We start from the raw sequence: 62,260 nt of genomic DNA, 5'->3' as shown, positions 1-62,260 counted from the left end.
GAGGGAGGTTTTCTCTCTCCCACTGCCACTGTGAGTGGGAACTGTGGGAACAAGCGGCACCGAGGGGAACCCAGAGCCTCTGCCACGGAGAGGGCAAAGACCTTCTGACTGCTCTGCCACGATGCCGTCGCCCCTCTCATGTGGGTAACTGGACTCTTTGCCCTGCGGACCCAGCGCTTCTTCCTGGCCTGCTGCTAGGAGGAGACATGAAAAGACTCATTCAGGAAGGCGCCTGGCAGACAATTTGATGTACCGACACATTCTGCAGAGCCAAGTGTTTACACTGAAGTGAACTCTGTACAGATACACACTGCAGGCTGGGCAGAGATCAGGATCACAGAGAGGCTGTAAATAAAATTATGAGTGTAACATTGATTCCAGTTTGCCCACTAACAACGTTCCCATTCACTCAAGGAAACATTCCCAGGAATGACTCCTATTTGCTGTCTGGCAATCCAGGCTGCCTTTTCTCCTCTGTTGAACCAACGCTCCTGATAAAGCGGGGAGCCTTCCGGCTACTATCTGCCTGCAAAGATCCAAAGAGACCTCGCCTTTCCTTGCCTGTTCCAACCAGACAGCACGGCCAAAGCCACGATCTTGGAGAATTGGGACTCCTGGATTCCTTCCTGGCCCTTCTGCAAACTGTGGGAGCAGCACTACACCCTCTGGATGCCAAGGGGGGGCCCTGACACGCGCCGTGCTCCGTAAGCTCAGCACCCCGTGGATGTGATAAGATCAATCCTTGGAAGCAGCGTAACCACAGCAGGACAGCACTGCAGCTGGGCTGTTTAACCTATATACAGCACGCAGGCAGAGCTTCAACCCCCCCACCTCTGCCCCCCTGGGTCAGGTCAGAGCCGGGGATCTCTCCTCCAGGCTGTAGACACGCACAGGGTGACTCACCCAGGGGCACCCAGGGAGTCAGCGGCAGAGCCAGGTACTGCGCCCAAAAGCAAGTAACCTGGAGGGACCCCCAACGAAGCTGTGAAGCTCAGCTATTCTTGGGAACCAGTCACAACTTGCCTGGTTTCAAGGCCTTCTCTTATCTTTTGCAGCAACTCGGGCTCATTGTGCAATCCTACCACTGGAGATGTTAACAGCCAGGATTTATGGCTTCTGTAGTTTCCCTTTAATAGCTTCAGCTGGGGAAGCGCTGGCGAAGGATGAAAGATGCTGGTACGGGATGGATGTCAGGAGAAGACTTCAAAGGCTTCCAATACATCGAGCTGCGTTATGATACTCTGGATCCTTCTCTTACAACCAGCCAGCACTTCCAGGAGCCTCTCCCTCCCTAAGCACAGCCTTAACCATTTGGACCTGCAGTCAAGCACCTGCATCTCAAGCTCTCGAGGCTCACAGGCAGGATTCTGCTCTGAAGAGACTCTGTTCAGTTGCTCCCAGCAAGTTTCCCATCTCCTACAGCACACGACAGAGCAGTACGTCTCTCCTTACCCCAGAATTCCCCAAATCCTTCCCGCCCAGAGACACTACAAACCACCAACTGGCTCAGACCAGTGCAGTAGCCACTACAAAATCCAGTCTGCAGCAGGAAGTTTCATGGGAAAGCTGAGCAAGCTGTGCTGTAATGAGTACCTAGCCATAAGGAAAGTCTCCTCCGGAGGGGACAGAGCGAGCCCGAGACGGGATTTTGCACACTAATCTCTCTGGATTGCATTGCCCCGTGGGCTAGTCACGCCGTGAGAAAGTTCTCTTGTGCATCTTTCACTGCCCACTGGTACAAAAGGATCTTGGACTAACTGAACTGGTCTGTCACATAGCATGCCTGGAGGCAGGTAGCTGGGCCCAGGGACAATCTCCATCCCTGCGAGTGTGCAAAATCTCCCTCTCCTCCAGGAAGCTGGCAGAGAATTCACCCAATGGACTGAGCAGCGTTATTCCCAGGGCAAGTTTCACTGTGTAGCTGGTTGAGGCTTCAAGTCCTGAAAACACTCTGAAGTTGGCTAGAGCCCCTTGAAGAGATGTCACACCGAACACTTCAAACCGACCAGCCCCTTGCACGATGCCAGCAGTAAATCCACATGTGCTGTTGTGCATCTGATCCCTGGGCGAGTGGGCGAAGCAACACAAAGAGCCAACCGCCGCCTTAAAGAAGAGACACCACCAAAACACAAACTACAGGAACACCCAGTCCCTATAAGAAATATTGCCTGAGGAAATTAAAACTAAGAAGTAGCTGAAGCAGCATATGCCTGCCTACACCTTAAACCCACATACACAGGCAGGAGCTGTAAGGGCTCTCAGCGTTTTCCTACCCCGTGTCCTTGCAGGGCGCATCCCGGCCTCTCAAGCTCGTTCCTCAGAGGTGATGCTGCCCAATGGACGGCAGCTGAAGATGTCTGGGTACCCTGAATGAGGAGAAGAAAAGCAGAAGCTTCATTGTTGAGTTTTGCTTCAGACACATCAGCAGCAGGATGCCATGGATACAGATCAACCCCATCCAGATCAAATGAAACGATTCGGCTACAAGCCACAGGATGGGCACAAGCGCTCAGGCAGCTTTGTTCTGCTGCTGTAGCTTCATTCCCAGCGAGCCAGCAAGGCAGATAAACACAAGTCATTGCGACCAGCAAGCTAACAAAAGGCAGTTTCCTTAGGGCACATACCCTTGTCCTCAAGCACCCCTCTGCTGCAGCAACCTCAGCTGCCCCCCTCTTCACCCCACGAGCCTTCCGACACAGGGCAAGGTGCAGCAGTGCCGTGACTTGTCTGGAGCTACACGTGTGCTGAGGCCGAGCTCTGCACTCCAAAGGGTCTTCATTTAGATCTCAAAAGGAGATGATTCTCCAACGATGCTTTCTTAAGTTTCCTCATTGGCAGCTACAGAGGGAACACACTTCCAAAATCTCTTAGAGGAAACCATTCCCCTTTTACGAAAGCAGAACTGAGACACTGCAGATGGAAACAGCTTGTTCAACACAGACAAGAACTCACAGCCCCAGAGTCAAGTCAGGGAACCATTGCCTGGACTACCCTTCTTCTTTATACTCTTCCCAACAAGAACCTTGCTCCAGAAACAACCTTCAACAGCTCTTCAGCCACAGAGGAATGGCTCCCCTGGACAGCTGCTCTCAGGACCCAGCTCTCCTGCTTTCTGTTTAAAGGCAACCAGTCCCTAATGAGACTCAAGCCTCAGGCAGTAGACTGTTCAGAAAAAGACAGGGGTCTTCATTTTTACCTGGCATTCCACAGCTTCAGGAGTATCCCTGAGTTCCAGTTCTCCACAGAAAGTCATGCACATAGAGCATGAGCTATACAGAGCAGCTGGGCCTTGGGGAGAAGGCTTTGCTCACAGCGATGGGTGCTGGGCTGCTGCAGCTGCCTGCTCTGCACTGCCAACAGGAGCAGCTGCTGTCACACTCCACATCCAGATTAAAGCATCAGACAGCAAAAGCTGCAGCAAACCCATTTCGGTGACCCACAGTCCCAGCTTCCTAATGGGAAGGACAGGAAACACACATCAGACCAGAGAACCCTCAGTGCTAAGCTCCTGCTGTCAACTAAGCTCCCTCTTGGGCACACAGTCAAACCTGCCACCTTTGAGGGCTTTACTATCAACAGCAGCTTCTCACAACCAGCTTTTTAAAAATCACCCCTAATTTAAAGTCACCCCTAATTTAAAATCACCCATAATTTAAGACTTTTGCTGTGCTCTGGAGTTCAGCTCCCTAAGTGCTTTCTCCTCTACCCCACATTCAGCCAATGCACGGACAGAGAAGGCCATTTCCAACCAGCATCACCTTTAAGCTCGTTAAGAGGAGCAGGATCACTTTAATCACTCTTTACAACACAAACTCCATGTGCAAACTGACAGTCATTCTCCTAGGTCCTGCCAAGCCCTTTGCCGTAGGCGGAGGAGTTGAGACGTCCCTTAACACCAATTTTGTTTGTGTATTTATAAAGTTCACGTTTGATCTTTGTTTGGCAACTGTTTTCATCTCTCTGTCCGGTGGTAAGAACACAGCCATTCTTCTCTTGAGTCAAAAGAATCATGAGTTCTCTTTTTCCAGCTCTGGAAACCATCCAGCACCAGTTTTGAGAGCTCATCAGAAATTTAGCAAGACCAAGTACAGTAGGATCCACGGGGAGAAGGGCTCTTTACCTCCAGACTTTGCAGTTCTCTCACAGAGTTAGAAACCAGGCTCCTTAAATTTATGACTTTCAGAACAGACTCACTGGCCACCCCCAATCTCTGGCTGCTTTCGAACGCTGCCATCGTGACCCCAAGTTGCTCAGCCACCACACAGTTTTGGCAGTCTTGGAGAAATATTAACCCAGACTAAAGGGCTCTGTAATTGCCAGCTTTACTGGGGTTTTTTTCCCCCTAGATATTAAGCTGCTTTAAGTCTCACCACGATGCCTACTGCCTTCAGGAGACCACCGCAAACCCAAGCATGTGGGTGTGAACCAGTTCAAGGGGAATCTTGCTTTTGCAGAACGAATTCAATGAAGAAAGTAAAGCCCTGGAGCAGCAGTTCCTAAATGTCTGTGATTAAAAGGTCAGTCGACTTCTCATGGACCATTCGGCCGGTTACCGCTATCCCCTACTTCATCTAAGCCATCAAAGGCTCTCCTTGGCCTCCTAGACCACCTGGGAACCACTACAGTTCAACATATTCTTGATGAATGAGTCACAACATCCACCCTTCCTCCTGGAGACTTTCAGAGACAGCACAAATGTTTAGACATTCAGCTCATCCTCAGCTTTCACTGTAACCAGTGTCCAAAGGCCCTCGGGCAACCACAGCAAATGAGTTCCTTTTCCATCCCACTGCATACAATTGTCCAGGTTTCTCTTTCCTTCCCTGAAAATCCCAACTACCCTCTGACAAATTGGTTTATTCCTACACCAGCAAGTACTGGGGAGAGAAGAGGTACTTGCAGGGTCTCCTCAGCCTTTTGGCTGCTCTACTTTGCCACCGTTGATAAGAAAGGTGAACTGAGGAAGCAGTTAGAAAACAGCTTCTGGAATTTTCACAGCACAATTAATATCACTGAAGCTTTCAGCAAATAGTATCTTTTAGCCTCTTTGCAATAAAATTAAAGCCGAGCACTGATAAAGAGTGCTAATTGCTGCAGGAATGAAGGAAGGCAAAACAAATGAACCTTCTGGAGGGTGGGCAACAGCCCTGTGTAACAAACTGGAACATGGCTCCAGAGACACTAGTTCAGTCCCAGGATCTTAGGGGAACATCACCAAGACAAGTGTCTAACAGAGAGCCCCTGAGCCAGGTGCCAGCACATCACTGGTGTCACTACACACACACCCCAAGATCACTACATCTCCCCCTGCCTTGGTGCTAGAGACCAAGAGCCATCTCCAGGACACTGTTGGGCTCCCTTGGAACAGGGCAGAGCGCAAAGCAGGAGGAAATGAATGATCACTTAACTGCAACTGGGGTCTGGCTGAAGCTGGTGGATGCTGGGGGCAGGGCAGGCCACGGGAGGAGCGCGACACACGTCAGGGTGGTCACTGCAGTTCTCAGACCGCGCTGCTCTTGGTCCTTACGATGAGGGGAACAGATACCAACTGCTTTCACAGCTACTACTCCCAGTTCAGGGAGTCCAGATCCTAAACCACCAGAGTTCATTACAAATCTGCAGACTGGTTTTCCCTGGGAACAGGGCAAGGTGTCAGAGAAGTCATTCAGAGCGAGGAACCTGGGTTCAAGCTTCCCTGGATCAGAGCTGAGAACAGAGAGAAGGCAGCAGTCAGGAACAAGTGCAAACCACCCAGCCTCACCTAGCTCCCTGCAAGCTCTCAAATTCTCTCCTTTGCTCGCAGCCAGCAGCTACACAGAACTGTTTGGGACTGGGCTCCACAGCTTTCACTGAAGCCAAACTCCAGCTGCTGATTGCTAGGACATCCAGGAGGAACCTTCCACACCCACCTGGGCAGGCACCTGAGGGATCTTAAAACCAAAATCTAGCAAAAACCCATCAGGGTTATTAGCTAGGCAAAAGCAGCTCTTGCAGCAAGGCATAACTATACAGAATAGTTATCATGTACCCTAAGACTGTTGCCTTTGCCAGGTAGGATGAGGAGCATCATCTTCCCAGCTCAGTGCTCTTCCCTCTCCCTGGCTGTGCTCCTCACACGGGGAGGGCATTGTGTTATCTCCTGGCTCACCCTGTTGCATTTCACAGCAGCATGCAACCAAAGCCAAGTTCTGCAGATCTTACTGCAAAACCCACCTCTGGTGACAAACCCCAGAGTCAGTGCAATTACTACAGCAATACAAGTATATAAATCCTACCAAGGGTTTAATTGCTGGATTGGCTGCTGATACTTCTCCTGCACAAGCTCAGACTCAAGATGATGGCATCCCAGATTAGAGGCTCCAGGAAAATCTTCTGGATTCCAGATTTCCTTTCTAAAACAAAAAGCAGCCCCCAGATACACCTCAGACATTCATGAGACAGGCAGAAGATTTGAGGTGATAAAGCTTAGGAAGTTTTCTTCAAAACTTCCACCAGTAGCTGGTGGTCTTTGCTCTGAAGTCCTAGTACCTAGTTAACACACTCCAAAGCAAGGGGGTCTGGTGTTTACCATGGCTAGCAAGGAGAGACAGCAAGGAAGCACAGCTGAACCTCAGAGTAAGAGCACTGGACCTGGAATCAGTGAATTCTGTAGACAGGATCAATTCAGTCTCAACTACTGAAATGGCTTTTTAGTGGATTATTTAGGTGTAAATGAGCTGAAGTGAACATCAGAAACTTTTTGGATGTCTTTTTAATAATTCCCAGTTTCTCTAAAAGCCTAAACTGCATTCTTAAGAGTTTCCACTTAAAAAACCTCAACCAAGCAAACAAAAAACCCAACAAAACCCCACCAAAAACCTCACCACTTTTCATAGTTTCTGTAGAAGTCATTTCTTAACTCATTTTTAATTTTAGCCAAGTTCTTAACTTTGTTCAGGGACACAACAACTAGTTATGATGTTAGAAACAACACGTATTCAGCTCTAAATCACACCACCACTGGGGAAAAAACCCACTACCATCACAACACAGAAGGCCAAAAATTGAGAATATAATCACTTCCAAGGTTTGTTCCACAGTTTAGCACACCACACTCAAGTCACAGCTTACACAGGTGAGAACCTTCAGAAAGAAGAGGAAGATCTGCTCGGTAGTGAAAATATAATTTTATTTTTAACAATAGCTGCCAGCAGTATACTGGTATATCTGTAAAAGATGTTCCAGAGAGTGAAAGACATAAGCAAACTACAATAAACTGTATCAACTCTTCAAGTATTTCTGCAAACAATGCTCCAATTCTTGATGTCCTGTCTTGGGAGTCTTGATACCCTGTTCTGCTCCACTACTCTCCCATCCCTCCCCACCAGCTCCAGACATAAAATGGGATAGTTGGTGGCACAGGTTCTGAGGCAGATCAAATATTATTTCACTTGGGATAAAGCCGCCTTCTGAAAATATTCATTGGATGTGCTCAGATAGCACTGTGAGTGGCAAAGAGTAAAACAGAAGTTGACTGTATCAGCCACTTCTTGTTCTGATCGAGATAGGCATCAGTGGGTTTGGCTCAAGCATCTTCAATTTATTCATGTCTGTGTTCCTTTGATACGAAATGCTAATTTGCTACTTGAGCATAAAAACTTGATTACATCTCTCCTTATCATGGAACTGCAAACTCTCAATCAGTTTAGACATGCCCATTGAGGAAAAAACACCAATTTTATGGGGAAAATAGAAACGTAGAAGCTACGTGGCTGCGACTGCCGTCGAGGGACGGTTACACAGACCAGCAGTGAACAGCAGATGGAGAGGAAAGCTCTGGAGTGCATGAAATCATTTCAGAAGTTCACATGCCTCTTGTTGGACAGGCAGCTCTTACACATAAGGAATCTCTTCAAGAAGGAAAGCTTTGTTAAGAGGAAAAAAAATAATAATCATGCATATACTATTATCTGTTCTCCCACACAAAACCAGAGTGAAGATGATGGATTTTCCCTTTATGTTCAGGAAATACACAAGTCACCTGTTTTAATGGGAATTTAAGCATATTTCAGCTTGAGAATAAAGTAAGTTATTCAGCATGCTAATACATGCAACCAACTTGCAAACTGGAATGCCTACTTGAAAGGGTAACTGCTGTTTTTAAATTGTATAAGGGGCTAGAAGCATCATTTTAAATTTAAACGGGGGAGATTAATTGCTGTTTGATGAAATTAAAAATGCATTTAAGGATCAGATTGTAAACAAGTTGACAGAAGTCAAGAATTTACATAGTTATGAAAGGGCTTTTTTAATTAATGTAGCGCTGGTGATTGGGGCCAGATGAAAGTGCTCTACCCACAGCAGACGCCAAGCCATTTACACACCACCCCAGCTACGCTCTGCTCTTCTGAAGGGCTCACCTCCAAAGCTGTGTGCTTCTCCATTAGATTCCTGGCCTCTGCTGAAGCCAGCAAGAGCCAGCTCCTGCCACAACACAACAGGAAGCCTAAAAAGATAGCGACTCCTTTCAGGCAGGACAGTTATCAGCTGTCATACAGTAACCACCTTAGAAATTGCTAACCTGGTCCTCATTTGAATCACACCTCTGAGGGAACAGCCCGATGCTCGATACTCCCCTGTACTGAGATAAGAAACCCACTGGTTACAGCAAGAGCTTTAACTTTGTTTACAAGCTTTCAGACACAATCATTAAAATACTTAATGCTGAATATTATGTATTACAATTGTTTGAAGATTGCCTAAAAAAGGAGAGAGAATATATTATCTGTAAAAGACCAGGAGCCTGGTGTTTTAACAGGTATCTGTGTGCATTGATATGCAGGCAGCACACACTAGACAATAGCATCAAAGTGTTTTCATGCCTGGTGTACTGAAGTGTGCACTGCAATGGCTCGTTTGTTTTTGAAAGGAGCCCGATTGCTACAACCTCAGACAACTTCCAAGGGCCATCCTGATCTAAGTTTTACAGGAGACTTAAATTTTGAACCAAGCTATGCCCACAATCACACTGCTTCCTATGTGTTTCTCTGTAAAGGTTAACGACAGGAGGGCAAAGAGCCCCAAACCAATGAGGGGGGCTGGGGCTGGAGGGGTATTTTACCCTATGTGTCATTAAAAAAAGGGACATCATTCCTTTTTCTAGGTGTCACGTTAGAGCAAAGACTGAATCCCTACAGAGGATTATTATGGCTGAGAAACTTTATTCAGGATGAGAAGGTGATATTAGAATACAGTAATTATTAAAAAGGCTACAGTTCAGTTCTTCCTAACCAGGTCCCTCTGCAGAATTTTCCTTCTGTCCCTCAACACCCCTGTGATAAATCATAACAGGGTCTAAGCATTATCTGTGGTTGTCTTCAAAAGACGTGTATAGCTGGATTGCTAACTGCCTTTATATTGGAATTCTAGCTCTAGGAAGGCAAGACAAGGCACCACAAGCCATGTATACAAATACAGGTTGGAGGGTTTTTTTTTGACACTACTGTTTCTACATCAATCTAACTTCATGGGTATATAAAGTAGCAAAAGCAGGATGCTTAGAAAAGTCAGGCTGGTTTTCATAAAGCCAGTGCTTACCAAAAAAAAAATAATTAGTGTATAAAAGTGTTTATGTGAGCATTTCCATATTATTGCAGAATGTTAAATATTCTGAGAACAACCTACCAGGAATAGCACTTTCCAGCTTCTAAAATCAGTTAAATATAAAAGTATCTTTACAAAAAATAGGCATATAAGTCTAGCATTCTTTGGAGTTGTTTATGATGGTCTCTTAAAAATAACCTAGCAGTTTATTTCATGCATCAAAATCATTAATTTTAAACAAGAAAACTACTCCCTGGTTTAGAAAGATTTGAAAATTGTGTTTTAAAAAAATTGCAGTGCTATTCCTCAGTGTTGCTGTAAAAAGACTCTGTATAGTAGTGCAATGATTACGATTCTGCCAAGTCGCAGACAAGCAGTTAGGATGAATTCAATGTCAAGGACTGGATTTCACACACCATTTCTTTACAAGAGTAATTAATTAATAGATTTCCTTTTAGGAAAGAAAAAAATGCATACTATAATTTAAGGCAATTGTTACTTTAAAGGTCACTTTAGCTTTCTTCAGGAAAGAAACAGCTTCAAAACTTCCCAGGAAGACTCCCACTTGAAGAGCTCTCGGTGTCGGTCTTGCATCACTAATCATTGCACTGCTATTCACTGTATACAGTAGCTATTTATCTACTAGGACACTAATGTTTACAGGTACTTTGTTTATGCCAGCACAGATTTTTTTTTTGTTAAGTAATATCACCAGAAAGACCTATACAAAATAAAGGCTCTTAACTACCAAAAAGAAAGCCACTTGCAAGTTTGAAGCTGAACAGATGGCAAGCATCCAGTTCTTCTGGTTTCGTGGTGGTAAAAAGCATCCTGACAATTATCCATTTGCTGCAACTCAGAATTTGGGACAAATGTGGGTTGTTGCCAATTAAAAAAAAAAAAGAAAAGAATTTTTCAATCTCATCAAGCTCTTGAAGACACAATTAAGTACTAACTCTGAACTGAGAGTTTCCTGCTATAGCACTCCAGCCTGGATTCAAACTTCCCTGGTGTCCGAGGGCATTCAAATCCAAGTTCACACCTGAGTCCATTCTCAACCATTACTATTACTTCAGATCCAAGAGAATTTATCTTTTTTTTTTTCATTTTAAAACGTTGCCAAATATTCTGCAAATGGCTCTTTTGGCTAATAAGTTCCCTTCTATATTTAAGTGGGATAGACAAGCAGGTACAGTTCAACATGTCACAGGTATAACGATTGCATATAGATCTTCTGGAAAAAGCAATAAATTCCAAAATACATAAATATTCCTTGTACCATATAGCAAGACAGTATCTTAACCCAATTCATAGAGAGGGACCAAATGTTTGCAAAGAAAAGTAGTAGGGGCAAGCTAACCCTTCCCACTGAAGGAGCTAGTTACCCCAGAGCAATATTAACATAACTGCATTAATGGGACTCAAACTTGCTGTGAAAGGAGGTAAGGAAAAAAACAGGCCTACAGTTCAGTCTGCAAACTTTAGGTAATTACTGTACCTGGTCTATCCACAGTAACTTTGAATAACTGCCAAGTTCATGCAAAAAAAATTGCTATTTTATACGAAAAGAGCAGTCTGTTAGAAGCATTGTTATGGAATACACAAGAAGTCATCTCTTTTCCCAAGTGCTGTTTACTTAGTGAGTCTCTTGGCTACATCACTGTAGGCTATTTCAATCTCTTTGTCTCCAGGACAGGTGTTGGTGAATTCATCTCTGCTGTAAGCATTCGTCAGGTATCTCCAAATCCCTGTCATTTCCTTGGGAATCTCAAAGTTACGGTATTTTTTGGCCACCACCTAGAAGAAAAGAATTAAGAGGATGAACTTCCATCCTTCCAGTTAAGAGCACACTTCCAGCCCTTGTCACGCTCTCGAGGAGCGATCCTTCCAGCACATACACGCCAAGTCACTTGAGGTCAGTAGAACCTGCCCCTCTGGGATGTGCCTGGGCCTGGCAGCGTGCTGCCTTCAAACTACTGCCTGCACCCAGGTGGAAAGTTAATCTGTGGCTCCATCTGCAGTACAAAACTGACAAAGATCACTAGAGAGAGCGAAAAGGAACCAAACCATCATTACACAGGCACAACTCCACTCCTGGAGTTAACCCAGGCTGCCTCTTTCTAAGCTTCCAACTTGTTTTTAAACACAACCCTCGTATTTCATGTGGGGTCATTTACTTTGCTGCTAACAGAGCAGCTTTCTCTACAGGTGTGAGAAGACATCCACTTCAAACATTAACTGGGAACATGATGTTCACCTTTCTTCTATCCTCCTGGTTCTCAGCACTGCAGCTTCCTGTGACCACACTGGTCAGTGTTTGTGTCATTTTATCATCTGCTGCCCAACTCGTCTGCTGGTTCACATTATCACTGAACTCAGCTCTTCTATCCCTAAAGCCCTGGCAATCTTACACAATTTGTAATTGGGCCCAGCTCAGTTCAAGGAGGACACAGAACTCCTTGAAAGAGCCCAGCACAGGGCACCAAGGTGATGAAGGGAGTGGAACCCCTTCCTGATGAGGAGAGGCTGAGGGAGCTGGGCCTCTTCAGACTGGAGAAGAGGAGACCGAGGGGTGAGCTCATCAGTGTCTGTAAACATGTAAAGGGTGAGAGTCAGGAGGCCAGAGCCAGGCTGTGCTCAGGGGGGGCAGCGACAGGACACGGGGCAGCGGGTGCAGCTGGAGCAGAGGAAGCTCCAGGGGAAGGTCAGGAGGAACTTTGTCCCTGTGAGGGTGCTGGAGCCCTGGGACAGGCTGCCCAGAGAGGCTGTGTGTCTCCTTCTCTGGAGACATCCAACCCCTTGGATGTGTTGCTGTGGGATTCAGCCTGGGGGATCCTGCTCTGGCAGGGGTGGGACTGGAGGAGCTTTCAAGGTCCCTTCCAGCTCCTGATGCTCTGTGATTCTGTAGTTTCATTTACTGTTAATACTGTTGTTAAACTTACACAAGAACCTACACATGGTTGAAATGAGTTGGACTCCAGAAGACCATAAACCATAAGCATTTTGTCCTTAGTTATCACATAACATAGGAGTCATTTACCTTGACAATGTGTAGTTTGGGCAGCAGGTTGCAGTCTGCTAATGTCATCTCATTGCCATCCAAAAACTTGCGGGTAGAAACTGTAATATCCTCCATGCTATTTTCATCTATCTCATCAGGAAGAGGAGAGTTCAGATACTCATCCAGTTTCTGGAGGGTTTTCAAGAGGCCACGTTCTAAGGCTACAGAGGAAGGAACAATTTTAATAACAAGAAAAAAAAGAAAGCCAAACCACAGCAAGTACACAGATTTCAAAGCAAATTATCAATTAGAATATTGATATTCATAGCAGATCTGAAAAACATAATCCATGTTGCTGTACCACCCAGAAGAGACCATACACTGAAGTTTTTTAATACTTTACAATTTTTGTGGCAACACAAAACAGGTCACCATTAACACCAAACCCAAAACTAGAATCCCTTTAAGCATCACACAGACCCAGGCTATTTTAAAAGCTGGTTTACACATCAGTTTGCACTCATTTAAAATAAGACTGTCCACAGGTGTTTATTTTTGGTATAAAAAGTGGCTTATTTTAGTTTCTTAAGATCACTCCTAACTAGCTTATACTAATTAGAATTAAGCTCTGCTAGGTTTATTTTCATTTAAAGGTAATCTGTTTAGCATCACATCCTCAGCTACCAGCCACGACTACACACACAGAGAGGACTGAGGAGGTTTGTGAACACAGCAGAAGAGGGCAGCACACCCCACAAAACGGAGGAGTATTTCTCGGCTGGTTGTAACTATCTTGCCTCTCCTCCACTTGAAAGACAGCAGAAAGGAATTGGGATTCCCTGACTTCAGTTCTCCCTCCAAGTAAACTCCTCCACGAGGCAGGACAGACACTCTGCCTGGTACGCTGTTCTGGGGCTTAAAATCATTTCTCTTTGCTCTAGAGTTCAGGGTGGCTGTTGTGTATTTATACACCATGTGTAACCTACTAAAATACTGATTGAACACCACCAATCCAAGTTCTCTTTGGAAGGGCTGAAGTCTTTTGTCTCTGACCATTCATTTTAAACCACAGGTTTCATTCATGAGGATCCCTCAACACGCAGCAAAGTTTGTCAGCGACTCACTTCACAGTAAAGCTGCTCTGGAAAACACAAGACACTGAAACAAGGTGTGCAGAGCTTCTGAGGAACCCACCTTCATTAGCTTCTGGTCTAGAATTTTTGATAAATGCAGAAAATTTGGCAAATATATCCATTCCAGCAGTGTTTGATTCTGGGTGCTTTGGTGAAAGTTTTAGGTACCTGAAAAGTACAAAGCAGTAGATCTACAGCACGTTGAGCAGAATTATGCTTATCAGACAGTAACTTGCACAAACAAAGCTTTTTTTTTTAAAGAAAAAGAAGGTACTACATCATATATGTTTACCAATTTATGCATTTGCAGATTAATGTGGACGATTTTCTGAAGTGCAATATCACCATTTTCACTGGGTTAAGATTTTATAAACCCAATGCTTTTTTGTTTCAGAGGAATACCAAAGCAAAATCTGTTTTCTGACTCAAGCACCTGTTTGGAGCAGTGTGTCTGAAACTGCCCAGGGTAACCACAGCGAGCTCCCTTACCCTAGTAGCACAGCAGTGCTGCCAAGGGGGCAGATCCCAGCCAAGAAGATAGGTAGGGATCAGCAGGCAGCAAGTTAAATACTGTTGGCCATTCTCTGTTTGTTGGAGAATTATTTTTTCCATTTAAATTAATACCAGCTGTCCCCTAATGTCAGGGACTCCAAATCTTTTAATAAAAGTCCTGCCACACTAAAGCACACAAAACTACTCAGTCTGATAAATGCAGTGTCTGCATTTTACCACTGCCTGCTAGCTGAGGGAGGAGGACACCAGCAGCTTACAGAAAGCTTGAACATGTTTGTCATCTTGTTCTGTGCAATCTAATTATTTTAAAAGAGAAAGCTGGGAGGAATAATGAAAATAATTTCACATGAAACTCAAAGTTCACTGAGATTCCTGGCAGGAACAAGAAGCAACAGGGTTTGAGACTTGAGTAACACCTTCATTCTAGAAGGATGACTGAAAATACAAGTCTCCAAAAGGAGTTGGACATCTGCTTAGAACAGGTTCCCTCGGGAGTTTATCTGAGAGCCAGGACTAAGTTTTGCACAGTTTACATGACTTGGATACATCAGACTGGCCTGTGCCAGTCCCCAAAAGGAAAAATCCAGAAGGATGACCAGACTCTGCAGAGGACAATTTAAAAATACTCTTTAAAAGAAAACACTGTTAACATCAGTCTATTTGTAATATAATGATGAGGGAGCTGGAGGGAGGGAAGGTACAAGGAGGAACTCCAAGCTCTTGTCAATACCTAATCACCAGTTGACTGATGCTGCACAACACCTTAGTGTCACAGCCCCTTCCAGAACACTCCATCTAACCTGACAAATTCGCATTTTAACACCTACTTGGGTGGAGCCAAAACATCTTCCAGGAACTCTTCAATCTTATTCACATCTGTTTTCACTTCCCCGTTGTAAGTTATGAAGGGTGGGTGAGTGCCTGGAGCCAGATTTTGAAGGTCTGCTGGTTTTCTAGGGTGAAATACAAACCAATACAGAAGTTAGCAGGAGCCATCCACAACCCTGGCTTTCATCACTGCAGTCACAAAAGCACTGCCTGAGGATCGCATGTTTTTGCAATTTTAAAAAGATATCCCTGGTTTTCTCTTTAAAAAGTGAGAGTTCACAGCTTGATTGGTGTTTTGAATGCATACTCAAGAGCAATTAATTTCAAGTACTTAAAACAACTGCTCCCCCCTGCCCTGGCTGTGTTTTTTCTTGAGTCAGAGTCACAAGGGTCAGAAGGGGCCTCCAGAGCCCATGGGGTCCAACCCCCTGCCAAAGTAGGGTCCCTAGGACAGGGGCTGGAATCTCTCCAGAGAAGGAGACTCCACACCCCCTGGGCAGCCTGTCCCAGGGCTCCCTCACCCTCACTGGGAAGAAGTTCTTCCCCACACTGGGGGGAACTCCCTGTGCTCCAACTTGAGCCCATCGCCCCTTGTCCTGTCCCCACAGACACTGAGCAGAGGCTGCCCATGTCCCCTGTGTCCCACCCTTCAGATATTGATACCCATTGATCAGATCCCCTCTCAGGCTTCTTCTCTCCAGGCTGAACAGCCCCAGCTCACTCAGCCTTTCCTCGCAGGGGAGATGCTTCAAGCCTTTAATCCCCTCCGTAGCCTCCTCTGGTCTCTCTCCAGGAGATCCCTGTCTTTTTTATACCAGGCAGCCCAGAACTGGACACAACACTCCAGGTATTGTCAGCATTGTATTGGACTGTACACAAACAGACAAGCAGAGGGGATATGTACCCCCCCCACACACTCTGCAGTACAGAGTTTATATATAGCGTAATCTGTGATCAGTGATAATCCCCCTCCCTTTACACAGAGCTTCTCTGGGCAAAGGGAGGTGAATCCTTGGCCATCCCTTAGTATGACTAGACACAAGAGAAATGTCATCAAGCTAAAACACTCAGACATTTCTAAATCTCACATCAGTTTTGGCAGTGCCTCCTGCTGTCCATCTCCTTTCACACTAATCCTTACCAAGCTACGCCAGTCTGTTTTATAAGCAATGGGTTTCTCTCTGCTCTAGCTGTGCCTTGGTGCTGTAGGAACACCTCTTTAAAAGCCTGTGTCAGCTGCACATATAGACCTACCAACTCATCCATCCCAAATGCCTAACTTACCCTCTACGTGAAGCTCTCACCTCTGCCTTGTCAGCAGATTCAGGTGCCAAGCTGAAGCCAATGAGAACTTGATCCATTACAAGCTACTAAATCCAAAGCATCGTGCAAGAAGCTGCAGCCAGTTTCCCCTCAGTAAACCACCATTAGTTAGTCCCACACTACTGCAATGGCCTCAGTGGAAGCAGAAATAAGGCTACAGTACTGCTGGCACATCATCACTTCCAGCTCCCCTCTCATGAAGCTACTATGATTGCTCAGGGGACAACGTCACTTCTCCAGGAGCCTCTCCCCACTCAGCAATTCCTGGTTCCTCAGACCATCAGACAGCACACACACCCCAGGCGAGGCACGACAGTACGACCAGCTGCCATCTGAGTGTTCAGCTGGACGAGGAGCAACAAGCAGCACCTGACCCAGCAGAAAGCTGGCCAAGGCAAAGCTGCCCCGAAGTTACTGTTTGAACAAACCCAAACTGGACCCTAACCCTTGAACTGGGTTTGTGCTCTCAATGACGTGGCCACATCTTTGAGCCAGCACCAGGCCTCCAGGACCAAGGCTTACTGGATCCTGGAACAGCAGTTCCAGAAAGGCTCCTGGCTGTACTGGACAGGGAAACACAATTAGTAGCATACACTTGTGTAGTCACTGAGGGTAGCATGAGAAAGCAGTGTTTGCAGGGATAGCACACAGGCTCATAAGCACAGTTTACAAGTCTGGCCTGTGGAAAGGCTGCATTCTATTCCTTGCAAAATTACAACCCCCTTCCAGAACCTCACATCCTCCCCACTGCTGAACTCCTTAAGCAGGGCAAACAGCAACAGTATAGTGCCTGAGGGGACTTAGGACAGGTGACAGAAATGTCTCCATACAGAAATTTAACAATTTTCAATTTCTCAAGCTTCTGAGAAGTTATTTCTCACTGTAGTTGCCATCACCCTGTTGCTTTTAGGATTTAAAGTCTGTCATCTGTTAATGCTTTAAGTAGCTTAACACTTCATTTAAATACAGCTTTGTAACCCACAACAATTACAGGAAGTCATTGTGGCTCTCTTCCAATTTCAAGTTGGCAAGATAAAATTCCTCAAAAGGAACGTTATTTTCAAAACAAACAGGGGCAAGACCACCAGACTGGCAGTAAAACTATCAAAGGAAAGGGTTTAGTTCAGAGACAGACTAGTCTAATAAACCAACCAAAAAAGTTTTTCCAAAGAATCAGAGTGCATCTCAAGGATCCCAGAGCATTTTATTAGCCCCTCTTGCCACTCCAGTCAGACCACCTGTATCTTTCAAAGGAAGAAAGGAGTGATTAACATCCCACAGCCAAAGCCCAAACATAACACAGGGTTTGATTTCCAGTTTTGTTACTCTTGCCAGTGGGTCATAAACAAACCGTGGTTTACCACATACAAGCCACAGCCTTTAGAGCACCACGAGTACACAGGAATATCCTTGAAAGGTGATGAGTACAACTTCCCTTAACAGTCAAACAAGCAGCAATTAAAACCATTATACTGGAGTTTACTTCAGAGATAAAATTGGGCAGCTTCTTTAGAAAAAAAGAAAAAACCCAAAAAAACCCAAACCAAGCACCACCAAAAAAACTCCCCACCCCAAAGAAACAAAACCCCAAACACTCCTCCTCCCCTCAAACCTTCCATAACCACTCAAAGCAATTCCATGATAGCCAGTATCTGCTCCAAAGCTTTACTGGGGCATCTGGAGACAGGGCCCCACGCTTGGGTGCCTGGCCATCACTACGTGATGACACGCTCAGGCTCTCTGACATCACAGTGAGCTCAGAAATATTTTTCATGGCTTTGCCACACACCAGAACAGCAATTACCATTCTAATCATTTACTGCAGATCAGACAAAAGCCAGCCCCAAATGTGACATGCTCTACAGCGATTTGTAAGTGAAACAAGTGCTGCAATGAGTGTCTGAAGAGGAGTGCAAAGAACCCCATCCCCTGTTCCCAATCGCTATTTTACACTGCTGAAGTTGCATTCACCTCTGGGCAGCTTTTAATATTTACTGATCTCTTCAGTTAATCTTTGTCTGTCAACATGACTCTCAAACCACACAAACAAGGCGTTTAAAATAGGTGTTCAGTTAAGTTTTGAAATCAAGCTGGCCTTGAATGTCGCTACAAGCCCAACAAGCGGTTTATGTACTGCAACTCTGCTCCAGTCACCAGAACAAGGCACATCTCTGAGCACTGAAATGCTGCTTCTGAAAGGGGAAGAATACAGGCTCTGTCTGGCTAAGCAGAGGCAAGAAATGCCTGATGCCTTTGAAAGGGCAGTACATGCCCCTTCGTGTGCCCATGCTCATGTTGTTGTGTCTTAGGAGTAGAACTGCACAGTGTTCTTTGGTTAGCACAGTACGACACCCGATGCGATTACAGAGGGGAAGAACACATGCCATGGAGCCAGTCAAATGAGGCTCAGCTCTTCCTGCATCCCAGGTTCCTTACTGGTGACCTCTGGTACCCAGCTGTGACCCTTCAGGCCTCACAGCCAGAGCCTGCCTTACACAGAGGGAGCACAGCAGGCAAGCAAACCCTCCTTTTTGGCTGGCAAATAAATTCAGATGCTTCAGACTATGCAGCCTGTGGACAAGTTTGTGTCTATCAGGAAGAAATGAGAAGAGAGGGGAATGGGCTTGAATAATGGAGTTGTAAAAACAGTTTCTTGGGACAGTACTGGAAGTATCAAGGCAACATCTAGCACCTGTTACAGCTCTGGCAATGCTTACAGGGGGAAAACCCACCTGGTATAGAACATTTCCACTGGAGCACTAAGGAGACTCAATTTGATGTTCTGCAAGTTACACTACAACAATCCAGAATGTTACACTTGTATATATGAAGCTTAGAAGTCTAAAACAGATAGTTTGTCTCACCATCTATTAAAATCAGAATTAGTTGAGTGGTTGTTCTTTTCCTTTACCAGAAGATACATTCAGTACACAACAAAAAAAGTCGAATCCATTCAACCCATTCCACTGCATTTTTAAATTCTGTGTTAATTTTGTGTTTTCCCCTTCCCAAGATAAAAAAAAAAAAAGTGTGACAGAAAGCTTTCCCTGTGTTTAAAATGGTCCTTTCTTACATCTGCAACCAATTTATACTCTAGAAGTTAGCCTTACATCCAATTAACTCAAAGTTGCCAAGGGGACACAAGTCAAGACAATTCATCAAGCACCTTCTGCATGTTAATGATATCTCAGAATGGCTGAGCAGTAGAAATGCCTCTAAGGATAAAACGTGTCTTTAACCTTCCTCTCATCCTCCCTGCCCCAATAACTGCAACAGGTTAAATAACACCATCATTAAAAGTGAAGGAAATCCAGAACTACCAACAGTGTGCAAACACAAGCTCTACTCCTGAGGTTTCCACAAACCACACGCAGTGCTAAATGGAAGATATGATATATTTGGTTTATGTGTGCTGGCAGCAACAACTATACTCACAGTGAAATCCCATGGTGGCCAGAGAATGTCTCTGAGCTGCTAGAAACACATACTCAGTTGACAAAAGTGGCTTTCCCCAACCTGGTTTGAGAGGTCTGCCTCAGCCTTACTCCACACAGAAATACTCAACACCAGCTGCCAGCAATGAAGTGATTTTTTAAAATCCAAACAAGTCACCTCCTTCAAAAATACCTACAGGGAGAGGTTAATTCCTGCAGGGGCATTTCTCCCTTCCACGTTTTACACTCGATTCGTTAGAGGACACTGTGTGTTTCTATTGGCTGTATTTCTGAACACGAGGTTTGCGAGTGCTGGCAGTATCTGCTCTCTCCAGAGATTTCAGCAACTAACAGCACGTTAGTGTTGTGAAAACATTACTTCACACCAAAAACAAATGCAAGGCCTCTGCTGAATTCAGCATTATCACTATGAGAGTATACCCAGCCTTAGGAAATTAAGAGCCTTGGGTTCGCATCTCACCCTTCTTACCCACTAAAGTATTCACCTCATAGATGGAGAGGTTGTAATGTAGGGGACACACATTATCATGATGTATTTGGGTAACACTATACCAAGGCAGGCTATTTTACATTTTATCCCTACCTATTCCACTTGGACTTACCCCATGGATAGCTATTTTTTGGGTTTACTCTTTACTGCACATTAAGCATAAGCTCTTAAAATCTTTAGAGAGGAGTAAGTTGAACGTTATTTGTGATAATTACCAAACAATGACTGGAGATTTGGTCAAAGATTGACACAAAATACCCACCCAGAAGTCTTCACTTGCTGGGTCTTGATATGAAGTTACTGTAAGAGACTCCACATCACTATTTGCTTTACAGGAGAAAAACATCCTTTACCAAATTCAAGAGAATTTAGACAAACTCTTTTTGGTTACAGATACTCAGAAATAACTACCAGTGAAAGCAGCACTTACATCAAGGGTAAGAGCTGTAAGTATCTCTGAATTCACAAGGATAGATTTTTTTTAATTTCAGAAAATAACCCAGGTGAGGTTTATAAACCCCCCAAAAATATGTGCTATATCAAGCATACTGTACTCTTGTTTGTCAGATAAACTGAGTATTTCTTACCTCTTCAGGTCAACTGTTGTGACACTAAACACCACTCCCTTCAGCCAAAGAATCATGAACAGCCTCTGAGAAAATGGACAGTTTCCTATGCTTTCTCCATCGCTGCCAGCCTGTGGAAGAGAACAGCTCGTTAATTAGAAGGCAGGACTGTGCCATCTCCATGTGTGCACAATTCCTGAAAGGTCCTTAAGGACAAGCTCAGTAACAACTCATGGATTTCACTGCCTGTGCAGTCATACCATCACCAACCCATCCAAGGACCTACCGACCTCCCAGTCACACCCAGTATCCTGCAGGATGGCAGAGTCCAGCTGGACCAGATACCCTGCAGGTATCACCACATAATGCACGGAGCCAACCATCCTCAGAATATGCAGATACACTTCATACACTGGGAAGGGATGTGTGGGCTCAGGCATCGTTCTGGTCTGGGTGGGTTTTTTAAATACTTCAATGTTTTGGGTTTTTTGGTGTAGCCATACCAAGGATTTTCTTACAGTGAAATCTGTACATTTATGAAGTCAACTAGAGGGCAACTATGTGCTTGTCATGCCCTCTGACAGCTGGTCACAAACCATATCAAAACAAGATTCCAAACAACAAAATAAGTTGTATTTCACACTGAAGATGATCCAACTGTTCTTAACAGTTAAGAAAGGGCTGCTAATCACATTGGGCTGAGCAGCCACACCTTCTGGCAGTTTTCCAACATTAATATTGTTCTCTGTTCTTTATTATTTTTTCCCTTCTTCTACAAGGCATAGCTAATTAATTGTGGTCATCTTCTAGTTTATTGCCTATATCTCTCACTGAGCAGCACTACAGTGAGCCAACTGCAATCAGGAACTATGAATCTTTATTGTATTGCAGGTGTTGTAAGGAAAGACCTAACTGTAAGTACATAGAGACTTCACTGACAATAAAGCAATATTCCAAAGCCACTTTTTATAGGCAATTTATCAATAAGTCTTTGTCCTACCACAACAAAGGTCTATTACATAGCAACAGCAAGTCACTCCAGGGCACCCAGTGATGGCATGCATCTCATGATTGCTCTGACAAAGAAGTATGTATTGCTGAGTTGGAAAAATTTTAGGGTTTAGTGGGCTAGAATTAGACATGGAAAACCCTGACCTCGTTACAAAAATCAATCCTCTGCAAGGAAAACCAGTTCAGTAATTAAAACAGCCATGTATGCCAGGCTCTCTCAACACCCATGTTACACTGGAGGAGTTTCAAAGGATGTTGATTATCATTAGAGAGCTTCCAATAATAATTTTGACCTCTCCAATTCTCAAAGCCTGGTTAATTCTTCCATCACTGATGTTACCTGTTACCTTGACCATTTTAAAACATATGGTAGGCTAAGCTGGCTGTACCCCTCAGGGAAGTACAAGAAACAATTCACTAAGCACAAGGTACGTAGGAGCAGAACTGGAGCAGAGCTACACCAGAGGAGGGGCTGAGCACAAGGCCTGAGTGGTGACTGCTGGAGATCCATCGAGGGGGTGAGGTGCTGGGAAAGAGGGAAAAGAAGAAAAACCAACAAGTGTCATGACAAGAGAACTGAGTTTTAGGACTAGCGGAGGGTTTAGACAGGCAAAGGAAGTGCTTTTTCTTCAGTTCTCAGCCACGCATGGAGTGAGGGGGGGATGGAGAAAGACTGAAATTACAAATTGCCTTGGAAAGTGAAGTAAAATTTGCAGCCGATTAATGATCCTGATTGTCTCCAAAGCTGCCATGTGACTTAGGATTCAGGAAACTCCATTTTAAAAGCATCTAAAAAAGTGTAAGGCAGAGTCAGTTGGTGACTCTGGGCATTCTGCTCTGTACCATCGGTCACCTCGCCGTGAACGGCTTCCAGGAAGACTTCACTCTGCAGCCCATTTCCAACAGCTATATGCTTTATGGATGTTAATATTTACCTGCAATGCCCATCCCTCCAGATACCAGTGTATAGTTCCACTATACTGTGTTTACACTAGAACAGACATTTCCTGCAGATAAAGGTTTACACTCATCTACCTTTTTGTTCTCCTGTGTGCAAGATCTTAGCTTCTCTTGACAAACAATATGGCAAAAGGCAACACTTCATCCCACCTATGGAAAACACACGTTTGTACTGCCCAGGCTAATTCAGACTTTGAAGCAGAAACAATTCTTTGATTCAGAACTATGATTCTATGATTCTCTCCCAACACAAGTGTAACATTCAAAGAGAACAACTTAAAAGCAGATGCTACTCAATAAGCAAGATGGGGCTTTCTGGATTATTTGAAACAGAAAGAATTAAAGCCCACTAACATACAGTGCTGTGCACAAAACCTAATGCACACTCAAAGCTGCAGCTGAACAGCTAAACCCAGCACAGACTTTAACGTCTACACTGGAACATTTGCCCCACTTCTGCTCCAAAAAGTCCCAAGTTATTCTGAGCACACACTGGAAAAGGAATGCAGTCAGAATGCCAGCAAACTTTGGCTTGGGTGCTCCTGAGCCAAGGAATTCTGCTTCGTAACCGTCTGTCCCAGAGGCCCGTTTCACATCCTCTCCTGAGCGCTGCAGCCCAGATCTGGTACAGCCAGGCATCAGGAGCAGCTCCTGAGGAGTTCTTTCAGAGGACAGTGAGTTTGGTAGATGTTTCTGCTAGAGTCAGTTCCAGCTCTGATTTCCTCCACTGGAGCAGAGCTGTGCTGGCAGCAAGCTGTACACCTTTAAACACGGCAGGAATATGCTGAAATTCTCCAGGACTAGTCATGCAGGGGGGCAATCATGTAACAAAATGTAAAAAAATGTAATCATGTAACACTCCCCAAACTGACTGTAATTTAAAAACTACTGAAAAGGTGGCAAAATGAACCTCTTTAGTTGCAAGATGTGGCGTGGAGGCAAAAATGGGGTGTGCATACCCCACAGCACTCACCCTATGGCGTCACACCACAAACAAAGAGGGTTACTTTTTAAACAAACCTAAATAAGAAAGGAAGTTCAAATAAGAAGGAAAGATACAAAGTAGTGAAACAAATCAGTATGCTCATTCAAAAGTCAACCTGGTTTATCACAGCCACAGTAAAACCAACAGCAACTCCCAGTGCCAAGTAGTTCAGCCCATGCAAGAGTGCCAGCTACTCATGGAAGGAAGAAACCAACCCAAAACCTACTTATCCCAGTGTCTGGGAGATTAAGTTTAGCTAATCCAGCCAACCAGGAAGCTACCTCCTCCCTTTCTCTTGCCCTGAAGCAGTGATTTCATTCAAATGAGAGTGGTTTTCCCCCAAAATCCAGAGAGTTTAAGTAATCATACATCTGTTTAAGCAGCTAAGGGAATAAAAAGAAAAACATTTTAGTTGTGAAATGTTGTCTTTACAGCTGCATAAAAATTACCTCGAGTCCTAACAGAAGAACCTGTATGTTATGTGCTTTACCAAGCAATGCTGAGGTTTGCTGGAAGACTAAAAAAAAAAAGTATCAAAGCACTTACAAGGACACAAAGGCCTTGTTATAAAGCAGATAACTCAAAGACTCAGTTCTAGAAATCTTTGGACCTGAAGGCCCTGCAAAACTGTTTCAAACAGGAAGCAGTTAAAAGGAGCACACGAATTCCCAAACTGGATCAAATGACTGCAGAAATAACAACGAAGTCAAAGTGCATGTGATGAGAAATGTACCACAGCTCAGTCTCTGCCTAATTAAACCAAAGTGCAGGGCAGAAGAGTGTTTCCCGATTTATCCAAAGCTATCAAGGAAATCTCTCCCAAATTTGACATACCAAAATCAAGAAGAAATAAAATTTGGATGAAGAGGGGAAAAGGAAATTGCATTTTAAAAATCTCACAGAATTCCATTTGCCAAAGAGCTACTGGAGTGGTTTGATTGCACCACCAAGGATGCGCCCACTTCCCCAAGTAAGAAACCCGCAACCTGGAAAAGTCTAGATTAATGTTCCAACAACCAAAAAAATAAAGCAAGAGGGGGTACATTCAGATTCTGAACTCTGCAGTCTTGAGTCATATCTCAGCTCTAACAAGAAAAAAATCTGCTGGGAAAACTATGTGAAAATAACAGTGCAATCCACACCCATCCCCTCAGAACAGCAGGTAACAACCACTCCTGCACAGCTCACCAACAGTAAGCCCATTCAAAAAAATGACTAAACTTATTATTAAAATAATAATCCTAAAAGGATTACTGTTTTGAGGGGAAATGGTTTAAGATAAACTAACAAAGTGATTCAAGTGAAAGACATGCAGCATTCAGAACTCCTGAGATGAAAGCTGCAGGAAGGAGTGGTTTAATGTTCCACACATGAATACTGAACACTGGTAACATCAGTCTCAGTCCTTGCAGCGTCTGCTCAGACCTTTATCTTGCCAAGCTGAATAAACACTATTCCTTGCTGTTTACTGGCAGGGTTTTCAGATAAGATGTAAAGAATTACGCCCATGAAAGGCCGACTGGAGTATTTGATGTAACACCAAAGGCCTCGTCCGCCCGGTGCCACCACACCGATTGTTCTGGGTTTAGTTCAGGCTGTAAATGGATGAGCTGTGGGGATGTTATTTGTAAGCATTCCCTCTGCAAGCCAAAACCATGTCTTAAAGGATCCCAATGTTTCATATATTAATGAAGGATCATTCAGAAGAAAAGCACAAGTGACAAGGTAGCAAGTGGCAGAGATCACGACCGAGGGCGCGCTGGCTGCAACACGTAAGGTTCGATTCATTCTTGCAGGTTCAGTTTTGGCAGTTGGAGAAAGGAGTTGTTTGTGTTTTAATGGGAGGAACAGGTCAGGGAGCAAGCTAGAGTCAAGCCCTCATCTCTGATGCTAACTGGATCTGGTTCAACCAGATTCAATCCGAGGGATGACAAGGAGAAAGGGACACCTCTGCTCATCGGCTCTCCTTTTCTCTCACCTCTCTAGGACAGTGGATAGCCAGTGCCCAAACTCACCGACACCTCTTCTTTCTGTGTGGTGCTCTTTCCTTAAGGGACTTGTAAGAAACCCACCAAAACTCCTCAACTTGTTGAACATTTAAAGACACACATCAAACCTCTTAAAAAGAGAGGAGCAAAGGCAAGTCCCAAGACTTGCTGCTGCCTTAAGCATCAAGGCACAGGCTCTGTGTAATCCAGCTCACACCACAGCACAGCTTTTTAACAAAGCTCTCTAACGTATTTTGAAACCTATCCTACTCATTTACCACTAACATGAGTTAAGAGTCACTACAGATTCGGTCTAAGAACAACATAAGCTTGTAGCAACCATTAAGAAGATTTATTCGCACTATTAAATGTTTCTGACAAGCAAGTTAACTCCTGCAATTCTCTCACAACACCGAACAGATTCTGAGTACAACACCCAGCATCACTCTCATCACCTCAGAGGTCCAGTTTGGCACCTTATATAACTATTCTTCAAATTCCCCTTTGCCCCTCACGAGGCACATTGCAGCATTAGGAATGGTGCAAGAATGGCACCCCCACTGCATCGTGCCTTTTCCACATGACAATGGCATTACAGAAGAAGATTAACTACCCTCCAATAAGTTTCCCCAATACCTTTCAATCACTTTTGAATTCAGAAGGGGGGGTTTTGTGGGGTTTCTTTTAAAGGAAGTGACAAGATAAGCACCTATCTCTTGATGTACCACATAAAACTAAGAAATATCTTCCAGGAAAGGGACATAGATTCATTTCCAAACCTAAGACAGCTTGACCTCAGAAAGCACCAGAGCAAGCTTACAGCACCTATAGCACAGTCTTATCAACACGTGAACTAATTAACTAATGCCTAATCAACGTAACCTTTTATATGACCTTTATAAGGGAACTTTATAAGGTAACACCGTATCACATTAGACAAACTCTCAAATTAACCCCAATTTTAGTTCTAGAGAACAATTTAGGTAATCTCAAACAGGTAGGCCTGTAAGAAAACACAGGAAAAACAAAATAAAAGACGACCAGAGTCCATACCTGGAATTAACAGCAAATATAGAAAGACTAAGATCATTCCTGTGTATTCTCTATTTATCAACTGACATCTAATCCACCCAGGGGAAAAGCAACCTTGGCTGCCACTGCTTCTGACAAGCTGTATTATCTTTGCTTAATTTGTAATCAACCCACCTTCCCCATCAGCTGAAACTCCTCTAACCTCAAAAACCTTTTAAAAAAACCCCAAAGTCAACTCCCTGCCTTTCCTGAGATGTGACTATTATGCCAGGGAATGGAATGTTTATCAGCCCATTCAAGCAGCCTCTTAAGTGTGTACCCTTCGATAAGTCAGACACTGGGCTGGAACAGCAACTGGCCATTTTAGGATGATGCTATTTTTAGCCTTGTGATGTTATTCCTAACAAAATCATGAGCAGTCTTGTACACTTTCCTGCAACTCTTGTTCATGGCTACCTAATACTCAGTGTAAAGCTTTTGGAAAAAAAGCTATGGGATCTTCACTGCATTAAAGTAACTTCACAATTCCGTAGAAATTAATTAAGCACTTCTAGCTCTTTGGAGAAAAGAAACTATCCCATGTTCATCCTTTGGGAGACTCAGAATCGAAATCTGCACTAAATACTAACTTCCCTTTTCTGCAGTGAAGAAATGAGCTTAATGCTAAGAATACAAAGCCCTGGGGTTATCATGGAGAGCTACACACCACCACCTCCCAGCCTGACACAAGAGGTGAAGTTACTCAACAGCAGAAGCCTGGCTTCTCATCTCTTCCATCCCTCTCACTCCAGTCATCATGCCCCTGAAGCAAGTCCCTCCTGACAAAGCTCCATCAGAAAGGGCCAAACCAACTAAAACTTACTGCAGCACAGCTTGACACATTCTAGCAACATTCTTATAGGAAAGGAAGGTGCAGTTAACTATATGTAAAACTAAGGGTCTCTTTTACAGTGCTTGAAACTTGCCTTTGGATACCCAGCACATGAACTTGGAATGGGCATTGGGTATGACACATCTGTTCACACAGTACAGTGTGTGCTTTGGCTACAGAGCTATTTCCAGAACCTCCCCACCAAATAACGCAGCGTTTGTAAGGCTCACAGGAAGACCTGCAAGCCTGGTCACCAGGGCTCACAAAGCCAAGTGATCATTTTTATCTTTGGAATTTAACAGCTCTTCAAACAAACCTCTGGAGATGCATTGCTTTTGCAGGACAGAAAAACAAAGGATGGTGGTTTATAACAATTTAGAGAGCTAAGATGAGCTCAGATTAGCAGAGAGGAACAACGAAGAGCTGCTCCAACTTCATCCCATGCACTGCTCCTCCTCCACCAACAGCCAGGTCATTCCAACTGCCAGGCTGACACAGACTGACCCCTACCAGGAGCAGGCAAGCCGATGTCATATGCCCGAATGAGATGTGTGTCAAGGTGCTGGCCAAAAGCAGTCACCTGGGACCTTCAACGTTCTGTTAAGGAATACAGCTAAAACCACAACCGCTGCCAAATCAGCATGTAAACAGCAGCGTCCACTGGGGAACGTGCCAACAAACAAAGACATTGCTCAAATTCTCCAAACTCGCTGAAGGAGAGCTGCTGTTCTGTCCTCCGCACCCCCTGCTAACACCATAGCCAACAGCTCTAGCAAGGGAAAACATTATCTTGGACTGAAAATGGCATCAGAATCTTCCCTTTAGAGCACAAGGTTTGGAGAAAGGCTTGCACTCCGATGCTTCCCATTCCAACACGAGCAAGGCACAGCTCGGTTACTAGAAGGCACCTCTACGGCTGCGCCCTGCATCCCTTGGGAGATGGTATCCCAGTTCCTCCTTCGGGACATTGTGCCCTGTCTCATTAAGCTGCAGTACAGAGTGTCTCACTGGGCAGCTAACGCAGCGCTGCAGAAGACCATGGAAACATCCTTAGGCTTGCTTTGATTTTATTTTTAGACAAAACCACGTACAAAACTATTTCCTTTATTTAAGAAAAGCAGCTCTCCAAAGCACAGAGCATCCAACTCTAGCCAAAATAGTAATGCTTTAACAGAGCCAAAAAACTCTGAAGCTGGTCCAGTAGCACTGACTGATCTCATTAGCTCGTCTCATGAAAATACACAGATATGACTTCACTCCTGGATTACACTCCTATATTTAGTTTATACCTAATATGGACATTCAGTGTACAGAACTCAGTCATTTCCTTTCCTCATGTAAAGTTCCTTGCCCTTTGTCTTGCCAACAATACAAGGAATAAGTCTGAACTCTCAGAGAACTCACACACAAAGACATTTGTAATTAATAGCAGTTTAGCTTATGTTTTTCACTTCAGCATAAACAAATGCAGAATTCAAAGCCCTAAAAATCAGACTGTGCCACAAATGCATGATTGACCTGAATTAAAAAGCAAAGCAAAACCCAGCAAATAACTCAAACCAAGTTTAAAAAAAACCCCAAACAACAAACTTACAGCTTTAGGAAAACAAAATTATTCTACACTAATGATTTAAAGCTCCTGAAGTCAAAGCTCTACATAAATTCCTATCAAGGCAAGATAATGATTTTGGTTTGGGGTGTTTTAAGTGTTATAATGTTCACAAACTCTTAATACAGCAAATGAGCACAGTGTGAGTCCCCAGCACCTCTTTTGAGGGTGAAATTGTACCATTCCAAAGTGAAGAACATGTGAAAAAAAACCCCAAAAACAAAGCAAAGCCCAAACTCAATTTGGGCAATAAATTGTTTGTTATGGGTTATTTACAAAGAACTTGGAAGATGAAAATTAAATTAATGTATAACAAGTACAGATGTGCATTAGTTTTCCATGGATAGTCAAATTGCAACCAACCACCTTAACTGAAGTCTGCTGTCTTAGACAAACTAAGTCTCTGCACTGGCAGACAAGACTATCTTACTTTCTCCCATGCTGTCCAGTGAAGTCTTTCAAGAATTGCATGGCTTGGTTGAGTATCAGCTGCAGAGCAAGAGAGAAAACCTACCCAAAGAGAGACAACAAATCACACTCCCCTTCCCCCCCCCAAAAAAAGAGAACAAATCCAATTACTGCCAAGCACAGTTACCCAATCTTAAAAGTAGTGCTTGTGGGTTTTTAAGTGGTATGTCCAGCCCAGCCAGGGATGTAGATGCTGTTACAGAAGTGTGCAGACCTTGGGTTAGTCACATCCCAATAAATGTCTCATTTAAAAGTGAATTTGAAGGTGCTTGTGCTGGTGAGAAAACAACAACAGCCCAAGGCTTGCTCTTTTCTTTGTCTGGTCCCTTTTAACTAATGTACACTTTTAAAAATCAAACTTGCAATCTCAGAGTACAAAAGTCATTTTCCAAAGTACATGATTACTATTTAGCTAAGTTCAATGGATCCCCAATCTAGACTCCTCCAAACAGAGTTTTTGGCAGAGACAACACAGTCTTCAAAAGAAAAAAAATCTCCAAGTTCAGCTATGGAGCCAACTCCTCCTCTGCTCAGCCCATCCACGGTAAGACAGACAGCAATACTCTTCATTTGAAGAACTCTGTCCTCACTGTTTTCTTCCACAAGATTAGGTCGGGATAACCAGTGAAAGACCAGACAGTGCCACTGAGTCACTTCAGGCTGTGAGGGTAATGATTAGTAACTTCTCAAGATGCTAATGCTGTCACAGTGCTGCCCACTGGAAGATTATCAGACTCCCACTCACTTCCTAGGAGTGAAACGGAGTTTACACAAGCATTCCTCATACCTACATGTTATTTCTCAACAATCAATTATCTTTACACATAAACAAGACGTATCTTTAAAGAGGATTCTCCTTCTCTCCAAATATTTCCCTAAGAACACTGGTGCTGGGTATGCTCTTCCCTGCTGCTGTGAATCCCTTACTGCATGCACACACCATCTCACATTGGGAAGGATGAGGAACAAGGCTCAGACCACTTGGGTCCTCAAAGCCCCTTTAGCCCTGACTTTCCACAGGTGCCAGGCCCAAAGCACATCCCATGACACATGCTCTGATACACAGGCTTCTCCTTCCCCTTTAAGCCTTCAAGACGCAGTCTGAGACATTTCCCATCTGGGAAAAAAACGAGGACAGATTTGCCTTTCATAGCAGGATCTGTGCTCAAAGAACGATCTGTGGCACACAGCACTGTCTACACCACGGAGCAAATGACTCAGAGCACCACTGCAGATGACCACACAACCCCAGCCGGCAGATTAGCAGGCTGTGAAGGGAGCTCAAATTCAGGAACCCTGCCAGTTCTCCCACCACTTTGTGGGGAAAGGAGGAGAAGTGCACGAGTGTTGGACATATTCTGACTGCAAAGTAAAAGCCGAGTTCTCCTGACGATCTAACGGCACTGCCTGTGCGGTGGAATCACAGTTAATCAATGGAAAGGGAGGAGAGGTGCCAGGGAACAAACCCATTACTGCTGAAGTGTATTCAGAAGCAATTTCTCATGGAAGAAAAGTTAACTCATCTGTGTAATCCCTTGGAAAATGATTGCTAGGAGTTGTTAAGCTCACTTTCCAATGTTCTGTGGGGAAAAAAAAAAGTACACGAGCCAGCAGTGTGCCCTGGTGGCTAATGGGATCCTGGGGTGCATCAAGGGGAGTGTGGCCAGCAGGTCAACTTCTGGGCTCCCTGGGATAAAAAAGCCAGGGATCTCCTGGAGAGAGTCCAGAGGAGGCTACGAAGATGATGAAGGGCCTGGAGCATCTCCCCTAAGAGGAAAGGCTGAGTGAGCTGGGGCTGTTCAGCCTGGAGAAAAGAAGACTAAGGGAGCACCTTATCAATGGTTATCAGTATCTGAAGGATGGGATGCAGGGGAAATGGGCAGCCCCTTTTCAGTGTCTGTGGGGACAGGACAAGGGGCAATGGCTGCAAGTTGGAGCACAGGGAGTTCTGCACCAACATGGGGAAGAACTTTTACCCAGTGAGGGTGAGGGAGCCCTGGGACAGGCTGCCCAGGGGGTGTGGAGTCTCCTTCTCTGGAGAGATTCCAGACCCGCCGACCTGTGTGCCCCGTCCTAGGGACCCTGCCTTGGCAGGGGGTTGGACCCCATGGGCTCTGGAGGCCCCTTCCAACCCCTGTGATTCTGTGATTTACACTTGTGACCACACCTCTGTATTTTTAAGCAATATTGTACCAAGGGCACCATTTTCTGTATTAGCCATCAAATTCCAACAAAAAAGCCAAGGAGGTTTCTGGTGATGAGAACTTTCCCAAGCAGAATCTGAAGGAATACAGTTTGCTGGCCAACGAAGGAAAGGGGCTGATTTATAACAGCTTAGCACAGGATACACTGAGATGGATACACCTCAGTTTAAAAGGCATCTCTCATAGCACACCAGTATTTGCTCACAAGAAATAAGCCACAGATGAAATCTTGCGCTCTACATATCAAAGGTGGACTGAGAAAGTTCTCAGGTGCTGAGGTTATTACATCAAAACCTCTAAAGGATGACCTGGCACATAAGGAGACTTATCTAATAAGATTATCAGGTGACAAGCTTGCCCCTGACAAGACTACCTCTGAGAATCAATGTTGCACACCTGCAGTCTTATTTCTTTATATCAATGTTCCTTTTACTTTTACTGCTATATCGTAGCTGCCAAGATAAAATTAAAAAAACCCAGTGATGACAAACAAGATCACAAGGTGGTTTGTTATAAACCAACATACAGCAGCTACACTACTCCAGAACGCCACGTCAGAGTTTACGTAAAGGATACTCACAGGCACCGAGCAGCCGTAAGACAAAGGCAGATCCAAACGTGTGCAACTGACAAACCACACTCCTCCTCTCACCCAGCCCCGAGCTAACACCAAGCCTGCTGCTGGAGATGCAGGCACATGTGTCCCTCTCCTGCCTCAGGCTCCGACACTGAGCTGCACAAAACGGACCTGGATCCCGGAAGACAAACAGCTCACCTGCCAAACTCCTGTTTAACTCACACAGGAAAATGAAGAGAAGCTTCTGCTACAAACACTGGGAATGCTTTAGAGTTGGGGATTTACTAAATGTGAAATCACAGTTGGTTTTTCCTTCCTACTGACCACAGTTCACAGGTAAACAGACAGCAGACACTATCTGATTGCCAAACCAGCTGCCCAATCTCACAATGACGTATTTGAAAGATGCCAGAAATCTAAGGTCTGAGTGATACACAAGCACACACACCTTACACAGCTGAAGAGAGCACTTTGCTTAACGTTACCTACATCTACTATAACCCATCCCATGCCAGCAGATACATGACTGTGACTTTCTTGGGGTTTTAGTTTGTTTCTTTCTTTAATGCCAAACTTGTGGGTGATCTCTCTTTTCACCTTGCTATTACAAGAAGGATGCGATCACCAGCTGCCCTCTAGAACAGCACAGGCTGAGCTCTGGGCAGCTTCCATCCTCTCCTCCTCTGTACACTGTCTGAAAGAAACAGCACGAGTAGTTTTGCTAAGCTCTGTCTGTGGTTTCTCGAGGTGAGCTGTTTTATTTGACCAAGCCAGTCCACCACACTTTTTACTTACAATAAAAATCCACACACCTTCAACTACACTGACAAAGTGGCCTATGTGGGCTGTATTCAGATCACAGCGCTGGAGTTTGTGTGTTCATCACAATGGAGCCTTCACTACTGTAAAATGCCACCAGGGCATATAAAAATACTTGTTAGACAATGGGAGCAGGCTTCCCTCATTAATAAAACATGCAAACATACGAGGAAGCTAAATGAAATCAGATACATCACTACTTTCTCCTACTCAGCTTTCAGAGAAAAGGCTTGAAAAATATTTATGCTTAGATTAAAGGAGACCACAGGCAGCCCACCACCACTGTAATGAAAACGCTGCTCAAGCTGCTCATTATAGGAGACCAAGAAAGAGATTATTCACCTCAGTTCAGCACTGTAACCCATTTTCTTACTCACATATCCTAATCCTGCACTTACGTTATCCCAGACTACGAAAATACAAGTCACAGTGGACTGGTACACTGTCTCCTTGACTAAATCAACGCAACTTGCCGGTGACAAACAGCCCTGTGTAGTTATTCATAACTGAAACCAAACCACATGTGCGCTCCTCCCCATGCTGTGCCCATCCTATTTTGTTACAGATCACAATTTAATAAGATTCAAACCCAACATTTTGGGCATGAAGCCAGACAGTTTCTCCTGCTTCACAGGCTTGTTTCTCAAGCTTTAATCCATACCTTTGTTTCATCTTAGTCTGGCTGCTACAATCCTTTGTGCGCAGGTCATACAGTCACCGCCCTTCAGCCGCAGGCATTTGGCACAGCTCTCTTTTTTGGTCAAGAAGTCTTTCCACTACCTCTATCTTCAGAGCTTCACTGACTAACAGTGCACAGGTAGAACCAAGACCCTGTGAACTGTTTGAAAAGTTATTATCTACACTGCAAAATCCCATTCTAACATTCACTCAGGTAGCTTCAGGCTTTTTCTAGATTGAGTCTATAACCAGGTAAAAACTCTGCAGCTGAAACACAGCTTCCCTTTTGAGGGGTGTGGGGGGGAGAAATTACTAAATCAAAGCTAACTACTTTTCCAGACAGATACAATTAGTTTTATTTAATAATCATAAATATTCTGTTTCAATTTTTGAAGTGATCATCTTAAGGAGACAGGCTGCAAACAAGACTTCTATCACCTTTACAAAAACACTGTTCCAGGAATACTTAACAGCTGCAGGAACACATGGGACAGGCAGCAACACCCAGGTGAAACAACTACTTCGGCCTTTCTCCTGCAGGATTTTACAGGGAAATGACCTCCCTCTCTCTGAAGATCATGAAGACAGACAAGAATAACTTCTTTCTTAATCTTAACTCTATCCTAAAGGCAGACCGTACACAGCTTGCAGCAGTCATTCACAGCACTGGGGAAAAGGCTTCCTTGAGGGAGACTGATAATCCCAAATTTAGCCTTCTTAAAGCCACACCAATAAAGGCATTTCAACTGAGAGGGACAGAAAAATTCACTGCTTTCCTCATTTCATACAGTCCAACAACTTTACTGGTCCAACAGTAATTTAATCAGAATCAATACACCTTTCTCACAATGAATTTTACATCTTCTTCCATGCTACTCCTCATGCACAAAATATCCCCCTTAAACAGACCCACAAAGCTTGCCTCCCCTGCCCCTGATTAATTCTGCCATCAATCACTGATCACTGCTCTGATTTCTTTAAAAATAAGAAAAATTGGGCAATGAACTTTAGGACAGATGAAGGTAAATTGGCACGCTAGATTAAAGAAGTTCTGCTATAAATAATTCAAACTAATCTGTAACTTAATTGCTGTACTAGTAAGTTCTAACCTCTGCGCTAAGAACCTAAATATCCTGAGTAAAATCAGGTCTGGAATCCTCCACTGCAGAGTGCTTTCCCTGGCTCCTGTTACTGCCTTGTGAGGCTACTGAAGAGCCCAAAATGGGGGGGAAAAACAATCAAACTTTTCGAGAGTGAGATTTACTGAGTAACATCTATATCTAATAGCTTCATTTGCAAAGCTGTACCTAAACCCGCTGGAAATTTTCATGTTTGTCACCTTGGCTTTTAGAGTAAGCGGCTCCCGAGATGCCAGATGAAGGCTTTCCAGTACTTTCTCACCACCACGAAAGAAACTTCTCCTGAAGAATTAAAATACTTTGTTCCTACAGAGGCTTCCCCTTCAGAGGACGTCTAAGCAGAGAAAAGATCAGCAGGGCTCTCTCTCTGCACCTCTGATACGGAGGAGAAGGAAGATGCTGCATCGCGCCCAGAAGGATGCAAAATGTTGCATCATACAGCAATAGGCGAATGCAAAACATGTGGGGACAGCGTATTGTACCCCTGCCAGATAAGGGCAGAACGACACATGCTCATTCTTCCCTCATTCTCCCAGTTGGGGAGGGAGGAGGGGTGGGAATAAGTAAATAAATAAATAAACGGCGAGGCGTTTACGCGCTCGGTTCCTGCCGGGGGGAGCAGGATTCTTCGGCAGGGGACCAAGAGAAAAGTAACTCGTGTTTTGCTACTTCCAGGGCTCAGCAGGGAGCAGGATGCGGAGCCGAGCGGGGCGGGAGGGAGGGGGGCGAGGGGCTGCTCCCTGCCTCCGCCGCCCTCCGTCCTGCCGCGCCCCGGCCGCACCGTCTGCTCTCGGCAAAGAATCTTCCAGCAAAGCGCACGCAGCCACTTTCCCCTCCGAAGAAGTGACTGATTCGCGCTCAGCGTTACCCCTCGCTCCGGCTCCAGCGCCGGCTCCCTCCCCGGCCGGGCACACGCCCTCCCTCCCTCCCTCCCTCGGCTCCCCGCCGAAGGGCCCTTTTGTGCACGGCAGCCCCGCACCGCGGCGAGAGACGACGGGGCGTCGGCTGCAGCCCGGCCCGAAGCCGCTCTCAGAAGAGCCCGGCGCTCCCGCCCGTCGCCCCGCCTCGGCCCCGGCGGGCTGGGAGGGGGCTGAAAGGGGGGTCCCCGCGCTCCGCACGGCGAGGGGAAAGGGGGTTAAGGGCGGGGGGAGCCCCGAGAGCACCCGGGGAGAGGGGTGCTGAAGGCGGAGCCCCCCCTATTTCCCGCTCCAGCCCGCCAGGGAGGAGCGACCCCGAGCAAGTCGGGGAGGGAAACTTGGAGCCCCCCGGGCGGGAGCGGGCGGGAAAACGGCGGTTGGGGGAGGGGGCGCCACCAGGGACCGGACCGGACCGCACCTCCCCGCCCCGCCGCCTACCTTGACGAAGAGCTCGATGACGGGCTCCTTGTCGCCATCCTTCAGCCCGTTCACCGGCACGGACAGCGCCATGCTCCAGCCTACTCTCGCCTCACCCGCCGCTGCCAGCCGGGACGGCGACGCCTCACGGCTCCGCTCGCCTGGCCCGCCCAAGCCCCAGCAGCTCAGGCGGGGCCAGCGCAAAGGGCGGAGCAAGCGCTGAGGGGCAGGGTCTTCCGTGGCGAGTCCCGGGGCGCAGTGCCGCCTGAGGGCGGGGAGGGGAGGGGGTCCCGGTGGGCAGCGCCGGGAAACGCCCCCGGGGCGGTGGGGGGACGCCCGGGCTGAGGCAGGCGGAGGGCGCTGCCGGCTCCTGGTGCGGTGCCCGATGACCTAACGTCTGGGAGCGGCCTGCTTGGGCCTGGCCTTGGCGGAGGCTGCAGCTCTGTGGGCGCCACCAGGCCAATGCAGGGAGTCGGGGTCCCTCTCGAGGGGTGTCCGTCTGTCTGTCTGTCTGTCCGTCCACCCGCCTGCCACCTCGGCCCCGGAGCTGCAGCCTGCCTCGCCCGTGGGAATCAACCCCAAAACTAGACCCTTCCCTCCCCGGGGTCCCACCACACGGCGAGTGCCTGGGCCAGAGCGGCAGAAAGAGCTGCCTTCCTGGCTGGGGGAACGTCTGTTCCAGAGGCAGGGAGGAGTGTTTCCAGCCCGCTCTCTGCCTCGCTGTTACGGTCAGGGACTGAGGAGCTGGACAGAAAAATACGCAGGAGGGTTGGGTGGGAATGAAATTAAACCGCTTTCCCTTTTTCCCCAGGTCCTTTCACCGAAATAGCAGCAGGCAGCACACAGCCTGCAATCACATTTTCCCCATGCGACTTCGCGCCGGCGGAGCCGGAGCCGTTGTGAACAGAGTGGCTTTTATGCCTCGGCAGCCCCCGCCCTCCCTCCCAGTCCTCCCGTTTTTCGGGAGCTCAGACTCTTTATTTTGAATCGTCTTGAGTTCGGCTGCACCCGAACGTCTCTGCAGAGCCGTTCCCAAGGTGGGACGTGCTGGGTTCTGTGGGATACCCCGAGGTGGCACTGAACGACTTGCAGAGGCAGCTCCCCGCCTTGTCAGCTTTAATGCCGTCTGTGACCCGGCGCTGGGACGAGCCAACCTGTAATTTGTACCCAAATGCATCCGAGCAGCCAGAAATGGCTCCGGATGAAATGGTTACCCAACGGAGCGTTCAGTGGGAATAACAAAAGCTCGTATCTCTCCAGGCATTTTACTACCCATCAGCTCTGTATAACCGGATGTCTTTAAGCAAATGCCATCTTTGAATGTCCTTGGATTGTTCGTCTAGAGCAGGAAAAACTGTCAGCCCGTCTCCCAGTGCTGATAAGGCTGGCCAAAGTCCTCTTTATTCCCATTCTTACAGTTTCTATACAGTTCTCCTCAGCTCAGGGGACTCCCTGGGAGTCGGTGGAAGACTCAGTTTTGTTTTACAGACAGACCAAGGAATCTCACTGATTCACAGGGTGGGACGGTCTAAATTGGGCATCTGTGTGTCACTGTGACCAAACCAATCTGGGAGCAAGGCAGGATCGTGTGGTCCAGCCCTATCCAGGAACCTCCCTGGATAACCACCCTGAAATTAATTGCAGCCTGTCCCACAAAGGACACCGTCTTTAGAATGTGGGTGGGACAGATGGAAGCAAAAAGTGTTTACCTTAAATGGCACTGTCAGAGAAACCTGCCACGAGGAGCAGGCTTGGGGCTTCAGAGTCACGTTTTCACAGAATCCCACAGCTGGAAAAGACCTTTGAGATCATCGAGTTCAACCGTTCCTGTCCTGTGCTAAACCACATCCCTGAGCACCTCATCTCCCAGTCTGTGAAACACACCCAGGGGGGTGACTCAACCCCCTCCCTGGGCAGCCTGTCCAGTGCCCGATAACCCTTTTGGTGAAGAGCTTGGAAGGCCATTGCAGCACGCTGGCAGCAGAGTTGTCATCCTCTGCTGCTTGTTTCATCTCTGCTGGGACAGGCAAGAGCTGAGTCCTGTGAACCAGGGCTGAGCAGCGCAGGATAAGGAGCACTGAGCCAGATCCCCCCGCCCCGGCTCAGCTGAGGACCAAGCCTTCCTCTCTGTGCTTCTCCATCCTCCTTTGCCCAAAGTGCCAAAACCCACAGGGTTTCGTAAACCTTTAAATACTTCCTAACCCTCCCCGAAGCAGAGAACCGCCCACTTCTGAACCGGCGCTGGGTTGAGTTCCAATAGCTCTCCCACGGTGCCACCGAAGGTGGGTGTAAAGCAACAAGTTTGAGGTCTGCGAGGCTCTGGGGGCTTTGTCGTGTTCTACCAGCCACACAAAGGAGCTGCTGGGGCTGTGATTTCCTCACTGCCACCGAATTTCTTCTCTAACAAAAGAGTTTGCTTGCTGTTACCTCGCAGAGCTAATAGCTTATTTCATTTACAGCCTCGCCTGGTGCTTAACATCTTTGCAGTTATTTTACTTTTAGATGACGTTTGCCTGGTTTCCAGCTGCCACCTACCAAGCCCCTCATCCCAGCCAAATAAAACCTAATGATGCTCAGAACAGGTTTGAACATTGCAAGCTCTCCATTATTTCCTAGCTCTGTAATTGCCCCTTCTGTTATTCTCCAAGAGGAGGGTTGGTTGGTTGTTTTTTTTCAACAGAATTACTTACAATTAATTTGGCCCAGCTTTACAAAATAACCAATCAGCCCTCCTAAAGATCCATAGGAAGCATTACCCATCTTCTACAGCTGTGAGGAATGAGGCACAGAAGTTAAATGCCTCATTCAAAGCTGGATTTGCACCTAGTCAGAGATTCTGACCCCCCCCCCCCCACCTCTGCTTAGATCAGTAGGTTGTTCCCTCTGTATTATTTTATGCTGCATTGAGAAGCCTTGTTTCTATTTGGCAGAACAACAAACCGGTGTATTACTGCTTCACCTCTCCAGCCCTTTTGGCCTTTATTGCAGCAATTTTCCATCTCAAACTTTCCAAGTGCTTTTGAAACTGGAGGAATCAGATGCTAAAGATATCGAAGCCAACACTCTCCTGCCCTGGCCCTCGCTGGGCATGTTTAGCAGGTGGAATTTGCTGCTGCATTGACCCCGGGGTTCAGAAATGACTCCTTATTTCTAAGGGGAGTTTGTCAGGCTCTGGAGGAGCTCTGCGTGCAGGTCATCAAGACCAGAGGCATATCCCTCAAAACCAGAGGGCTTCTGAGCATTGTTAAACTGCTTTGAGAAGAGGAGGGTTTGGAAGGCAGGATGCAGCATGGCAGCTCGCTGGACCACCCAGTGCTGGCCACAGCTGGCAGCCAGCGCCTGGCCGGGCAGTCGGGTTCCTTACGGCTCTTCAAGGCTGTGGTGAGGGAAGCTGTGAGAAGAACCTGCCCACAGACACCTATTAAAAGACAGAAACGACGCGCCCTGGTTTAAAAATACCAACATTCTCATTCCAGTGCTAATTCGGGTTCCTGGGCTGGTCTGCAGGCTGGGATGCTGCAGAGTCTTTCCCTGGAGATTTGAAGCGGAAAAGCAGCGGCCGCAGAGCCAGAGACCACGTAACGTGGTCCCAGAGGCGGTGCTGCCCCTTTAGCAGAGTAACCCCACGAGCTCCAGCTCCCCAAAGCCTCCCACCCACACCCCAGGCGAGGTTTTGGGCTCGCTCCATCACCCACCAGCTAGGATGGAGTATTTTTTAACACCGATATTGCCCATCCATATTTTATTACCCCTCTGTTGAGCAGCGCTTGTTGTTCCTGAAGCTGCTCGGAGGGTGTTAGCCTGCCAGATTTACAAGGAGTGCGGGGGAAATACAACTTCTGCTTGTGTCAGACTGTTTGCAGTTTGCTGTAGCTCCCAGCCAGCTGTCCCTAGATGGCTCATTTTCATCCCAGGCGGGTGCCAAATTTTAGCATTAACCGCGGGCACACGGAGCTGGTCCCACGAGGCGCTGAAGCGGAGCAGCACTGCATCGAACCAGAGCCGGTGTTAACATCTGACACTGGTGAAAACCAGAGTGGAAACCAGCTCTATGCTGTGGGATGGGGCGGAATTACAGGAGCAGAGGCTGCAGATCGTGTCCTCACATGGGAAGTTGACTTCATCCCACAATTTCTGGGTTGCTCCTCTTTTGTGTGGTCCAAGGGATGGCAGCTCCGAGCTGCAGGTTGGAGGACTGAATGTTTCTAAGAAACGTTAATCAAGAACTTTTGGTGTTGGTAATTGCAGCTTGGAGTCATTGAACAATCGATGTACTTTCCATGCAATAGCACGCTGCTTTTTTCTTCTGGTTACTGGCATATGGTCCTTACCCCAGGGAGCTGGACGGTAATTAATGCATTTTGTGGTTAAATGTTTGGACTCAGCATCTCACGGCGCCCGAGGAGAAGGGAAAGAGACAAAGCAGGCATTGTCTGCAGGTTTCCCTGGGCTGCCTTAGGTCCCCTCCATGGAGGCACGGTGGGGGCAGGTTTCCGGGAACGCTGACACAGGCAGAGTTTTCACCTCCCTTCCTTTAGTGTTGCTGAAACACAGGGTGGGGGGAAGTTAAACTGCTTGGCAGCTGCCCGCTTGTGAAGGTGATATCCAAGGAGGGGAAAAGGAAAGTTGGCTCTCAGGACCACACATACAACACGAGTAATTGAATGCCTGACTCTCCTCTTTCAGCCGAGACTGTTGCCATGCCTCTCGTCGCCTCTCTGTGTATTTCCCACTGTCCTACTTTTAAAATCCAGATGCCAACCTTTTCTCTACTGGCAGCTTCAGGGAAAAAAAGATTTCAGCTTCACTTTTTTGTACAAAGGGACCTGGTAAGGACCAAGATGCAAAATTCGAGCCTCAGCTAAGCATAAAGGGAGCCAGAGCCGAGTCTGGGCACGGGGAAACCTCCCAGGACACATCCCTACGGCAGCACTACACACACACACACACACACACACACCAGGAGTTCCTTCAAGAAAAACCCCAAAATCTATTTCAGTTCTGCTTTTAAAATTTATTTGGGAAAAAGGAGGATGCAGTTTCCTGTGTGTGCTTAAAGAAAATCTCTGTTTCCCCACCCTTATGTATAGAAGTTGCCTATAAGTAAATAAGTTAAGGTCACTGGTTGTTTTAAGGTTAGTTTCTGGGTCACTCAAAGACCTGCAGTGATAACTTGGCTCAGTTGAATTAAAAACAGCTTCTCAAAAGATGAAAATACTGAGTTTGCCCAGGCTCAGTTGAGTAAATGGTTCAATGGGCCACACTACCCTGAAGCACCGCGATCGAATGCCACCACCCAGCTTTCCTGCTGAATTTCTCTCATCTGAAAAGCTGGAAAGTCACCAGTAGCTGGGGATGCCTCTAATGAACTCTTCCCATTATATCCCAGCAGCTCCCAGCTGGGTGTCAACACTGCAGACTGGCTTCTGTCACGATGGGTAAATGGAAGAAATGCTGTTTGATGTGGCTTCTTAATGGGCTGCAAGTTCTGTGAAAGACCCCCAGGGAAGCCACGGTGCAGAGAGCCAGCCCGCAGCACCCACAGCCTCTCGTGTCCCATGTGCTGCATTGTGTGTGAGCAGAGAGTGGAAGCACCAGCCCCTTCCCCATCTTTCATCAGCCTGAAAACAGCATCTGCAGAGCATCAGCCCAATTAACATAATGACACAAAGCCAGAATATTTTCTCTCTGGGTGCAGGATAAAATCAGAACAAAAAAAACGCCAACAAAACCCCCAAATCCATCACCAAAACCTCTTTATCCCCGTGCTTCCCTGATCCAAAAGCTTGCTATCAGCCTGGGACACCTGATAATCCACCCCAATTTTTCACAAGACCGATGCCTTTACCAACACAAACCACTCCATGTGTTTTCTTCTCAGCAAAGCTAGCACTGACATTCTCTGCCCCATAGGGAAGCTTCAAGCAGGGGAGAAGCCCTGGAAGGAGCCAAGGGGGCTGCGTTCTGCTCCAGAGGGGTTGCCGTGTGGACATGGGACGGTGTGTGGGGCTGGGAGCCAGCAAGGGGGGAGGACAAAGCAAAGCTGCAGCGAGGAGCCACAGCTCATTTCACTGCACTACGTGTGAACTCAACCTGCACCCAGGGTCTGGGGTCTCTTTGTTGCCATACTGCACGCTGGGAGTGAAATGGGCTCTGCCCCCACCTGTCAGAACTGGGTGCAGCCCTGGGGTGGGTGGGCAGGATGCGGGCTGGGAGATACAGGCAGTGCTGGACCATCACGCCAGAGCATCTCCCTGAGCACTTCCCTGTTCCCAGGGCCAGAATGTGCAAGGGGGAGTAGGTCCTGGCTCTAGCCCTGGGGGAGACATGTGTCCTGCCCCAGGCAAGGAGAACATCAGTGTCCTCCAGTGCCCCCACCACGAGCCTTGGATCTGGATGTGGCGCTGGGGTAACACCCCCCCTGCTGTCAGCACAAAAGCCCCTTTATGGTGCGGTGCCGTTTCGGCGGCCCCTTTCCGCCCCTTTCACCTGGCAGCGGCTCTGGCTGTTCCTGCAGCCCGACACATGAAGTCCCTCAGCAGCTCTTGGAAGCACCCAAACCATCGCTCTGGGCACATTTCACCCCCAAGGCCCACCTGGCAGTGGGACGCTGATGTGACCTCGCACCTCCCCAGAACACCATGAGAACAAAGCCAGAAATCCATCAGGGAGCCAACCTGCTCCACACTAACGGCACTAACACGGAGCTGACTCAGGCGGTGACACGATGGACGCTGATTTTATTTCCTCTGATCTGAGTCATGGTGGAAGGAGCCAGATCTTTGGGGTTTGTTTTTTTTCAAAAGACTCCAGAAAGCAAAGGAAACATGGTCAGGACCTGCAGCCAAGATCTCACCGTTCTACCAGGGCCTAGAAACAATCTTTTTTTATAAAATTCTTTGCATTGCAGCAGCATGTATAATGCTGGCAGCTCTGTAACACAGCGACAGAAACTCCTCCACCTTCTTCAAACCCTGCAGCGACACAGCGGTGCCAAAGGAATGACATCCCAAAGCCTCGATGTGCCCACAGCAGGACAGAGATCTGAACCAAACCTCTGGAGTCACAACTCAGAGACTCACAGCAGCAGCTGCAGCCCTTGCTGGAGCCACGTTTGCCCTGCAGACAGGAAGAACGACACCTCCCACAGGGCAGAACCAAACATTTCCCCAATCTTCCCCTTCCAGGAGCTGGTTATCTGCAGCACCTGCTCAGGCTCGACCTGCTCAGGCTGCAATTCTGGTATTTCTGAATGCAGGGTATTTGATTTTGCAATTTTAATCATAACCTCTTCAGCCCCATGGTTCTTCTGTGCCACAATCACTGGAAGATGCTCTCTGGGCTCCTACGAAGTGAAGGGGCTGCAGCCATGGCCAGGAGCTGCAGCCACTCTGGCCAGCCTCAGCCTGTCCCATGCATGGCCTGCTGCCAGACACGTTTTGGGGACAGCCATGGGGGTGCTGGTTTTGCCACTTGCTCTTACCCCTGCAGCTCTAAATCCTCATTCCTCTTGTCTGTCCCTCCCCTTACCCAGGTTTGGGATCTGGCACCAGCCCCACGGGGTCTTTAGAGAAAGTGTTAATAGAATGAATGAACCTGAAGCCCTGTGGTTTTCTCAGGGGCTCCCTGGCCTCGCCACAGCAAAGTCAGCTCTTTAACTGCCAAAAGAGCTCCAGACATCAGAAAGCAGCTGACAGCACAAGCATTGCCCAGTATTTCATCAAGAGGAACCTTCAGTATGCCTGCAAGGAGTGTAAAGCCCCTCTATGATGGGGAAACTGAGGCAGGAGGGATCTCGTGAGTTACCCAGCTTCACACAGTGAGTCAGCATCCCCAGCTCAGGACCAAGTTCATCTCCCACCTCCTCCCCCAGTGAAAAACACCCAGAGAAGGACACAGAACAGTAAATTAGATTAACATTTGCTGCAGCCAGCAGCGGAAGGCGCTGAACGCTGTGCTGAGGGCAGGGAGGAAGGCAGCAGCAGCTGGAGAAGGACCAAGTCCCCACTGGCAACACGGCCGACCTTGAGACAAGGTGCTCCGTGCGCGCGGCGTGAGTGCTGTAGTAAAGCCCCACGGCTGGAGAGCAGCCCCGGCAGCGGGTCCGGAGCCGCGGGAGTGACGTAGCTCTTCGGGTGCTCTGAAATAGTCTGATGGCCCTTGGGTGGGTGAAGGGCTTTTATTCAACAGAGAGATTTACCCTGCGGTGCCCCCTGGCATAGGCCCCGTGCCCCTGGAGATGCTCTCCTCCCAAGTAATTCCCTCATCGCCCATAAAACCCCTGGGTCACCCCCTTTTCACCCAACTACCTTCACTTCCCTCTGTCCTGGATAACAGCGAGGTGTCCGCTTTCCCCGTCTGGAAAGAAGAGTTGAAGTTGAAAGCACAGTCTGCCTCCTCCCGCAGCGGTGAGAACGGCTCCCTTTATCCTCCTGCATAAATAATAGAAGGATTCATTCACATGCCTGTAATAGATTCAAAAATAAATAAGAAAGAGCTCAATTTTGTTTTGCCAATCATGCACTTAATGTAATTTCCCCTTCTCGTCCCCTTGCGCCAGTGCACGCGGGCTCGCACGGATTTTAATAAGCTGGAAAGGTGCCAAACCAGTTCTGTCTCATTAAAAAAATATCATGGCACTGACAAAGGTGATTTTTTTCACCTCAGTAGTCAAATCCACTGGTTGAATTAAAATCCAGCCGATGGAAAGACTAGCAATTTTTAATGGGTGCATTCCCCCCCTCCAGGAGAGGGGAAATATGGGGGGTTATTCACAAAGAGTTTGAAATTTTAAAACCTGAATGAGGAATTACAAAAATCTATTGCCCATCCCCAGCCAAATCCCCTCAGCAGCGCCTGGGCTCAGGCTCAGCCTGTCACACCAAGGACACTCAGCTCTCTGGCCACACAGGCTGGGCCAGGGCGAGAGGCCACAAAGGCAGCTGAGGTTTGTGCTGCTGGGGACAGCCCGGAGCCGGACACGGCATCAGCACAGGTCAGGGGTGGGGAGAAACCTCAAAGGAAGCTCTGGCCAAGCAGATAAGTGACACACGTGCTGTGGTGAGCCCGGCCGCGCGAGCTGAAGCTTCTCTCCAGGCGCCGTCCCCGAGCTGAGTTTGGAAGCCAAAACTCCACTTGTTTCAGTGTAGCCCCAACAATTTACACGAGCTGCAGCTCTGCCCCCAGGTTTAACACAAAGCTCTGGCCAAGGGGTTGAACAATTCTTTCTCCCCAGAGTTGCTTTCCCAAGACAAGAGGAATAATAACACAGAAAAGGCCTAAGTAAAACCAAAGGATGCAGAATGCCTCAGGCTGGGATTCACAGCATCACCTGCCCCTGCCTGGGATTAGCAGACATGGGATTAGCAGACATGTAAATGTACATGGACCGGCCCCACTCCTCTCACACAGCCAGGAAGAGCAACCTGAGCAGCCAACCTTTTGTTCGACCCCATCCTTCCCCGCTTCTCCTGCGCCTGGATTTATTACCTTAATGCAACGGCGCTATCGGTCTCTGAGCAGGTTGCATCTCACACCGTATCGCTGTTGGGTGCCAGCGCTGCAGCCCTCATGGCTGGGCCACCGGCTCCTGCCTGCTCCCATCTCATCTCGCTTCTCCTGCGGGGTGACAGCTGCTCCCACCGCACACGGCTGGGCTCAGCGCTGCGCACAAAGGCGCCATTGATTTCGCCAGCGATGGCTCGAGGGGCAACGGCATCCTGCCTTTGTGTAGGAGGAAGCAGGCGGCCAGACCCCCCCACATCCCTTCTGCTGTTTAACTCGTTACACGGAGCGTGGCAGCGTGTCCTGGCTGCGGAAACAGATGTGGGAGTTAGAAACAATTCCCGTCCTCCATCCCGGGCTGTGAACCCCTCTGTGGTCCCACACAACTGGGTGCAGCCCGTGTGAACCCCGAGGGATTGATCCTGCGTAAGGAAACGACCATTCTTGGGGAATCTGCCACAACACAAACTGTAGAGATAATTACTTCATGATTAAAACCCCTGGCACTAAAGGCTCAGTGCCATCCATCCCCAGTGGCAAAGCCTGTCCCCGAGCTGCCGGGGAGCTGTGCTCCCAGCACCGGTCCCGCTTCGGGAGCCAGCGCCTGCTTTCCTGCAGCGCTGATGGCTGAGGTTATCCCAAACCACCTCTGCAGAAAACAAAAGCAAAACTTTGCTAAACAAATGGGTGCGTATGGCACAAAGGTGGCTGCCGTCACTGTGAGTCACCCTGCCCTTTAATCCCAGTTTCACCCAGCCAGATCAGGGCGTCAAACACTGACCCACCTTTCCCAGGGAGTCGGGCACGACCCATTATAAAATACGACACTCCCAGCTAAGGAAATATTTTCACAGCATTTCCCCTCGCTGGGACACTCTGTGCCTTACCCTCTTGCTGCTCAGGGACAGCAGCAAAGCTCCCAGGAAGCACACTGCAGCTCTTGGGCTTAAACAAAGACAAAGAAGAGGCAAGAAAAAACCCCTCTTTTCCAGTTGTACTTTTAGCTCTGTGACAAACTGGCTGTGAACCTTCTCCCTTAAGCAACAGCTTTCGGTTCATCCTGACAAGTGAGATACAGGTAAAAGCAAAGGTTGAAAATTTAACGGACTGGCTCCTCTGAACACCAGCTGGAGCCAGCTTTGCTAGTCCAGACTTAGAGATCACCTGAAAGGTTGAGGCTGTCCCCAGCTCCTCTGCTGTCTTGCCTCCAACAGCCCCAAATTTCCTTCAGCATCAGCCACAGAACTATCGGGCTGCGAGCTCCTGGCTCTACCTTGCTCCAGAAGGGAGGGGCAGAACCAATGCTCCTTCTTAGCCTGCTTGAATTTATTCAAATGACTAACTTTAATTCTGGTTTAAATAAGCAGACAAGAAGCATCTTTTCAATTACTCTGTTTTATCCCATTCTGCAGTTGTGGTCTCATTTTTCTTAGAGAAGGCACCTGTGTGACCTTTCAGCCTGTGATTTACAGTTCTGTCATTTCCTGACTCTGAATTTGAGGCTGGTTTTGGTAAACGTGATGCACAGTCCCTGCACACTCACATGGTGCAGAATTTAAGAGTTTTGGTAAAGTTGGGTAGGTTTAACTCTTTTTCTTTGTCAAAGCCATCAATGTTTTTTTCCATGTGCTGCATCAGCAAACAGGGCAAAGGTTAGGATGAGTGCTACTCCCTTCTCGCAGCACAAAGACATTAAAACTTTCTCAGCACCAAAGAACCCCAACTTAAAAGACTATTTTAGAAACATCTTTAACACTTTTCTGTCAGCACAACACCCAAAGCTCGTGGTGTTTGGGTCACAGAGTCAAGTTCCACACACCCCTGTTCTTAAAAGGAGGCTTCACGCCCAGGTTCTTGTGTCCTCCTCTGAAAGCTTTTATGCTGAGTCACTTTTCAGAAGGTCGCTATAAATTAGACTCTAACGGATATGATTTGAAACAGTGATTCTTCTTAAACCATGCTGACATCTCACTCTGATTTAGATGGGGAGATGCAGTTAGAGGCTGCCTTTCCCCCCACCATTCTGCCCTCCTGCTCCCAGCCAGCTCCCGTCTCCACTTTTTTAAGGACATCCCAAAGACAGAGCCCTGCAATAACCACAGAAAAACCCCAAATAAATTCCTTTAATGGTAAAACCACCCCAACCCTCTGGGCTGAATCCCTCTGAACATCTTGAGCTGCATCCGAGTCACCCACAGAGCACCCCGCTTGCGTCAGTTCCCCTCACCCAACCCTGCAAACCAGCCCCACATCGCTGACCAAGAGAGTAAAACAGTAAGAACCATCCCTCTGAACAAAGTCAGGGCACCTCCAGCTGCAGAGTGGGTCTTCTGCTATTTTAAGGTCAATTCAATGCAGTCCCACTCTTCCCGGACGTGTTCCCAAGCTCAACCCACGTGCAGGACTGGGCGTAGAACAAACCTGCCCAGGTATTTGCAGAGCGATTGCCTCCAGGCAACCAAGGAAGCAAACACAGATTATCACGTTACCTGTAAGATCTTTAAGGATGATGGATGTGAGCTGAGCTTCTCTCTTACTAGAAGGATATGCTGAGTCAAGTCAGAACTAAAGCTGAACAAGAGAAAACGTCCCTTTCCTTTGAGCAGAACCTCGCCTGAAACAAGGATGGTGCTACAAGAGAAATGGTTTGTGCATCACATTCAAGAGGCAACATTTGGTCTGTGCTTTAAGCAACTGAGCATCAGATTCCCAAGACTAAAAGAGCTCAAGTAAGAGTCCCTGTGACAGGACATCATCCATCGCCAGTCGGCCTGGGCAACCATCTCCATCTGCTCACTGAACAGGCTGGAGCCGTTACCTCTCTGAACTCCTAAGAGAGCTGAAGTAAAGTTCAAAAGTCAAACTGCTGATTGAAATCTGGAAACACACAACAGTCTGCACCATTGTTGTCAGACTTAATTGTGTTTTTATCAGCCATAAAGACACGTTCTACTTTCACGGTAATTTATTACAGGGACTGGGACCTGGTCAGAGAAGCCATTCCACAGGGAAGTTCTGTGAGCGTGACGGGGAGGGAAGCAAGAGGGAAAGGGAGTGAAGCAAAGGGAGCTGGCAAGGCACAGGGAGGGTTACACCAGGGAGCACCAGGTCTCCCTCACCCACCGGTGCCTGCTGAAGGGACTGGAGTGGTGCCAGGAGAGCCTGGCTGGGTACTTACGTGACGTGTCACACCCGCTCTGAGCAGACCCAGCAAGGTTTGAGCAGCAGGTGATCCTGTACTGAAACAGAAGTTATGACACAACAGGCAAAACCAAACTCAATCCTGCTGCTCCTCCCAGCACAGCCGGCACCAGCCCCGCTCCCACTCTGCTCCAGGCTGCCAGGAGGATTCCTGTGTCAGATGATGTGGAGATGACCACAGCAGAGCTTTAATGTGCTGAATTTTAGTTACAGCTCCAAGCACAGGGCTCGGCCCTAGCACCATTACTTGCCTTCCAGGGAGTACCTGGCACTCCCACGTTAGTCCATCCACAGTTCTAAGGCCATTTTGGGATTAGTTTCAGGGTGAACAACTGCAGTAGGGAAGCTCAGGAAGCTGCTGCCCACAGCATTCCCAGGGCAGATGCCTGCTGTCACACAAGTGGAAAGATTTACTAATCCAACACAGAGTTTCTATCAGCCTCAGTCCTGCACCCAGCCCTGCTATTGTCCCACCTGTTGACATAACAAACACATCTGTCTTTATTCTGCACCACAGATATTGACCTGACACTGAGTCACTTCAAATTGACGTTCGGCCCTGTGGACTCATTTTCATCTAAGTTATACAGACAGATTAAATTTTAATGTATCTTTTTGCAGTTAGATATAGTTATTCCAGCAAGTCACTTATCCAAACCCATGTACCTGACATTTCAGGAAGGGAGCCTTGATTAATGAGCAAACATACAGCACTTCAGGATAAACAGAGCGAGATTCACACACCAGAGGTTCTACCATGTGCCAACCTATTCGGTTACTTTCTGAACTACAGGAGGCAAATAAACGGGTTGCAAAACAAGAGATAAAGGTTAGCCAAGACTCTGCAAACAGATCAGACAGGTTCAGAGGATGGGATGTCAATGGCAGAGATCAAGAAGGAATTCAGGGATGGGTGTCAACAGTTCACCAGGACAAGGCTGCACAGTGCAGACACAGCAGGGTGACTTTGTACCGACTTCAGAGCAGCAAGGGCAGTGCAACAGCTGAGGAGAAGGCTCAGCTATTGTCTGACAGGGTTCTGAGCACACAGCTAGGTCAGGAATTAAAGTATTAAATACAATTTAGAAAGAGAGTTCATTGCTCTTTTAAAACTTGTACCATTTTTTATGGATAGATGTTACTGAAGAAAAGAAGGAGGGAGCACCCAACAATGGCAACTCCAAGGGAGAGCAAAGGTGGGGAAGCCCTGGCAGACCTGCAGAGGTCCAGCCCAGAACAGGGACAGCCAGGACCAAAGGGCCATCCTGGAGGCAGAAGATGAAAAGCAGGTGTAAGGGAAGATAAGCAGCCAGTGACTCGGGGGCTGAACTTCTTTAAACAACTTCTATTATAGTCCCAAAATGAAAAGGCACACAGATGTCAGGAAACCCAGATGAAAGGAAGATTGGGATTATGAAGAATGAGGCACTAACTCCTGGGGAAGGTCACACATGTACAACCTTTTACAGCTAAAGTTCAGAATCATCTGTGCTGCCAAGCAACACACAGGGAGGGAAAAGAGAACAAGGCAGAGTGGCACAACGCATCGTGCAGTTCTGTAGTCTCATAAGCACCAAATTCACTCAGATGTACTTCTTAAATGGATTTGTCCAGAAGGTTCTTGGAATTTATTATACACCTTTAATAACAGATAACTCAACATTCAAGTCTTGTTGAACTAAGTTTACAAGCACTTTCGCATACAACGTATACTTAGGCAAAGAAACAAAAGATTCAGCATATAAGGAAGTGCAGAAGGATAAAGATATCCCCTTCCACCCAGTATCTACAGAATACCTGGTTTACCTGGAAACCCTACATGATGACAGGTAAAAAGACTAATCCAATATCTACACTCAATTGCACACGTCACATCTACTTCAGATGCAGGACAGAAGTTTCCAGAAGCACGTTCCATTCCTCCTCCCAGAGGAACCTCAATATCAGAGCTGATTTGATTTCCTGAACAGAGCTTGAATTTTTTTTAAAAAAAATTCAACAGGAGCAAACCAGCAAGTTTCAAATATGACAATGAGAAAGGCAGGAAGCCACCAGGACTCTCTAGATGAGCACTCCAACCAGCATTTACATGACTAAAGCTCGTTAACCCAAGTTAATACAACCCCTGCCACTGGGGTTAGGGTGTTTTTTTTTTGCAGGACCTTGAATCATATTGCTGGCTGTGACAAGCAACTCTCACCAGCAAATCCTCTGTTGGCTGGTTTTAAGCTTATCCATCCTACCAAAGCTCTGACCAGGTAAGTTTTTTTTCCTCCTGCGTTGCAAGAACATGATCCAAACACAACAGGAGCCTCACTGAGTTAACAGGGGCTCTTTCCTGCTCCCCTCCCCAGGCCAGTTAACAAGGAGGCCCCAGTTTTTCAGAAGCCAGCATACTGGCTCAAATACTGTTTCCACATCTGTGATTCTTTAACCCTGTACAAAAGGCGGGCGATTAGCAAATGTAAATGTTCATATAAAAATAGCCAACATCTGTTTAAATTTAGAAATTTATTTTGTTTAATCCACAAGCTTTATATAGCTTTAGTTAAAAAAAAAAACCAAAAACAAAAACAGTGAAAACATGACAATATCCAAAGTTCAGGTTCCTCAGACTTTCAAAGACCACATCTCTGAAAGTGTCTCCGAGCATTCAGAAGAACCGTAACGAGACAAGATTTATGAAGGGGGCAACGACATCTCACAAACAAAACTTATGGAACTGAAGGAAACTTTTCTGGGACTGCTGATCATGGAAACTGCCCTTTAAAAAAAGAACATAAAAATACAAATGAAATTCCAGTGTTCCAAATCAACGTGTTACATCGATATAAACCCACAGTGTCCTGGTAAACAACATGCTTTCATTTATGTACCATTCTAAACTGCTACTCTTGAGTCGCTTTAATGGAGACTATACAGGCAAACAGTAGAAAGCATTAAAATAGATGTATTTCCTGGGTAGTTCTGCAGTGGTTTTACTCCTGGGCAAGCTTACAAACCACAAAGGTTAGTAGCATTATGTAAGTGGATACAAAAGAAGTCAAATGAGACCCTCACAAATTATGCTAAAGGCTTTTTTGTTGAATTTCAAAGGAACTAGGGAATCGGCGGTCGTGTTTAAAACCCTCCAAACAAATTCCTACTGCTTCTAAAAAGTCTCACTCTAAATGAAATTATGTCAACTGCCAATGAAAGAATGTCACTAGTACACTGTGGACACCTTTTGTAATGTAAATCCATGCCCTTTGTACATGGTGAACCTCAACCTAGCAATTATTACAACAAATGTTATATTCTAAAGCTCAAACACATTTAGCAATTTGAAATTGAATTCTGAGTACAAACCAAATAAAATGTACATTATATCAAAGGATTCAGCCTAGGATGGTGGCGACACCTGCGCCTTCCTCATCGACCTCAGGGCCTTCTCTCGCAGGTGTTTTTCTAGATCATCAAGGTTGTCTTCTGGTTCGCTTTCTGTCTCCTTCAAACAGAGAGAGAAAGCATTTCTTCAAACACTGAGAGCTAAGCCAGGCTGCAGCCCTCCCAACACTGCAACTCAGCAACTAAAACAACAGACACGTCGTGTTTTGGAAGCCAAGATGCTGTTTAGAACGTCAAGAGTGCCCAGGATATTCGTCTCCATCTCTTTTCTTACACAGGACACTGAAGTAGCAAAGCACAGCTATGGACTCCTACCTTTTTGGGCTCTGGCTCCGCTTCCTGGTCTTCCTGTGCTGAGGTGGTATCTGCTACAGCCACGGCAGTAGTTGCTGCAGCCGCTGCAGCTTTCTCCTTCTTATGTTTTTTGTGTTTCTTGTGCTTTTTATCCTTTTTATGCTTCTTATCCTTCTTTTTCTTCTTCTTCTTACCACCCCCTTCTTGATCAGAATTCTGTAACAAACAATTTAACAGGTATTACAAACTCATTCCCAAGGCTTCACAACACAACAAGCCCACAGCCACGCTGGGAAATGTGAACGGACTGAGTGACATCCCAAGCTCAGGAAACTCAACACTGTCTTCAGAACCAGAGGAACTCACATTCCCAATCAACTGCCAGGAGCAATCCTGAAGACAGAGAACACAACACATGGCTGCAGTCTCCACTGAAATCAGAACATAACACCACACAGACATGATGTGCTCCTTGTAGTAATGGCAGGCAAGTCTCTCAAAAATTAATACTGCAGGTGGAGTCTAACTCCTTTGCTGAGGAGTGTTTGAGGAATAGAAGCATCCCTAGGAAACACCTTAAGAAAACAGATATGATTGCTGAACAACCTGCTCTCTTCCTATCAGGAATAAGCCTGAGTTTGTACCTAAGACCACCAAGCATAAAGAAGACTGCTTCATGTTGTATGCTCCCAAAATGGTCTTTTCTTCCAGAAGTTAAAGTGTTTATTACTAACTGTTTTTAAACTATGAAAAAAAAAAAATCAGTCCAGTTATTTAAATTGTTTTTCCCCACATGAATAAGCTTAGTGCCGTTCAGCAGCTAAGTCTTTACAGAGAGTGGTGAGGGGCTGGAACAGGCTGCCCAGAGAGGGGGTGGATGCCCCATCCCTGGGGGTGTTCAAGGCCAGGTTGGATGGAGCCCTGGGCAACCTTGTGCAGCTCCAGGCCTGGAGGTTGGTGTCCCTGCCTGTGGCAGGGGGTTGGAGCTCTGTGATCCTTGAGGTCCCTTCCAACCCAGACCACTCCATGATTCTATGAAAGTAACTCTCCATGTAACCCAAACCAGTATTGCTTTTCCTAGCAAACAAATACCCTTGCAGGTGATGGGCTCTGAGTTGGGCTTTTAGCCTTTTTCGTAGGTGACCAGTTTGCAGAAGGAGAACGAGATCGAGTAGGAGACGGGGGCCCTTGATGTTTTTTCGGCGCTGGCTCCGGCGACCCTGATGCGGACCGTGACGACGACACCCGTCTCGCAGATCGTGGACTTGGTGTGGAAGCCCTTAGAAACAGAAACACTACACTCAGACTCTAGTGTTAGAGATGTGAGAGACACAAGAAAAAGTAACAATTAACAAAACCCCAGGTGAATATACATTCAGTACATTTGCTCTCTGAAAGAATAAGCCAGCACTATACTTTTGGCTATCTGCTTGTGATAGCTGCATCGCTCTAAATTACAACGCTACACGGTCCGTATCTGGGATGACCAAGTCCAGGTTGAAGGGGGCCCTGGGCAACCTTGTGTAGCTCCAGGCCTGGAGATTGGTGGCCCTGCCTGTGGCAGGCGGTTGGAGCTCTGTGATCCTTGGGGTCCCTTCCAACACAGACCAGTCTATGATTCTATGACCACTTATGAAAAGTGTTGGCTCCTTCCTGCAGTCAGAAAAGCTCTCACTCTGATTTGAACAAAGCTAACACTAAGACTCCTCTCAAAGCACTTTGCGCCTGCTCAGTTGCTGAAAAGACACCTCCTAACCCTACACAGAGCCTCTATGCTTCTCCCTGTGTCACTACTATAACAGATGCTTCCAATCAACATCAGAAGAATAAAGTATTATGACAGTGGAAGCTGAACAGAGCAACCTCAAGATATGAGAGCCTGCTGTGTTAAAACAAGAAACAACCCCTCACAAAGACACCAACAATAGAGAGGGATTTTTTTTACTTTGTCTTCTTAGGTTCTGGCGTTCTTGACACCCTCCTGATGGGTCTAGTGCTTGGGGATGGAGACTGTCTTCTCTGGGGTGAAGCCGATGCTCCCCTTCGTGGTGGTGGTGGGCTTGCAGAGGTATGAGACGCTCTAGGCCGTGGAGAAGGTGAATGCCTTTTGTTTTGTGGTGGTGAACGTGTTTCCCGAGTGGACCTACTGGGAGGAGATCCCTTCCTGTGCTTGGAAGATATCGAAGGTGAACGCCTTTTAGCAGATGGTGAGCTCCTTTGTTTTGGCGGCGGTGAATGGGAGACTCTGCGCTTGGACTGTGGAGAAGGTGATGCCCGTCGTTTAGGTGGGGGAGAAGCTGTTCTTCTCTTAGGTGGTGGGGAAGGAGAGTATCGTCTCTGTATCGGTGGTGAGTATCTCCGTGGAGAAGGTGAACGTCTGCGTGGAGGTGGTGATGGAGACCTACAGAGAAAAACAAAGTTCAGATGCCATGTAGACATGTGAATTAGTTACAAGTGTCTCCGTTTGTTTTCCCCAAGATCCTCTAAAAATTCTTTAAAACTGTATTGTTGCCCATTTTTTTCCAAACTCACCTCACTGGGCGTTAATTGGTACTTGATACAGCAATCAATCGATATCCAGGCCATACAAAGTCTCACTAGCAAAACTACCTTCCCCTCACTAGCATTGAGGGCAAGGAACTGGTTTCCTACCATCATAGTTGGAAATGGAACTAAACCCAACACACTACCTTCGACGAGGTAACGAGGGCGAGCGTCGTCGCCTAGGAGGAGGGGCGGGTGAAGGAGAGCGTCGTCGCCTGGCTGGTGGGGGAGATGGGCTTCTCCTCCTCCTACTGAAGAGACAAAGGCACTTCTCAGAAAAGTTGCAACTGAGCCATGAGATTTTTTGATCTTCTGCTTTCACTATCTAAACTCATCTTGTTCATGCACTTCAAACTGAAATGCTATTAGAAGGTGGGGAAAAGCAAGACTCATCTTTCTAAAGAACGTGAGACAACAAGCAGTTTCACCGTGACTTTCAGAGCCCACTGCAGCACTCATGAGAATTTCACACTCCGCTTCTCTCCCATTTTCTTCTCCTGAAAGCTAATTTCTGTTCTTCCCCTTGCACTGAACTTAACGATCATCCAATGAGTCAGACCAGCTTACTGATCCACCAGGAGACTAACCCAACGAAACCACCTCTGTCATCATGCAATGACTTGACTGCTGGATCCAACCCACAGGAGGGACTGGGAATGCCAGCATCAAGTCAGACCAAACCTGCGTTCGGCCAGTGTCTGATGATGGATCAGATTAAACAGTATGAAATTTTACTCTTGCACAGCTTGCAAGTAATTTTAGATTTCAGGTCTATGCATATTTCTTGAAAAGCAGAGAAAAATCAGTTGCTGTTCACCAGCAGCAGCTATCTGGACTGAAGTTGTTCACAAAACGAGCCATTTCTGCTCTGTAAGGTTTACAACAGACTTCTGGGAGGTTACTCAAAACACACACCTTCCTAGAGTTTTAAATAAAAAGAAATATTGCTGTTTTGTAAAGGAAAACTTTCCTTTTTTCCATTTAAAGCCATTCAGATAGAATAACTGGATAGAGAAATAAATAAGAGTAATGAAAACGCAACAAAGCTCTTCATATTCTATACAATTCTATGATCTGCATGAACTGAGGTTGTATTTCAAATACACTGGCCGTTGCTCCCCATGGCAGCAAGTTACACTATTTATAGAGGAGAGTTTGCTCCAAAACACATTCTTTTATGATACAAAAACCCCCAAACAACTAAAACCAGCCAAGAAAAACACCAACCAAACAGCCTTCAAGTGTCCCAGCTGCCCTAACGAAACCTTTACTTACACAATCAACAATAGGTAAAGTCAGCATGTTGCCAAACAGATTAATATCTTTGAATTCCAATCTGGTTTACACAGAAGCATTTGACAAGATCCATGATCAGAACAAGCTGCGTTTGTAGAAGCAGTCATACTTAATCTCTCTCATACATCATGATGTGTGCTGCAATTATATTGTAGCTAGGTCTTAATTATGTATGGCTCACATGGGTCATTATCAGATTGATAGACCCATCAAGGAGAGTTTCCTGCACCTTCCCATATTCCAAGATCAACACTGAGCAAACAACTTCACAAATGGAAGTACTGCTAACAATACTGCCTATATAAACCCAGAAAAACATGGCAAGCGTTCCCTACTCGTCAGCTAATAGTAACGCCAATCAACAGAGTAAGATTCTTGGAAATTCCAATTGTCTGTGACCCAGAACATGGAGATATTCATCACTTGATTCAAGTCTACAGAAGGGTCTAGCCAGGCTGTCGATGGCAGCAAGAACACAAAGTAATGCTCACCCACCTTTCAAATCTGTGCCAATGGAGTAAGAAAAACACCCCAAAGAATAGAAGTGGATTTAGAGCATCAGTTAAGATGCCAGTAGTACTAGCAGCGTTAGCTGTTACACACTTAGGTGAATTAGCAAGTAGTGAGCAATGAAGGTGACAGCAGCTGTTTCCTTTCTCTTCTGCCAGTGAAGCGGTCGCAGATCCAACATATTAAGGAACACATCAGTCTGAATTTCTCCCACCTTACTCCTTTGAGTGTGCCAGTTCAAGAGACAAAAGACGGCAAGTACTTATCCATGACAAAATAAACAGAGCCTGTCTAAAGGATCTTCTGTATGTAAATCCTTTTTAACAGATTAATTTCTAACCAACCTTTTCATCACTGGTGACTGCCACCTCTTTTCCATCTGCATCCTGACAGCAGTGGAGGAAAGACAAAACAACACAAATCTATCTGCCATGTATGTTTGAGGCAAAAATGAACATGTTCAGATAAAGTTCAGAATAATTCTTAACAAGTGAGCATAGCAAGAATGCAATCTTGACAGGATTGGGCAAACTGAGCATGACTTAAATCTGCTGTGTATTTGCTGACAGTTGCATTGCAGGTAAACATTGTCATGAACTAAATATTTAGGAATAAGAGACATTGGTTAGCTCAATTTAAGAAATTATTACCGAGGGGGGGATTCCTTCTGTCGTTTTCGTGGAGATGGCGATGGGCTGCGTGAGTGTGAGTGGCGGCGGCGCCTACCAACCTCCCCGTTCTTCACATTGGATCTTTTAGGTCTTTCCTCCTCAGATGAAGATGAAGAACCAGAATCTACAAATGTAGAGAAATCACTCTCTGCACAGTTATTCTCATGATGCCATTAACAGAGTTACTGATAGGGTAATAACTGCAGTACTACTCTCTTCCTGCAAAACAGGAATCTTCTATTTAAAAGCAGTTCAACTGAAACGCTTAGTCGAAGTCATGCCAGAAATAAATTCATCAGACTGGGTAAAAATATTTGCAGCAGCCTAACTGTCCACATAAAATTTGACTAGCCAGGTAGCTTAAAAAGGTGAACTGCAGTTACTTACAGAAACAGTAAGTGGACAAAACCCTACACCTGGCCCAGGTTAATTTACTGATCTCAAGTATCCATGAGTCCACAATATCAGAAAAGAACCTACTGCAACAACAGATTTAGTCATCCATAACAAATGATGTTTGTGTATGATGCTAAGAGTTTAAAATTGCAAATTTGAAAGACATAAACCAATTAACAAGAGATATGCCATAACCTTTAAAAATTATATTTATTCTTCGTTATGTAATAATTAAAGTGATTTCACTCTAATTGGCAAATCAAGAATTAAGTTCACAATAGCACTGCAGTGCACACAGCAAAGATTATTCATCAGTATTTGAACTCAGCATTAACTATTTCCCACAAAAGTAAGCTACAACCCAGTTTTAGGAAATCTGCCATCCATACCAGATGAAGACTGTTGATTTTGCCTTCTGTACTGACGCCTCTGTTGAACAGAGTCTGCTGCAGCCATTTTACCTCCTTTATCTTCTTCTGAAAAGGCACACACATGGACAGAGTATTTCAACTGAAGACACCATTTGCCTCATTCAGACAGAAGCAAAGTTGTATTACAGTAGACCATCAAGGGTGGATACTATTTTTGTTTTTAAATCTTAACACTGAGGCTGGAATACACTCTGGCTGAGCTTTTTTCCAAGAAGCCTTGTATAGAAATATTTGAGGCTACACAAACGATCATCTCTGTACTTCCAAAAACTCTCACATTCAGTGCTAGCCTATGAAGAGGGTTCAGCACTTCACCACTACCTTTTATTGTCATGCATCTGATTAATGATTAACCCCCCCCCCACCCAAACTCGGTGTTGGGAAGCAAGAGCCGTACCTGACTCAGACAGTTCTGCTTTCCTTGGTTTTGGTGCTGGCGAAGGAGATTCTCTTTTTTCAGTACTCTTATGCTTGGGTGCTGAAAGAGAACATCAAATAACTCTGTTGCAATTTATGACACTCTTGCCTACTCTTCTGTTCATACAAAGTGTAGGCACCACCTCTGAGAAAACAGAGGGTAAGAAAATACTGCTGGAATATAAATTTTTACTTGATTACCTGATGCTCTGCCAGGGGAAACAGAGCCACGGCTTTTTCTTGAACGATTTGACTGCTGGGGTGTTGGAGAACGACGTGGTTTTGGAGGTGGACTTGCTGGTGGGGATGGTCTGTGCCTCCGCCTCGGAGGGCTTGCCGAAGGAGAGAGCCTTCGCATTTTGCGAGGAGGACTGGACACAGTTCTTTTAGGTGGTTTCTTTGGTGGCGATCGGGAACGAGAGGAGGAGGAAGAAGAGCTACTGCCAGATAAGGATGCCGATGACCGTCTTCTCCTGTAAATCACATTCAACTTCAGATTGTGATTGGCCAACTTGAGAAATGTTTGAGCATGAACACAGAATTGCATTTGTTTGCAAGCACATGTATAGAGCCACATGAAACAGGACTTCCAAAACATGATGGACAACCTTCAACACTTGGTTTGCAGAAAAGAAGAGTAACAACCAATCTTTCACAGTTATTTTAAAACTACATAATGAGTAAAAAATGGTTAGTGTTACCTTTGCTTACTTTCTGTCAATCTACAGACTATGACTAAGCTTTTCTCCTGGGAGCAATTAGTTTTGTTTGGGCTCTCTAACTTTTGGAACGTTAAGAGAATTCTCTGTGTTAGCACACGTGATTTATTGACCTTCAGAACACATCTGTTTAAGAGTTTAGTTTGCAAGTATACTAAAATGTTCTTATGCCAGGAGGCAAAAATTTTAGACAACTTCACAACTCAGAATCAAGCTATTCATTCTTATGTTTTAGTCTTTCATCTTTACTTGGTAATTTTTAAAAGGTAGGGCCTCTAGAATTCTGCGGCAAAATTTGTGGCAAGTTCTGTTGCAATTGTGTACCTGCAGAATCCACCTTTGGCTGCAGAATTCCTGAGAACCTGGAAAAAAGAAACCCTACCTTGAGTGAGATAAACATTTGCTGAAAGGGAGCTCTTGTACATCTTGCAACAAACATGTTTGGTACTTTTCAGTGTTCCCAGTAACTGTGTGAAAGGAACATCTTTACAAACTCAATAAAAAAAAAAGCTTTGTCATAAGAAGGAAGAACTGTTCCTTCCTGAGAAAGAACCACCACTGTAGCTGGGGAGCATCACTAATTCTGTTCCTATGAGGACAAATGTCTATTTGGACATTGATTTAAGTACATGATTTCCTTTCTTTACAAGGCCACCCAGAGCTTTGCCACTAGGACAATTGCTTATGCTGTAAAATTTAACTTCCAACACTAGAAAGCAGACCTTGAAGGGGTTTTTTGAATGAAAGAACATGAAGAAACTCATTCCAAGTTAAAATTTTATGTAATGGAAAGAAGTCCTAATTTTAAAACTGTCAACAAGTAAAATCCAGTTACTTCTTATTTTTTTTCCCTGGGGGCAAAAAATAAGAAATGCGTTAAGACTTAGGACTTTCTTGCTTAAATCTCACATCAGTCTACACTGGGCCCTGTCCAGAGCCATTTGAAGAAATTAACAAACTGCCAGATTTTGAAAAGGTGGAAATTCTCACCACTACTCCAACTCAAAAGAAATCATTGCTCAGCTACTGTTATTTTCCCCCACAACGCACCTAAGAATGGTGACACTGCGGTTTTTACACCACTCAGACCATACACCTGACTTCACTAATGTAAGGTGGAGAAGGTAATTCTGGAAACACTCATTCTTTACAGGTAATGTGCCCTTCAGATTTCAAAGTTTAACATTTCGGTTGTCTCAGAAAAGGGAACCTTACCGCCTCACAGGGGATCTGCTTCTTCTGTGTCTGGGAGGGGGAGGCATTCGCCTTGGAGGGCTCCTTCTCCTTGGAGATGGCCGCCGTCTCGGGCTTGGTCGCCTTCTAGGGGAGTAAGACCTGTCACAATCAAAAATTCAAATGAAAAGCAACTATCTAAATTTTAGACTTGAGGAAATTTATCCTCAGGGCACTCAGCGTAAAGTTGCTTTTCTCCAAATGGATCAAAATAAAGTTGCATTTAGAGCAAGATGCAATCAGGGCTTTGGAGTTTACCAACACCTCTCTACTAATAAGTAAAATAATCCCCCCAAAAGTAAAAAACAAGTTATACAACACCTTCAACATCAACCCTATCTCCTAAAAGTAGGCTACGCAACCCCTACTATCTAACAAGTGCCATACTCAGTGTTAAGTACAGCATTCCTTCTCCAGGCAGTGCTGGTCACTGTGAGCATCTTCTCATAGGAAGAACAACTCAAACACCTTTACCCATTGGATGGACCTTTCTCATTTAGCCTGAAGTACTGACAGCTCAAAAATCTCTAAAAGCATCATACTTTAACTGAGAATGTAACATGAAGTGCCACCTTCAAAGAAAAGAGTCAGTTCTTCATAACCAACACAAACTGAAGTCCTACCTTGACCGTGATCTATGACGCCTCCTTGGTCGAGAATGGGATGGAGAACGAGATCGAGATCTTGACCTTGACTTGGACCGAGTTGGGGATCTCTGACGAGTCTTCTCTTTTTCCTTCTCTCTCTCCTTCTTTGAATTACGCTCTGGTGAAGTCTCCTTAGTCTCAGGTACAGGAGGTTCAGGTTTAGGAGCTTTTGGAATATCACTGTTAAAAAACCCCAAAGACAATTTATAAGCTCATACAAACCATTGTCCCTGGAGTAGCATTTTAGAAACTGCCAAGATATTCCCCTACGATGAATGTTCTCCTGCCCATCCTCTGACACGATGTCAGACATCCTGCTCCAAAACTGTGAGCAGAATCAGGACACGGTACGACGCCAAGAGAAGAAAAACTTAATATATGTGTTATGCATCAACTTACTAGGAAACAGTGACATTGTCAGGAGTGGAAGGGACCAGGACAATG

The 62,260-nt window shown here is 46.1% G+C and overlaps 2 protein-coding genes across 8 annotated transcripts in view; both read right to left on the bottom strand.

The window, feature by feature from the left end:
- Positions 1–7,147: 7,147 nt before the first annotated feature.
- CLIC4 (chloride intracellular channel 4) lies at positions 7,148–36,700 on the bottom strand. 2 transcript variants are annotated; one of them, XM_084274185.1, is made up of 6 exons: positions 36,588–36,700; positions 20,913–21,022; positions 15,057–15,182; positions 13,778–13,884; positions 12,623–12,804; positions 7,148–11,379 (listed from the first exon to the last, which is right to left on the bottom strand). In XM_084274185.1, exons 1-6 carry the CDS (start codon positions 36,657–36,659, stop codon positions 11,215–11,217), a joined length of 762 nt encoding a protein of 253 aa, XP_084130311.1. In that variant the 5' UTR covers positions 36,660–36,700; the 3' UTR covers positions 7,148–11,214. The 2 variants fall into 2 exon arrangements, with proteins under 2 accessions (XP_084130311.1, XP_084130312.1); XM_084274186.1 differs by lacking the exons at positions 20,913–21,022; positions 36,588–36,700 and adding an exon at positions 16,342–16,457.
- Positions 36,701–51,763: 15,063 nt separating this feature from the next.
- Positions 51,764–62,260, bottom strand: part of SRRM1 (serine and arginine repetitive matrix 1) — an 18,537-nt gene continuing 8,040 nt past the window's right edge. The window contains exons 7-18 of one of the 6 annotated variants that reach the window (XM_084274177.1): positions 61,793–61,996; positions 61,152–61,271; positions 59,419–59,690; positions 59,198–59,278; positions 58,759–58,845; positions 57,953–58,097; positions 55,643–55,747; positions 54,898–55,353; positions 54,045–54,231; positions 52,974–53,168; positions 52,620–52,758; positions 51,764–52,035 (exon numbers count right to left, since the gene is read on the bottom strand). In XM_084274177.1, coding sequence (XP_084130303.1) covers positions 52,654–52,758; positions 52,974–53,168; positions 54,045–54,231; positions 54,898–55,353; positions 55,643–55,747; positions 57,953–58,097; positions 58,759–58,845; positions 59,198–59,278; positions 59,419–59,690; positions 61,152–61,271; positions 61,793–61,996 — 1,957 coding nt within the window. In that variant the 3' untranslated portion in view covers positions 51,764–52,035; positions 52,620–52,653. Of the gene's footprint in view, positions 52,036–52,619; positions 52,759–52,973; positions 53,169–54,044; positions 54,248–54,897; positions 55,354–55,642; positions 55,748–57,952; positions 58,098–58,758; positions 58,846–59,197; positions 59,279–59,418; positions 59,691–61,151; positions 61,272–61,792; positions 61,997–62,260 lie in introns of those variants that run through there. The other 5 variants (XM_084274178.1, XM_084274176.1, XM_084274179.1 and 2 more) reach the window with 5 other exon arrangements.

This window comes from Gallinula chloropus (assembly GCF_964237585.1).
Source record: "Gallinula chloropus genome assembly, chromosome: 22".
Lineage (NCBI taxonomy): Eukaryota > Metazoa > Chordata > Aves > Gruiformes > Rallidae > Gallinula > Gallinula chloropus.
Note: the sequence above shows the minus strand (reverse complement) of the source record. Positions and strands in the feature narration are given on the sequence as shown.

Bases quoted from the DNA above. Each gene is read 5' to 3' on its own strand.
- CLIC4 (XM_084274185.1), bottom strand. From the start codon at position 36,659: ATGGCGCTGTCCGTGCCGGTGAACGGGCTGAAGGATGGCGACAAGGAG. The intron at 21,023-36,587 runs GTAGGCGGCGGG...TCTCTTCCACAG, and splicing joins TCATCGAGCTCTTCGTCAAG to GCTGGCAGCGATGGAGAAAG. The intron at 11,380-12,622 runs GTAAATGACTCC...CTTTTCTTCTAG, and splicing joins CCAAACTACACATTGTCAAG to GTGGTGGCCAAAAAATACCG.